This window comes from Herpailurus yagouaroundi, unplaced genomic scaffold, assembly GCF_014898765.1.
Source record: "Herpailurus yagouaroundi ecotype Mexico unplaced genomic scaffold, PumYag 139, whole genome shotgun sequence".
Taxonomy (NCBI): Eukaryota; Metazoa; Chordata; class Mammalia; order Carnivora; family Felidae; genus Herpailurus; species Herpailurus yagouaroundi.
The window spans coordinates 52,284,023-52,350,084 of NW_024412394.1; the positions used below are offsets into that span (position 1 = coordinate 52,284,023).

A 66,062-nucleotide genomic window follows, 5' to 3' on the forward strand; every position below is an offset into this window, starting at 1 on the left:
CATAAATAAGAAGGCTTTGAAAAACAATGGCCGGTTAAAGCAAAGTCTCCCTGAAAATAAGGAATAAATCAAGGCATACATGTAACAACTTAAAATGGAAAAGAAAAGAAAGAGAGAAGAGAGAGAGAAAGAAAAGAAAATCGATAGAAATCTAGGCACCTAGTGAATCTTTTCAATTGTTTAAAATGGCTCAAGGAAGCAACTAACAGTATAGTTATCTTAAGAAAATTGATAGACTTAAATCACCAGCAAAATACAGAGAGACAGAGAGACTTCTTATAAAAATGCGGATTTGGGCCATTTATATGCAGATCTGATTGTAACCAAATAAATAAAAAGCTGACTCTGAGATCTTAAGAGAACTGCATGGTCAAAAGAACCATCAGACTAAAAGACTAATTAACTCACAAAACAACTTTTGCATTCCGAACCTTGTTCTAGCTAAAAGCAGACAGAGAAATTTGCTCAGCCCCGAAGGAAGACATATTTTCTAACTTCCCTTCAGATGTAACCATGAAGGAATATTGAAAAGCCAGTGAGCAGAACCCAGAGCCATGGCCTTTGATGTTGTCACCTAAAATGATTACCTCCTCAACCACTTAATTCCAATTCAAAACTCCTTTCCTAGAACACCAGATTTGGTTTGGGCTCTCTCCAACTGTGCACTGCTGTTTATATTTTTAGATCTCATTTTGTAATCATACATTTTTTATGATTATTTCATTCATTCATATCTTACAAAACTATAATCTCTGTGAAGGCAAGGACTATTTTAGCTCAACATTATAGTCCCATTCCCAGAACATGACAAAGTAACTAGAAAGTATTTGTTACATGAGCATTTCTTCCCCTTGATTCCCTCAAGCCGAGAGTATTTTGAAGATGGAGTTTCCAGCGTACCCCTGTCTTGTAGGATCAGGTTTACAGGTAGACTGGATAGCCATGAATACTGATTCCTTGACCTTCCTTTCTTGGTGACCATTTTAATCCAGTTTGGAATTAAGCACTATGATACTCTCCCTGGAGGCTCTTAAGGATGACTACAATACCTGGTTTGTCTGGGACAAAAGTGGTTTTCACCAGATGTCCAAGCATAATTATTAATTATGCCCCCTTTCATGCTTAATGGTGCCCATATTTAATGATAAACTATATAGTGCCACTATTTCTAGAGGGGCTACCCTGCTTAAAGCTTTGCACTCCCAGTCTAAAATGCCAAGGTTCCCCAAGTTCAAAATAAAGAAATAAAATTTACCCCATTAGGATCTAGAGTGGCAAACAAAAGCCGAAGTCCAAGTACAGATTTTTCCTGATGAGTTACTATGGGTATTTAACCTGGTTAAAAAAAAAAAAAAAAAGTAAAACCAGTAACACACAGCTTTCTCAACTGAACCAGAAAAGCAAAAGAGGTCAATAGCAATAATAAATTGCAATAAGTGCCAAATTGTTCTCCATTTTTAGGACCTGAAGACTCTGAAAAAGTTCCATAGCAGACAAAAAGATATATGGGAATGTCTCTGCCTTGGAGAGACTCCCACACTGAGTTCAATTGTGATGTCTCTGCATTAGGGAACTTTATTGCTAGAGCAAATGAAAATGCAATCTGAGGGGAGTGAAAAACTTGGAAAATCCCACACTGTTAGTAAATTAGGTCTTTTAAAAAAGGAACATCCTGGCAAGCTCAAATAAATCATTGTGACTCTAAGAAACAACATTGAAAGGTAAGTGCACTTTCACGGTTACATCTTTGTTCTATTTCTTTCTTAGCTATTTGACTCATGTGGTGAAGTAAATTTCTCTTGATTTTTTTTTCTTTCATGATCTACAAGCTACTGAGCCTGACAGACTTACTCACCAGAGTTTTAATTACAAAGCAACGCAGTTGCTACACAGAATGACAACGCCATGTTACTGAACCAACTGGGCCCTGAGATGTGTGGCTAGAATCCTGTATTCCCTTCGCTTTATAAAGATGAGAGACTGACCAGATGCCCTAACAGCAGGGCTTCTTTTTGATAAAAGGTAATTAAACCTCACAGACAAATGCCGTGATTTAGTTCTTATAGAACTAAACCCGTTAATATAGTCAAAAAAAACACCAGCACAGAAGACACAAAATCCAAACAGTCATTCTGATGGGATTTTCAAATATTTCTCTTCCTTCTCATTAACTTTTCAAAATAAATAATTAGTTATCCTTCTCTTTTCCTTTTGTTCTAATGAAATAATAGCTCAGAATTAGAAGAATATAATTTACCTGCTAAATTATGTAAGGAAAACTGGCCCCAGAGATTCCAACTGCTCATACCTATTTAGGTGACCAGCTCTCCCAGTTTGCTCAAATATTGTACCTATTTTCACACTGAAAATCCTGTGTCTCAAGAAGCACCCTCTGTCATGAGCAAGATGGGACAGGTGGTCACCCTACGACTTGTTTTAAAGGAGATTGTCAATTTTATAAATTCAATCTCATTAAACCTCCCTATGTTTTTAATGCATACTATATATGTATAGAGTATACAGGCCTATTTAATATATACAGACCTATATACACTAAGTATAGGTAGGCCTATTGGATGCTTTCCTTATGTACATTATTTTTGCTTTGCATATTTTTAGTCTATTTTTTTACTTTGTAACTGAAAGAAAATATGTTTTGAGGACTTTTGTATGTATTCATCAAAATAAGAATAGTGGATTGATATTGTAGGCAGTATTTTCAACAGTTCTATACACAAGATTTCCACTGTCAGGGATAATGACTTCAAAAGAATAATGGAGTAGGAAGGGCATGAGGGAGAAGTGGCAACTCCTTTTTCTAAGCGACACAAGATTACATGAAGTTAAGAGGAAAAGATTAGGATGCATTTTCTGCAAATTTGGGGTAAGGCTGGGTTTTATAATTCTGGGAAAATTTCCTGGAAGAAGCATATTTTTTTAATGTATATTTATTTGGGGGGGGGGGACAGTGCAGAGAGAGAAGAAAAGAGAATCCCAAGCAGCTTCCAGGTTCCATGCTGTCAGCACAGATCCTAATATGGGGCTCAATCTCATGAACTGTGAAATCACAACCTGAGCCAAGATCAAGAATTAGACACTTAACTGACTGAGCCACCCTGGTGGCCTTGTAGCAAATTTTTTAGTACCTGTGCTATCAAGTTTAAAATGTCTACTGAAAGCTAGAATATAAGGTAAAAGTTACAGTACAAGTGAGCTTTTGTTAAGACTTACATAATCAGAAGTAATAAGTGTTAAGGAGGCTCTCTTGATTCAAAAAGAAAGCTCAGCTAAACCTGGAGATACATAGACAGTAGAAGTAAATCTAAAAATTCTGAAAAAAATTATAATATGTTTTATTGTAACATTATGACAACATACAAAAGCAGAAGTTACAAGTTAAATTTTATAACAGAAATATTTTATATAGAGAGCTATTCCTGTCACAGAAACTCCTGCTAAAGGTAGACAGAGTACACATAATGGATATCTAAATATATACCATACATGAGAGGTGCTTTAAATCAGAACTTTATGAACACAAATGATCTAATCTGAGTGATTTAAAAAAATTTTTTTTTCTTTTTTTCAACGTTTTTATTTATTTTTGGGACAGAGAGAGACAGAGCATGAACGGAGGAGGGGCAGAGAGAGAGGGAGACACAGAATCGGAAACAGGCTCCAGGCTCCGAGCCATCAGCCCAGAGACCGATGCGGGGCTCGAACCCACAGACCGCGAGATCGTGACCTGGCTGAAGTCGGACGCCCAACCGACTGCGCCACCCAGGCGCCCCGCTAATCTGAGTGATTTAAAACACAAAATGGAATCAGAATAAAAAATGAATCACATATTGTGGTGCAATTATTTTATGCACAAGTTTACTTACCAAAATTTGACTGTTAAATAATTCAGTCCAACATCAATATATGTTACCTAGTCATTCACTAAAAACCTAGAAGAGACCACTATTGCTGAGACTATTTTTTTCCATTCTTGTTCCATTCCTCTGCTTTCTTCCAAGTTCTTCCGTTTTCTCTGTCTCACACTGGTATCATTTCTGCTGGCTTATGCTTCTCTGCCTATGTTTATGAGGCATATTAGCTTCCTTCCTATCTATTTCCTATATCTCAACATTTCCCAGTCTATGATTCTGATCATAGTGCAGGGAAAGAAGCTATGCTTTATAATGTTTTGAGAAGGAACTAGCTTCCTGATTGGCATCCAAATTGAAAAATGATTTCCCCCATTGGCCAGAATCATGGAAACCACTGCAAGTTCTGTGGAACTTGTGTGATAGCATGAAACAGACTTTTGGCCACCACAATGCTGGATGGATCTCTTATGATGATTTCTCACTCAGCATCATGTGTGACACATATATAGTGCTGGCCTCTAAATATATGTTGTTGAAAACATCCATGTATATGCATTCATGTCCTGTTTTCTTTTTAAATCAGCTTTTTAAGTATATATTTGAGTGGTTATGCAAAATTTTAGTTAAATTTTATAATTTTCAGTTGTCATCTTTAAAAGTGGCTTTGCCTTTTTCTATCTAATAAAAACACGACCCCTCAACAAAATCAACCCAAGGCACACCAAGACACAGAGTAACTGAAATGGCACAAAGTAGGGATAAGGGAAGAAGTACTAAAGCAGCAAGGAAAAGAAAACAGTTACATATAAGGGAAGCCCCATAAGGCTTTCAGCTGGTTTCTCAGCAGAAACCTTGCAGGCCAGAAAGGAGTGGCATGATATATTCAAAATGCTGAAAGGAAAACAAAAACAAAAACAAAAACAAAAAAAACTGCAGCCAAGAATATCTAGAGAGGCTATCACTCAACTGGAGATATAAAGAAATTTCCAGATAAACAAAAGTTAAAGGAATTCATGATCACTAAACCAGCACTACAGGAAATGTTAAAGGGGACTTTGAGGGGAAAGGAAAGACTATAAGTAGGAGTAAGAAAAGTGAAAAACATGAAAGCAGTAAAAATGAGTATATCTGTAAAAATCAGTTAAGGGATTCACAAAATAAGAGGATGTAAAATATGACATCAATACCTAAAACATGGCCAGGAAGAGGCATAAAAAATGCGTTCAAATTTAAGTGACCATCAACTTAATATAAACTGCTATATGCAAAGATGTTATATACAAATATAAAGGTAACCACAAATCAAAAACCAGTAATAAATATGCAAAAAATATAGAGAAAGGAATACATTTATATGAGTAAAGAAGGCCAGCAAACTATAAGAGAAGAGAGCAAGAAAAGAAAGGAACACAGAAGAACTACAAAAACAACCACAAAACAAGTAACAAAACCGCAGTAAGTACATACCCATCAATAAGTACTTTGAATGTAAATGGCCTAGATACTCCAATCAAAAGACAATGGGTGACTGAATGGATAAAAAATGAAGACCCATTTATATAATGCCTACAAGGGACTCATTTCAGACCTAAGGACAAGTGCAAATGGAAAGCTAAGGGATGAAAGAGCATTTATCATGCAAATGGAAGTGAAAAGAAAGCTCAAGTAGCAATATGTATATAAGACAAAATAGACTGTATAACAAATACTGGAACAAGAGACAAAGAAGAATACTATACAATCATAAAGGAGAAATCCAACAAAAGATATAAAAATTGTAGATATTTATGCATCCAGTATGAGAGCACCCATGTACACAAAGCAGCTAATAACAAACACAAAGGAAGTGACTATAGTAATATAATAAGAGCAGGGGACTTTAACACCCTATTTACATCAATAGATAGATCAACAAAACAGAAAAACCAACAAGGAAACAGTGGCTTTGAATGACACATTAGACCAGATGGATCTAATAGATATCTTTAGAACATCCCATACTAAACAGTAGAATACACATTTTTTCAAGTACACATGGAATATTCTCCAAAATAGATTGCATATTAGATAAGTCTCAACAAATTCAGAATGAAGTTATACTATGCATGCTTCCAATCACAACTCTGTGAAACTAAAAATCAATAGCAAGAAAAAATCTGAAAAGTACACAAATACACGGAGGTTAAAAACCATGTTACTAAACAGTAAATGGGTCAACCAATAAATCAGAGAAAAAAATTTAAAAAAAAATACATGAGACAAATGAAAATGAAAACAATGGTCCATAATCTCTGGGTGCCTCAAAGTTGTTCTAAGAGGGAGGTTTATAGCGATACAGGTTTACCTCAAGAAGAAAAAAAAAATCTCAAACAATGTAACATTACACCTAAGGGAGCTAGGAAAATAAGAATAAACAAAACCCCAAAACGGTAAAAGGAAGGAAATAATAAAGATCAGAGAAGAAATAAAAGAAATACAAACTAAAAAAAAATAATAATAGAACAAATCACGAAATCAGGAGCTGGTTTTCTGAAAAAATCAACAAATTCATAAATCTTTAGCTACACTTATCAAAAAAGAAAAAGAAAAAAGACTCTAATACACAAAACCAGAAACAAAAGAGAAATAACCAACACTACTGAAATATAAAGGATTATAAGAAAATATTATGAAAAAGTATATGTCAACATATTGGACAACCTAGAAAAAATGGACAAATTCCTAGAAACATATAACCTCCCAAAACTAATTCAGTAAGAAACAGAAAATTTAAACAGACCAATTCAAGCAACGAAATTGAATCAGTAATCAAAAACTTCCAAGAAATAAAAGTCCCGAAGCAGCTTCACAGGTGAATTCTACCAAACACATAAAGAAGACTTAATACCCATTCTTCTCAAACTATTGCAAAGAAGAGAAGAGGAAGGAAACTTCCAAATGTATTCTATGTGGACTGAATTAGTCTGATACCAAAACCAGAAAAAGACACTACAAAAAAAAAAAAAAAAAAGAGAGAGAGAGAGAAAGAAAAAGAAAAAAAGAAAAAAAAAGGAACTATAGGCCAATATCTCTGATGAAAATAGATGCAAAAATCCTCAAAAAATATTAGCAAATTGAATCCAACAATTAATTAAAATCATCAATCACTACGATCAAGTGATCACTATGATCTCAGGATTTATTCCTGGGATGTGAGGTGCTTCACTATTTGAAAACCAATCAATGTGACATATTACATGAACACAGACAGGACAAAAATTATATGATCATTTCAATAGATGCAGAAAAAAGCATTTCACAAAGCATAACATCAATTCATGATAAAATCTCTCAATAAAGTAGGGTTAGAGGGAGCATACCTCAACTTAGTAAAGGCCATATATGAAAACTCACAACTAACATCATACTTAATGGGGAAAAAGTGAGAACTTTTCTCCTAAGATCAAGAACAGGACAAGGATGTCCACCCTTACCAATTTTACTCAACACAGTCGTGGAAGTCCTAGCCATAGCAATCAGAAGTAAAAAGAAATAAAAAGCACCCAAATTGGTAAGGAAGAAGTAAAACTTTTGCTATTTGCAGATAACATGATACTCTATAAGAAACCCTAAAGATTCCATGAAAAAACTATTAGAACTGATAAACGAATTCAGCAGAGTTATGGGATACAAACACAATGTACAGAAATCCATTGCATTTCTGTACACTAATAATGAAATTCCTGAAGGAGAAATCCAGAACACAATCTCATTTATAATTGCACCAAAAAGAATAAAATATCTAGGAATAAACTTAACCAAGAGGTTAAAGAACTGTTCTCTGACCTATAAAACATTGATGAAAGAAATTGACATAAACAAATGGAAAGACATTCCATATTCATGGATTAGCATTAAAATGTCCATACTACTCAAACCAATCTACAGATTTAATGCAATATTTATCAAAATACCAACAGCATTTTTCATAGAAATAGAACAAATAATCTTGAAATTTGCATGGAACCACAAAGTAACCTCAGGTAGCCAAAGCAATCTTGAAAATGAAGGAAAAAATGGGAGGTATCACAATTTCATATTTCGAGTTATTCTACAAAGCTATAGTGATCAAAATAGTATGGTAAAGATGCAAAAATAGACATATAAATCAATAGAACAAATTAGAAAGTCCAGAAATAAACCCATAGTTATCTGGTCAATTAAGAGAAGCAAGAATGTGCAATGGGAAAAAGAGTCTCTTCAACAGTGGCCTTGGGAAAACTGGACATCTACATGCAGAATAATGACACTTGACCACTTTTTTTAATTTTTTTTTAACGTTTATTTATTTTTGAGACAGAGAGAGACAGAGCATGAACGGGGGAGGGGCAGAGAGAGAGGGAGACACAGAATCGGAAGCAGGCTTTAGGCTCTGAGCCATCAGCCTAGAGCCTGACGCGCGGCTCAAAATCACAGACCGTGAGATTGTGACCTGAGTCGAAGTCGGACGCTAAACTGACTGAGCCACCCAGGTGCCCTGACCACTTTTTTACTATACACAACAAATAAATTCAAAATGGATTAATGACCTAAATGTGAGACATGAAATCATAAATATCCTAGAAAAAAGCACAGGCAGTAATTTCTCCAACATGGGCCATAGTTAACAGTTTTCTAGATATGTCCTCTGAGACAGGGGAAATAAAAACAAAAATGAACTGTTGGAATTACATCAAAATAAAAAGCTTCAGCACAGCTAAGGAAACAAGTAATAAAACAAAAAGACAACCTTAATGAGAGAAGATATTTGCAAATGACATATCCAATAAAGAGTTAGTATCCAAAATATATAACAAAAACGTATACAACTCAATACACATAAAATAATACAATTAAAAATGGGCAGAAGACATGACAAATAAATTTCTCCAAAAGTGACAAATAGATGGCCAACAGACACATGCAAAGATCCTCAACATCACTCATCGTCAAAGAAATGCAAATCAAATCTATAATGAGATATCCTTGCATGCCTGTCAGAATGGTTAAAACCAAAAACAAAAAATAACAAGAATGGCGAGGATGTGGAGAAACAGGAACGCTTGTGCACTGTCAGTGAGAATGGAAACTGATGCAGCAACTATGGAAAGCAGTATGGAGGTTCCTCAAAAAATCAAAAATAGAGGGGCACCTGAATGGCTCAGTTAAGCGTCTGACTTCTCCTAGGGTCATGATCTCACAGTCATGAGTCTGAGCCCTGTGTCAGGCTCTGTGCTGACAGCTCGGAGCCTGTAGCCTGCTTCAAATTCTGTCTGTCTGTCTCTGTCTGTCTGTCTCTCTCCCCCTCCCCCATTCACACTCTGTCTCTCAAAAAATAATAAACATTAAAAAATAAATTAATGACTGAGGGAGGGAAGATGGCGGCGTAGGAGGACGCTGGGCTCACCGCGCGTCCTGCTGATCACTTAGATTCCACCTACACCTGCCTAAATAACCCAGAAAACAGCCAGAGGATTAGCAGAACGGAGTCGCCGGAGCCAAGCGCAGACGAGAGGCCCACAGAAGAGGGTAGGAAGGGCGGCGAGGCGGTGCGCGCTCCACGGACTGGCGGGAGGGAGCCGGGGCGGAGGGGCGGCTCGCCGGCCAAGCAGAGCCCCCAAGTCTGGCTTGCAAAAAGCGGAGGGGCCTGACGGACTGTGTTCCGACAGCAAGCACGACTTAGCGGCCGGGAGGCCATAAGTTAACAGCTCTGCTCAGAAAGCGGGAAGGCCGGAGGACAAAGGGAAGGAAAGCTGCTGAGCCCCCGGACGACAGAGCTCAGTTTGGTGGGGAACAAAGGCGCTCGCCAGCGCCATCTTCCCCGCCCATCCCCCAGCCAAAATCCCAAAGAGAACCAGTTCCTGCCAGGGAACTTGCTCACTCTGCGCAAACACCCAACTCTGCGCTTCTGCGGAGCCAAACCTCCGGCAGCGGATCTGACTCCCTGCTGCTGCCACAGGGCCCCTCCTGAAGTGGATCACCTAAGGAGAAGCAAGCTAAGCCTGCCCCTCCTGCCCCTGTGCACCTTGCCTACCCACCCCAGCTAAGACGCCAGATCCCCAGCATCACAAGCCTGGCAGTGTGCAAGTAGCCCAGACAGGCCACCCCACCCCACAGTGAATCCCGCCCCTAGGAGAGGGGAAGAGAAGGCACGCACCAGTCTGACTGTGGCCCCAGCGGTGGGCTGGGGGCAGACATCAGGTCTGACTGCGGCTCCGCCCACCAACTCCAGTTATACACCACAGCACAGGGGAAGTGCCCTGCAGGTCCTCACCACGCCAGGGACTATCCAAAATGACCAAACGGAAGAATTCCCCTCAGAAGAATCTCCAGGAAATAACAACAGCTAATGAGCTGATCAAAAAGGATTTAAATAATATAACAGAAAGTGAATTTAGAATAATAGTCATAAAATTAATCGCTGGGCTTGAAAACAGTATAGCTGACAGCAGAGAATCTCTTGCTACAGAGATCAAGGGACTAAGGAACAGTCACGAGGAGCTGAAAAACGCTTTAAATGAAATGCATAACAAAATGGAAACCACTACAGCTCGGATTGAAGAGGCAGAGGAGAGAATAGGTGAACTAGAAGATAAAGTTATGGAAAAAGAGGAAGCTGAGAAAAAGAGAGATAAAAAAATCCAGGAGTATGAGGGGAAAATTAGAGAACTAAGTGATACACTAAAAAGAAATAATATACGCATCATTGGTATCCCAGAGGAGGAAGAGAGAGGGAAAGGTGCTGAAGGGGTACTTGAAGAAATCATAGCTGAGAACTTCCCTGAAGTGGGGAAGGAAAAAGGCATTGAAATCCAAGAGGCACAGAGAACTCCCTTCAGACGTAACTTGAATCGATCTTCTGCACGACATATCATAGTGAAACTGGCAAAATACAAGGATAAAGAGAAAATTCTGAAAGCAGCAAGGGGTAAACGTGCCCTCACATATAAAGGGAGACCTATAAGACTCGTGACTGATCTCTCTTTTGAAACTTGGCAGGCCAGAAAGAGTTGGCACGAGATTTTCAGTTTGCTAGACAGAAAAAATATGCAGCCGAGAATCCTTTATCCAGCAAGCCTGTCATTTAGAATAGAAGGAGAGATAAAGGTCTTCCCAAACAAACAAAAACTGAAGGAATTTGTCACCACTAAACCAGCCCTACAAGAGATCCTAAGGGGGACCCTGTGAGACAAAGTACCAGAGACATCACTACAAGCATAAAACATACAGACATCACAATGACTCTAAACCCATATCTTTCTATAACACTGAATGTAAATGGATTAAATGCGCCAACCAAAAGACATAGGGTATCAGAATGGATAAAAAAACAAGACCCATCTATTTGCTGTCTACAAGAGACTCATTTTAGACCTGAGGACACCTTTAGATTGAGAGTGAGGGGATGGAGAACTATTTATCATGCTACTGGAAGCCAAAAGAAAGCTGGAGTAGCCATACTTATATCAGACAAACTAGACTTTAAATTAAAGGCTGTAACAAGAGATGAAGAAGGACATTATATAATAGTGAAAGGGTCTATCCATAAGGAAGAGCTAACAATTATAAATGTCTATGCGCCGAATACTGGAGCGCCCAAATATATAAAACAATTACTCATAAACACAAGCAACCTTATTGATAAGAATGTGGTCATTGCAGGGGACTTTAACACCCCACTTACAGAAATGGATAGATCATCTAGACACACGGTCAATAAAGAAACAAGGGCCCTGAATGAGACATTGGATCAGATGGACTTGACAGATCTATTTAGAACTCTGCATCCCAAAGCAACAGAATATACTTTCTTCTCGAGTGCACATGGAACATTCTCCAAGATAGATCATATACTGGGTCACAAAACAGCCCTTCATAAGTTTACAAGAATTGAAATCATACCATGCATACTTTCAGACCACAATGCTATGAAGCTTGAAATCAACCACAGAAAAAAGTCTGGAAAACCTCCAAAAGCATGGAGGTTAAAGAACACCCTACTAACGAATGAGTGGGTCAACCAGGCAATTCGAGAAGAAATGAAAAAATATATGGAAACAAACGAAAATGAAAATACAACAATCCAAACGCTTTGGGACGCAGCGAAGGCAGTCCTGAGAGGAAAATACATTGCAATCCAGGCCTATCTCAAGAAACAAGAAAAATCCCAAATACAAAATCTAACAGCACACCTAAAGGAAATAGAAGCAGAACAGCAAAGGCAGCCTAAACACAGCAGAAGAAGAGAAATAATAAAGATCAGAGCAGAAATAAACAATATAGAATCTAAAAAAACTGTAGAGCAGATCAACGAAACCAAGAGTTGGTTTTTTGAAAAAATAAACAAAATTGACAAACCTCTAGCCAGGCTTCTCAAAAAGAAACGGGAGATGACCCAAATAGATAAAATCATGAATGAAAATGGAATTATAACAACCAATCCCTCAGAGATACAAACAATTATCAGGGAATACTATGAAAAATTATATGGCAACAAATTGGACAACCTGGAAGAAATGGACAAATTCCTGAACACCCACACTCTTCCAAAACTCAATCAGGAGGAAATAGAAAGCTTGAACAGACCCATCACCAGCGAAGAAATTGAATCGGTTATCAAAAATCTCCCAACAAATAAGAGTCCAGGACCAGATGGCTTCCCAGGGGAGTTCTACCAGACGTTTAAAGCAGAGATAATACCTATCCTTCTCAAGCTATTCCAAGAAATAGAAAGGGAAGGAAAACTTCCAGACTCATTCTATGAAGCCAGTATTACTTTGATTCCTAAACCAGACAGAGACCCAGTAAAAAAAGAGAACTACAGGCCAATATCCCTGATGAATACGGATGCCAAAATTCTCAATAAGATACTAGCAAATCGAATTCAACGGCATATAAAAAGAATTGTTCACCATGATCAAGTGGGATTCATTCCTGGGATGCAGGGCTGGTTCAACATTCGCAAATCAATCAACGTGATACATCACATTAACAAAAAAAAAGAGAAAAACCATATGATCCTGTCAATCGATGCAGAAAAGGCCTTTGACAAAATCCAGCACCCTTTCTTAATAAAAACCCTTGAGAAAGTCGGGATAGAAGGAACATACTTAAAGATCATAAAAGCCATTTATGAAAAGCCCACAGCTAACATCATCCTCAACGGGGAAAAACTGAGAGCTTTTTCCCTGAGATCAGGAACATGACAGGGATGCCCACTCTCACCGCTGTTGTTTAACATAGTGCTGGAAGTTCTAGCATCAGCAATCAGACAACAAAAGGAAATCAAAGGCATCAAAATTGGCAAAGATGAAGTCAAGCTTTCGCTTTTTGCAGATGACATGATATTATACATGGAAAATCCGACAGACTCCACCAAAAGTCTGCTAGAACTGATACATGAATTCAGCAAAGTTGCAGGATACAAAATCAATGTACAGAAATCAGTTGCATTCTTATACACTAACAATGAAGTAACAGAAAGACAAATAAGGAAACTGATCCCATTCACAATCGCACCAAGAAGCATAAAATACCTAGGAATAAATCTAACCAAAGATGTAAAGGATCTGTATGCTGAAAACTATAGAAAGCTTATGAAGGTAATTGAAGAAGATTTAAAGAAATGGTTATTTCTTTAAATTAAAAAATTATTTATTTAAATTAAAAAATTTAAAGAAATGCTCATGGATTGGAAGAATAAATATTGTCAAAATGTCAATACTACCCAAAGCTATCTACACATTCAATGCAATCCCAATCAAAATTGCACCAGCATTCTTCTCGAAACTAGAACAAGCAATCCTAAAATTCATATGGAACCACAAAAGGCCCCGAATAGCCAAAGTAATTTTGAAGAAGAAGACTAAAGCAGGAGGCATCACAATCCCAGACTTTAGCCTCTACTACAAAGCTGTCATCATCAAGACAGCATGGTATTGGCATAAAAACAGACACATAGACCAATGGAATAGAATAGAAACCCCAGAACTAGACCCACAAACGTATGGCCAACTCATCTTTGACAAAGCAGGAAAGAACATCCAATGGAAAAAAGACAGTCTCTTTAACAAATGGTGCTGGGAGAACTGGACAGCAACATGCAGAAGGTTGAAACTAGACCACTTTCTCACACCATTCACAAAAATAAACTCAAAATGGATAAAGGACCTGAATGTGAGACAGGAAACCATCAAAACCCTAGAGGAGAAAGCAGGAAAAGACCTCTCTGACCTCAGCCGTAGCAATCTCTTACTCGACACATCCCCAAAGGCAAAGGAATTAAAAGCAAAAGTGAATTACTGGGACCTTATGAAGATAAAAAGCTTCTGCACAGCAAAGGAAACAACCAACAAAACGAAAAGGCAACCAACGGAATGGGAAAAGATATTTGCAAATGACATATCGGACAAAGGGCTAGTATCCAAAATCTATAAAGAGCTCACCAAACTCCACACCCGAAAAGCAAATAACCCAGTGAAGAAATGGGCAGAAAACATGAATAGACACTTCTCTAAAGAAGACATCCGGATGGCCAACAGGCACATGAAAAGATGTTCAGCGTCGCTCCTTATCAGGGAAATACAAATCAAAACCACACTCAGATATCACCTCACGCCAGTCAGAGTGGCCAAAATGAACAAATCAGGAGACTATAGATGCTGGAGAGGATGTGGAGAAACGGGAACCCTCTTGCACTGTTGGTGGGAATGCAAACTGGTGCAGCCACTCTGGAAAGCAGTGTGGAGGTTCCTCAGAAAATTAAAAATAGACCTACCCTATGACCCAGCAATAGCACTGCTAGGAATTTATCCAAGGGACACAGGAGTACTGATGCATAGGGGCACTTGTACCCCAATGTTCATAGCAGCACTCTCAACAATAGCCAAATTATGGAAAGAGCCTAAATGTCCATCAACTGATGAATGGATAAAGAAATTGTGGTTTATATACACTATGGAATACTACGTGGCAATGAGAAAAAATGAAATATGGCCTTTTGTAGCAACGTGGATGGAACTGGAGAGTGTGATGCTAAGTGAAATAAGCCATACAGAGAAAGACAGATACCATATGGTTTCACTCTTATGTGGATCCTGAGAAACTTAACAGGAACCCATGGGGGAGGGGAAGGAAAAAAAAAAAAAAAAGAGGTTAGAGTGGGAGAGAGCCAAAGCATAAGAGACTGTTGAGAACTGAGAGCAAACTGAGGGTTGATGGGGGGTGGGAGGGAGGAGAGGGTGGGTGATGGGTATTGAGGAGGGCACCTTTTGGGATGAGCACTGGGTGTTGTATGGAAACCAATTTGACAATAAATTTCATATATAAAAAAAATAAATTAATTAATTAATTAATTAAAAAAATAGAATTACCATGTGATCCAGTAACTTGGGTATTTACCCAAAGAATATGAAAACATTAATTTGAAAAGATACATACCCCCTATGGTTATTGCAGCATTATTTACAACAGGCAAGATATAGAAGCAACCCAAGCGGCCATTGATAGATGAATGGATAAAGGAGGTTTGGTGTGTATATACATATATGTGTATATATATATATATATATATATATATATATATAATGGAATATTGCTTAGCCTTTAAAAAGAATGGGACCATGCCATTTGCAATAACTTGTATGGACCTAGAAAGTATAATACTAAGTAAAATAAGTTAATTAGAGAAAGACAAATATGATAGGATCTCACTTGTATGTAGAATTTCAGAAACCAAACAAATAAAATAAAAAAGAGACAAACCAAAACAGACTCTTTTTTTTTAAGTAGGCTTCATGCCCAGCTTGGAGCCCAACATGGGGCTTGAACTAATGACCCTGAGATCAAGACCTAAGCTGATATCAAGAGTTGGATACTTAGGGGAGCCTGAGTGGCTCAGTGGGTTGAGTGTCTGACTTTGGCTCAAGTCATGATCTCGCGGTTCATGAGTTTGAATCCCCACATTGGGCTCTGTGTTGACAGCTCAGAGCTTGGAGCCTGCTTCAGATGCTGTGACTCCCTCTCTCTGCCCCTCCCCCGCTCCCACTCTGTGTGTGTGTGTGTGTGTGTGTGTGTGTGTGTGTGCGCGCGCGCACGCGCGCACGTGTGTCTCTCTCTCTCTCAAAAGTAAATAAACATTTTTTTTTAAAGAGTTGGATGCTTGGGGCGCCTGGGTGGCGCAGTCGGTTAAGCATCCGACTTCAGCCAGGTCACAATCTCGCGGTCCGGGAGTTCGAGCCCCGCGTCAGGCTCTGGGCTGATGGCTCGGAGCCTGGAGCCTGTTTCCGATTCTGTGTCTCCCTCTCTCTCTGCCCCTCCCCCGTTCATGCTCTGTCTCTCTCTGTCCCAAAAATAAATAAACGTTGAAAAAAAAAATTTAAGAGTTGGATGCTTAACCAATTGAGCCACCCAGTTGCTCCAATAGACTCTTAACTATAGAGCACAAACTGATAGTTACCAAAGGGGAGGTAGGGGTGGGGTGAATGGGTTAAATAGGTGATGGGGATTAAAGACTACACTTATCTTGAGCACTGAGCAATGTATAGAATTGTCGAATCACTACATTGTACACCTAGAACTAATATAACACTGTATGTTAACTATATTGGAATTAAACTTTAAAAAATGAAAAAAAACCCATCTACTTTCTCTATCATTATCAATTTAAGACTATATCAAGGCTGGTCTTTTTTTTTTTTTTTTTTTCTGTTTGGTTTAGAATAGTTTTGCCAAATCGAGGAAATCTTCCTTCAAAACAAATGAGCAAGCAAACTTGAAAATATGCTACTCACCAAAGACAGAACATGAACTTTGATCTGTATCAACAAATGATCTGTGAGTCCTATCCCCACAACCAACATGCTCAAGGTTTGTGTTCCTAAGGGGACACTAGTTGACTTGGGAAAAAAAAAAGGCAAGAAGAGGGTAATAATGTTTCCCAGATTAAATTACTCTATTGAAATCTTATGACTTCTTTTGTTTATGACTGAAGATTTTTAAGACTCCACTAGGAAATACTCAATAGGACACAGAGCTGTTCTGCAAACTGATGAAACTCATCTTGCCAATCTAAAAGAAAGTTACAAGAACAGATAAGACATCAATATGAATTTGTAGCCGTGGAGAAAAGTACCTGCAGTGTCCTAATTTCTTTCTTTATTTTTTTTGTGGTAAAATAATAATAATAATAATAATAATAATAATAATAACAACAGGGCATCTACCATTTTAACAAATGTTTAACTGTACACTGTAGTATTGTTAAGTATGAGCACATTGTTGTATAAAATTTTTCTAGAAATTTCCATCTTGCATGACTGAAATTTGTACCCATTGAACAGCATCTAATTTCAACCTCTAAGCTATAAGACCTTTTAAATCTTGCTGCTTAAACTTGTTCCTCAGAGCAGCAGCTCCGGCATCATCTGGGAGCTTATAAAAATGCAGCATTTCAGCCCCAATCTGAATAGCCAAAGAGTGTCAAGCATAAAAACTTTAAGATCAATTCAATTCCATGTAGCTAATAGTCATTTAAATGAAAATCATGAAAATGAAAAACAACCAAATAAGCAATAAATTGATTCTTCTGAATCAGAATCACCTGGACAGGTTAACAAGCTCTCGGTTTGAAGGCACATTAGAGTAAAACATTGCTTTGCCAGATGTCTCGGAGGCAAAAACCTTGAAGAAAGTAGATGTACTTATTCTGCTGTGGAATACAATGATGAAATTTGTGAAAACAATGCTCAATTCTTTAAATTCATGCAGTTTGAGATTACCATGGTCTTCAAATGAGCCATTCGGAAGTTGCAACACAATATGGCCTTTATTTTTTTCCATTTTTTTAAGTTTATTTTGAGAGAGAGAGAGAGAGCATGAGCAGGAGAGGGGCAGAGAAAGAGAGGGAGGGAGAGAGAGAATCCAAAGCAGGCTCTGTGCTGTCAGCACAGAGCCCGATGTGGGGCTTGAACTCACGCACCTTGAGATCATGACCTGAGCCAAAACCAACAATCAGGATGCCTAACTAACCACCTGAGCCACCCAGGAGTCGCAGCCCACAGACATTGTCTTTAAAAGAGGAAGGTTTTTGGGGCACCTGCGTGGCGCAGTCGGTTAAGCGTCCAACTTCAGCTAGGTCACGATCTCGCGGTCCCTGAGTTCGAGCCCCGCGTCAGGCTCTGGGCTGATGGCTCAGAGCCTGGAGCCTGTTTCTGATTCTGTGTCTCCCCCTCTCTCTCTGCCCCTCCCCCGTTCATGCTCTGTCTCTCTCTGTCCCAAAAATAAATAAACGTTGAAAAACAAAATTAAAAAAAAATAAAATAAAAGAGGAAGGTTTTTGCTTTCAGAAGACCTCCCAAAGAACCTGCACATTTGGGGAAACAATTCTGTTTCTGTGGCTCTACCTACAGAGCCAGCCAGTGTTCCAAAATGTATTGGTACTATCCAGTGTGGCCAGACAATTCTGCTTCATCATTTTCATCATTTTTGTTGCTTTTTGCTCCACTGCTGTATGTATCCTATGTCCCGTAATACTAAGCCATCCAGTGTGCAATTCTAAAAGCATCATTCACAACAAATAACTGCCTTGGTCCGATTTGAGAAAAAATACTGTAAATGTGCTCTTTTATTCCCCCAAAGAGCTACAAGATAGAAAACACCCCTGAAAGTCATTTTCTTTAGGAATCATTTATAGGCAGATTTAGGGAGCTTTTGGGCAGAGGTATCTAGTTAGAATATGAATGTCACCAGGCCACTCTCCAAAGTGAAGGAGTAAAAAGCATGACAAGGCAAACACATTCGCCTCCTAGTACCAGGCTTACCTGGTTTCTCACTTCCTCTGGTGGTACTTGGATCTATGACTCTAGGACAAAATGTAACAAAACTGCATATTAAATCCGAAAAAAAAGTGTATCTTAGAAAGGACTTTCCCCTACTTACTTTTTTATTCTTTCCTAAATCTATTTTTAATATTCTATCTCCAAAGTGATATTTGGCAGTAATTGGGGAAGCTCTGGATACTTAGGGTAGATTATACGTCTATGATATTCGCCACAATTGTGCTTTATTACTAGACATTTTGTTAATCTTTTGCATTAAAAAATGAAAGGGTCCCTACAATTACCATTTAGGGAAGGATTCTTTGGATTTAACCATATTCCTAAACTGGAAATTGAACATATAAACGAATGATAAAAGTCTGTTTCTTCCTCTGTTCAAAGCAGGGAGGATGAACTAGAAGTTAGAGGTTTCTGAGGATTGACGCTCATAGAAAGAATGCATGTCATGGATAATCCATTTGGCTTTGTGAGAATGTGATCATGTACTGCATTTTCTCATTACCTGGGTAGGTTGAGACTATAGCAAGCCCAGACCCCTTTCCTAATCCTCTTAGGCAGTTAGATTGCTAGAGCTTTGCAATGTAGCCTCATGATGACTTCTAGTCGGTATTGAGAAATTGGAAACTGGCAATAATAGCATCCGCTTAGGGCAAGTCTCTTCCTTATTAAAATAAACAGAAAATGTAAAATATAAATGTCCAGGTAATCACGATCATTTAACAAGGAAAATTTAAGTTGCAAAGTTAAAAATATGTTTGCATCATTGATTTGAAATCACTAGAATTTTATTACTACTCACAATTTAAACTGTTAACGTGGAGACGTTTTATTTAACCTCTCTAAATTGCTAACATTCACATTTTAAGTGAAAACTATATGGGGCACTTGGGTGGCTCAGTAGTTTAAGCGCCCCAATCTTGGTTTCAGCTCAGGTCATGATCTCACAGTTAGTGAGTTCAAGCCCCTCATCAGGCTCTGTGCTGTCACCGAGGAGCCTGCTTGGAATTCTCTCTCTCTGTCTCTCTCTCTCTCTCTGTACCTGCCTGGCCTGCTCTCTCAAAATAAATAGAAAAACTTAAAATAAAAAGACAACTCCCTGTGAAAGACTACTCACAGATAATTTTCTAGACTTAGAGCAGAGGCCTCGCTCCCACTCTGGATGCATCTGCTCCAGCCATGAAAGCCATGCTTGAACTTTCATCCTTACAATGTTGAAATGGCTATATGCATGTGTATCCACAGTGAGGGCTTTCTTGTGTTTTTAATAAAAGAATTAAACTTTGCAGGAAAGTGAAAGGGAAAGTTGTTCTTAAAAAAAAAAATAAAACATCACAGTCTAGGTAAAACCTGTGGGGATTCAACAGTACTTGAAAGACTACTTTTAAGTGTTCTTGATCTCAATGATCTAAGGGGATTGTGAGAATTAATGAGCAGTGGGGTTGCAGACTAGGTCAAAACAGAACTTCTCTACCCTATTACCCCCCCAAAAGTTTTTTTTATTGTAGATGCGCCTTCTTATCGTACTCTTTGGGGTTTATTCAGCTGGATAGTTGCATTTCAAATCGTCATTTAAATACCAGACGGTTGATGGAAATCTGGTGAAGTTACAGAAATACAACCATTCACTTTTCAAAATGTGCCAGAATTCCATCTATTAGAGAAATCAACTTGAAATGTAAACGACATAAACTCAACACATATCGCGTTCCTGTCAAGTGTAAAACACAATCTTAGGCACCGTTGGGAGGGTGGCCAAGCTTACGGCTTACTTAGCCTTTGCTATTCTTCACGTGATTATCACCTACTCAGTGAGAAAGAAGAGCGTGGACCCTTTCACTTAAAATGACAAGCAATAAGTAATAAATCTACAATACTTAATCTATTTGATAATTGTAAAATAATTGGTAACTGTAATATTGATAATTGATTGATAATTGATAATTGTAAAATAAAAGGAATGATACCATAAGGCCACATATTTTGAACAAAGAGGGTGAAATGACCTAGTGTGTACACACCCATACAATACGTTGGATGAGAAAAACAAGCCAATCTTGACTCTGTTCAATTAGGACCATTATACCAAAAGGCAGTACATTTTTGCTGTAAAGGACCAGACTGCATACATTTTTGCCATTGTAGGTCATTCAGTTTCTGTCACAACTACTCAGTGCTACCACCGGAGTGCAAAAGCAGCCATAGACCACACGGTTGTAACTATGAATGAATGGGGTTGTGTTCCGATGAAAGCGTATTGACAAAAATAGGCAGTAGGGCTGGATTTGGCCCACTGGCCCTAGTTAGCTAATCCCTGTTCTACACAATGTTAAATTTACCGCTTGAAAAGCAAATCCCTTCATGAGAGTGTTGGTTGTGGTATTTGTATGTGTGATAATCCAACCACCACAAAACGTGGCTCGAAACATTAGAACTCCATCATGTGTGAATTTTGTGATGAGTCAAGCATTGCAATTACTCAGTATGTTTTGAACAGGGGCCACTTGATGGCTTACTATAGGGAAGATAAAACAGTAGAAAATATATTTCAAGGGACAATTTTATGATAGCCTCGGGATAGACTAGATAAGTTACAACATTTTCCCTATTTCCATTTTCTGTCAACCATTTTTTCCTTTAGATTCCATGTATTGAAGTTTAATTAGCTACAACTACTAGTCAGAATAAACTACTTCTTTCAAATGACAAAAAATTTTTTCACATTTTCTTAAAGGAGATGTTTTACAAATACATACCTACAAAAATATTAAACTCAAGGCACTATAACCCATTGCAAATATCAACATCTTCCCTAAATTAGAAGATATATTTGCCATTGCTAATTGAATTCAGAGTTTACCACATTGACTATATTTTTTATTCCCTAGGAAATTGTAAGAATAAAATGTTGTAGCTTTTATTCAAAGATGAATGATCATGAAGGGTGAAAGGAAAACTGTATGAAATACTTGCAATAAAGAACTCTATATCCATCCTGTAAGTGTACTAATAAAATGATGTTTTGCATTGCAAATGGTATTCTCTGTATTTCCCACTAGTCAGTTTTCAAATTTTGAAAAGGCAACAGTCTACTCTGAGTCTAAAACATCCGATTAGCTAAAGTGTAATTTTTAAGTTGACAACTGTAAATGTTTAATACACATAAATTTTACAAGTAAATAGCACAAACCTGTGATATACCAAGTGTAATTTATAAATTGGTGACATATTGGTCTACTTGGATTTCCTTCTTCTGAGGCCTTATAATTTATAAGCATAAGCAAATTTCTGAGAATGAAATTCTGAAGCCCTTCATTGAATGATTTTAGGCCTTTTAAAATAAGTTTAAGTAGGACATTTTAATTTTTTTTTTTTTTTTGGCCGTGAATGGGGAGCAACTATTTTTGTTTGTTTCAAGTTTTTATTTAAATTCTAGTTAGTTAACATACAGTGTAATATTGGTTTTAGGAGTAGAATTTAGTGATACATCCCTTACATATAATACCCAGGGCTCATTACCACAAGTGCCCTCCTCAATACCTCTCACCCATTCAGCCCATCCCTGGCTCACCTCCCCTCCAAAGCAGGACATTTCTCAAATGTATTCTCCTATACAAGGTGTTGAATTTAAAGAAGTTTAGTAATATGCATACATAATCTCCAAGAAAATATTTAAGGATTTTATCCATCTACAAATGTCCATACTCGTGAACATTTAGATTTCAAAACATTCAAACTGGTTAAAAACCAGAATCTGGGTGGGAGCTCACATTGACCCATATGAGATCATGTTAGGGTTTAACTTTGTTCAGGCTCCTAGTGGCTGCTCCATGATAAAACGAAGTAATGATATTTTTATCATGGCTATCTCATAGATGTATGTTATACTTGCATTTACAAAAGTGTCATGGCCTGAGCAGATGCAGGTAAAGAATATAGGTAGAAGGCAAATAGAAACAATAGATTGTTTTAGAATTCTTATGCAGGACTGTTTTTCCAGAAGGTATTCCCAGATAGTCTCTAATTAGAGACAGTTTGGCTACATTGCCCTTTTCTTATTGATTAAATTTTTCCTCCAATATCTGTCAACATCTAAGGATAAGCCAACTTTTGAATAGTATATTCACATCCTTTTTTCTTATTTTCAGATTCTGTAACAGAGATAATATTCATATTGAAAAGAAGGTAGATTGTTTTGCATTTGAGCCTTATTGAAATGTGTTTATTTCAAATATATCTTCAGTATTGACATTAATCCTTTATAAAAAGAATACAATATTTTAAAGAGTTTTAGCATTTCTTACATTTTTCTTGTGATTTCTGTTTCCACAGAATATTTGCTTCTGACTTTTTATGGGTTGTGAAACCATTCAGTGACCAAAAATGGTGAATATACGTAGACAAAATTGAGTATGTCATCTGCTACCGTGAATAATTTTAGATTAGATTGCATTCCTTAAAACGGAATCTGCAATGTCAACATGCACAGTTTGTATTTTACCAGGCAGAATTTTGTGACTATATTTACCAGGCAGAATTTTGTGACCTTTGTAAACCCCCAGAATTATCAATTACGTGAGGAAAACTTAAAGTGGATTATTGCAATTTTATAGTTAATGCCAAGAATTTTAATCCAAATCCTGCAGTCATCTTTGATTCGGAGATACATTTCTAAACACAGGTCTGTTTCTTCAGCTGGCTGAATGGAGAAAAAAGCTAGATAAATTTTGACAATCTCTGTTACTATCTCAAAATTCAATGTTCTTAAGGTGTATCAATTCATTATCTGATTATTTATCATTTCTTCACCTAATGCAGTTAGGTATGCTCCATTTTTAGGGTTTTATGATTTAATTTGCTTGCCAATGACCTCTAAGTCACAATACATTTTTTATTAAGTGAGTCTTAATAAAACAAATTATTCCTTAAGAAACCAATTATTCCCTATCATATAAGGCAACACTATTAGGAAAATATCATAAGGAAAAAAAATTCACATAGGGAATAGCGAGAGTAGACATTGGGCTTATATTGGCACGTGTTTTGCGATATGACGAAAACCTGTGCTTCTCCGGACACTTGAATATTTAGCTTCAATATAAATATGTTATAAGTAGATCCAGACCCAGAGATAATTTATTGGATAAAATAATCATAAAAATACTGTCACTCATATGCAATAATGGGGAAAAACTGTTATACATAGGATGATCTGTCGTTATAAAAAAAAAACTACTTTTACTCTTAGATAATAAACTTCAGTGTTATAACAGTATTCCTAGAGAGAGACACTAGAGGTCTAGTTTCAAACTCACTAATTTACTTATATCTCCACTCACATTATATACTAACTTACAAGAACACCCTGGCACCTTCTTTTGGTGAAGCCTAAAAAATACCTCTTTCTAGTTTAGAAGCACACCTCTATTTTTATTCTAATATCCACAGCATCAGTTGGTATAACTCTTTTTTTTTTAATTTTTTAATGTTTATTTTTGAGAGAGAGAGAGACAGAGACAGAGTGTGAGTGGAGGAGGGGCAGAAAGAGAGAGGGAGATTACAGAACTTGAAGCAGGCTCCAGGCTCTGCGCTGTCAGCACAGAGCCCGACACGGGTCTCGAACTCACAAACCGTGAGATCATGACCTCAGCCGAAGTTGGATGCTTAACTGACCTAGCCACCCAGACACCCCAGTTGGTATAACTCTTGAAATGAATTGTCCAGAACAGATCTACCATAATTATATAAAAATTACCTCAGAATGGAAAAACAATCATTAAATTTAACTGTAAAGAAAAAAATTCCTATTACAAAGCCAGAGGAAAGGAGTGTCCAGAGCTTAAGACTAATATAAATGTTCTCTGTTCAGTGGTTATTAAATTTGGTGTGTTTGCACACAAAGAAAATAATTTGTTATGTAGTAACAAAAGACAGCTACAACTTTTAAACTATTTAGAAACTGTCCCACTTCTCACACTGGTAAATTTTTATGAATTTGGGCTAAATGTGAATATGATTTGGCCAATGGGAAATAGAATCATAAAGTTTAAAAGAAAGCATGTTTCATCATTGTTTCAGAGGTTACCAAGGTTTCATAAGCCTTCTGTACCATGTGCTATGGGTATATTTCATATCTTCACTAAAAATTATTTCCTTTAGAAGCAAACTATTATAATTTAAACCTAGTTCAAGAAATATTATATTCTTGACTTAGAAAATCAAAAATGTTCAATTTTTACTGTAAAATTGGAAATCATAAAAACCATTTATGAATGAGTGATTAGAGAGAAGATAATCCCAATGAAACTATAATTGGAAACCAGTTTAGCATTCAGGCTGGCCTGCTATCTGCCTTGTGAGAGAGACGCCCTCAAGATGCATGCCCACAACGTGAGGAGAGCACACTCCAAAGAGACACTGCCACACATTTGATTCACTCACATCGGAAATAAAAGTGGCATCTGGAAATAACTTAGAAAGTAAGTTGTGCTTTGGGTAATGAAAAGGCTTTAACTCAACGTGAATTAAAGTTGAAACAATTTAAATGGACAGATAGAATGCGGTTGTTTTGTCATTATACCACTTCCCATTGATGAGGACACTCTCTTAGGATGTAAATTCAGAGCACAGAGGCTGCATTGTTGGAATAGAGAATTTCCAATATGTTTGTCATTTGTCACATGGAGCACATCTGCTATAGTCAAACTATGGCAAATTGATACTCCCCACTTCATTAGAGACCAGGGTATAGAGAGGCGATCAGTGTATTACCATGAACAGTGATAGTGTTGTATTTCAAGGCTTCTAATCACCAAACAAGAAAAATATTCTAAGGATAAATCCTCTCTCTACCTGGTCCATACACAGTCCAAAACATGAGTAGATTATGGATCTTTTTTCTTAAATGTTTATTTATTTTTGAGGGAGGGAGGGAGGGAGAGAAAGAGAAAACACGAGCAGGGGAGGGGCAGAGAGAGAAGGGGACAGAGGATCCGAAGTGGGCTCTGGGTGAGTCTGATGTGGGGCTCGAACTCACAAACTTTGAGGTCATGACCTGAGCCGAAGTCAGACGTTCAAATGACTGAGACACCCAGGCACCCTCAAGCAGATTATAAATCTTGATAGACACCAATGCACTGGGTTATACGGTATGGCATTGACATTTTTATGTCAAATATTAGCCATTTCATGTAGCTCAAGCTTAAGGTAAACCATGTTACATTCTAAATGGGAACCTCTTTTTAAGAATCACTACTGATTGAGATCATAGCTGAACACAGGAAGCACGAGAAACACCACAGTCCAAGTTCTACAGGGAGCCAGTACTTGCTGAGTGTCCAGTCCAGTCAAGGGACTAGCACTGCCCCAGTTCATCATACACCCTGGGAAGCGCAGGAGGATGACTGGGGAGGAGACCAAAGAGCATAATCACATTTTAAGTAAATGCAGTAGTTTTAAAAGGAGAATATCCTCTCCCCTCACCTCCCTGCTGTAGCAGAAAAATGTGGTGTATACTCCTCCCCATAATAGAGTCAGGTAGAGAGCCCATAAGAAAAGGACTTTCTCATAAAATTAGGAAGTAATATAGCAAGAGTTATCGACTCTTGATTGGATTTCTTGATTGGATATTGTCAAGGTACCCAACTTGCTGCTGACAGGGTGCTATGAACTAAATTGTTTCCCCCAAAATACTTATGTTGGAGCTGTAAACCTCCAATGTAATCAGATTTGGGATGGGTCCTTTGCGGAGTTAATTGAATTTAGATGAGGTCACGAGGGTGGGCTTCTCCTGATGGAATCAGTGCCCTTATAAGAAGAGACACAAAAGAGTGCTCTCCCTCTACCTCTGTCTCTCCGTCTCTCTCTCCATCTGAGGACACAGAGGGAAGGTGGCCATCTGCAAGCCAAGATGAAAGCTCTCACCAAAACCTAACCAGGTTAGACCTAGATCTCAGACATCCAGCCTCCGGAACTGTAACATAATACATGTCTATTGTTTAAGTCACTCAGTCTATGCTAGTGGTCGGGCAGCCCAATACAGACTAACACAAAGAGCAAAGGAGACTTGTGAATGAACAGATGCTGAGATGCAAGAACAAAAAGAAGTCCAATGCTACCACCTCAATGTTTTTTTCAGTTTTCAAGTGCTATGGAACCCACTGTACATGAATTTGGGGATTATGGAAGGTGGGTAAGAGTGGAGGCTACAGTCCTATGAGGCCGCCAGGTGTGATGCTCCCAAGTGGGTTTCAGTCAATAAATGTAGTCACAGAACCACCAGTGGTGGAGAGAGCCCCTTGTCATCAGGTATATCGGAGTGTAAAAAAAAAAAAAAAAAAAAAAGATCAAACAGACAATGATTCCAGATGATGCTAACACAGGGAAAGAGTTATGTCTCAGAACAGAAGCCCTACCTGAGGCTCGAGGTATTGAAGTCAAAATCTGATATAATTCAATTGTTAAGAGTCATGATCTCAAAGCAACAGGAGTGTTTAAAAATACAATTAAATTGTTCTAGTAAACAAACAAAAAATGAATGAAAACTTAGGGAGTCAGACTGCTATATTTCCTACTAATGAAGTCTGCGACCCAGAGAGAGAGGGAGTAACCACAAGCAGTTGGTGGCAATTATCGGGAAAAATAAAATTACTCCATATTAATAGCCCAACAATTTGAAGCTCTTTTCTAAAGCTTTTATATCAGTGTTTTCGAACATAATTACATTCTGAAACTATGGGCATTTTTCGGAACATTCATTGTTTGTCATTCTTTTTATGTGTAGTGCTCTGAATTACCATAAAATTGTTTCTCAGGAGATTTCTACTAGACAAATGAAAACATCTTTGAATGTTTTGCATCAAAAAGTACCACCAACTCAGTTCCTGTAACCAACAAGAATTAATTGAGTACTTACTATGAGCTAAAATTTCAAAGAAGGAAAATTGTGTTACCCCCGACATCCAGAAGCTCAAGGTCTAGTAGGAGAGACCAATAGATTTTAACAATTAAGGATTTATAGTATGTAATATATATATTTTTCCAGTTAAATATGTTTTGTTACCATCCAAATAGTATTATAGAAAAGAGTGGATTGTTATTTAAATTGTTTATGCAAGCATGCAAATATATTCCAGAAAAGAAATTATATTTGTTAATTGCTTATCTTAGAAAACTAATACTTTGCACACATATAACAAATTTTGATTTAATATCTCACTGCAAATAGTTTTTAAATGAAATTACAGGAATCATTAGCCACAGAACCCGTGATGGAGATCTCCCTAATTATTTACTCTCATTTCTAGTTGGTCTAGTTTTTCTGTTTATTTCACAACAAACAGTTCATAAATGAAAACAACTCAAAAATTTTTAATGTTTATTTTTGAGAAAGAGAGAAAGAGGGAGTGGGGGGAGGGGCAGCAAGAGGGGACAGTGGATCAGAAGGGGATTCTGTGCTGACAGCAGAGAGCCTAATGTGGGGCTCAAACTCATTAGATCATGACCTAAGCCAAAGTTGGACACTTAACTGACTGAGCTACCCAGGCATCCCAACAACTCAAACTTTGAGTGACTATTATATTTATTTATGAAGTTTATTCATGTCTTAAGGTAGGTTTAATAACTTCCCTAAATGTGTCCTACTGTCTACATACAAGATTATTTAAGTGTCCCTAAATTTCCCAAGGTTAGGCTTTTTTTTTTAAGTTTATTTATTTTAAGAGAGAGAGAGAGCACAAGCAGGGGAGGGGCAGAGAGAGAGGGAGAGAAAGAATCCCAAGCAGGCTCCACTCTGTCAGCACAGAGCCTGACATGGGGCTCTATATCACAAACCACGAGATCATGACCTGAGTCCAAATCAAGAGCCAGATGCTCAACCGACTGAGCCACCCAGGCACCCCAAAAGTTCAGCCATTTTAAAATCACATACATTCAATAATTGTCCTTATGTTAGCTAATACAGCTGGCTTCATTTAACACCTACCCAGTCAACAGAGTAAGAGGCTATATCTCAGCTCTCCTGTATCCTATAAATTTAACTAAAATATTCCACCAATAGTTTGAAGTCTTTCTAATTTTCCCCCTCCTGTTTCCCTTCACATTCCCATTTCTCCCATTACTGTGCGAGCACAGTAAAAACTCCAGTTTTTACTTGCCACATGCCATATTTTATAAATCTGCTATGTCAACTATCTGTATTAAAAATGCATAGAGTAAATCTGATGTTTTTATGTGGCTTATAAGAACAAAGTCTATACTCTTCATCATAACATTCTAGGTGCTTTATGGTCGTTGACAGTTTCATTCCCAGGTTTTTTCCAATCTCTTTACTTTATATTCTAACCACACTTAAACTCCCCAGATGTGCCAGGAATGGACATAGGCCGTACTACTGACTTGAAACAACATTATCACTGACTTAAAACAACAAAGGTTTATTTCATATTCATTACATATTCATTCATTCATTATTCGTATTCATTACAAGTTGACTGAGAACTCTGCCACATGTCCTCCTCACTGATGGCCCCTTCAGAAAAAGGCTGGGCAGAGGAAACATGGAACATGTGGGACGGGCTCTTGTACATTTTCATTTAGAAGTGATACATATGTTATGCTTCCACTCTACTGGAAAAGCAAGTCGTATGATCTCGGATGATCACACCTAGGGAGGGAAGCCAGGGTATAAACAAAGTCACATGTCTTCATGATTCTGTTTATTCTAACTCCTCTTCTTCTCCTGCCCAAATATAACCCTTTTGTATATGACAATATCCTTTCCATTCTTCGTGATTGAGCCCCTTTGTATTCCCACTGGCATCGTGTTAACGTGCTTCATGAGCATTTATCTCATTATAGTAACAGCACTGACAATAGTAACAGCACCGGAAGCATTACTTTTTGAGCACTATGTGCCAAGCCTTGTGTCGTACTTTATAAATATCATATTCAATCCAGACAAAAACCTTATGACCTGGGCCGCCTGGGTGACTCAACCCGTTAAGCGACCGACTCTTAATTTCAGCTCTGGTCGTGATCTCACCGTGTGTGAGTTGGAGCTCCACCTCGGGCTCTGCGCTGACCATGCAGAGCCTGCTTCAGATTCCGTCTCCCTCTCTCTCTGCCCCTCTCCCACTCGCTGTCTCTCAAAAATAAATTAACATTAAAAAAAAAAGCCTTGCGACCTATTAGGTATATTCCTTTTGGCAGAGAAGCAAGCTTGGGACGGTGGAGGATAAAGCGTTTGGCTTTATTCATACACCTGAAAAATGGACAACTCAAGATTTGAATCCTTGTCTTCTGGTTACAGAGACTGCTGGTTGCACAACATTCCACAATCTTTACCTTGCATAATAGAACCTATTCGGAGTTCTCTAAGTTCACAGCCATTTTCATAGTCTTTCTACATAAGGAGCTCTCAGTAAATAATTGGCGAATTATTTAGTATTGTTAGTGCATTCTTTCATGACTCCATAGTCTTCTGCTTCTCTTGTAGGGAGTGGTAACAGTCCTTTAAATAGTTTGGTTCACTTACATAGGGGAAAAAAAAACTTGTAGGAAGGCTGGATCTATATTTATTGAAGAAATCTTGTTAGACTTCACTTGTCATTAAACTATGGCTGAATCCATTGGCAGAGCAAGTAATGCCACTGCCTCTGAATTCCAGCTGGCCAATCCTGACAGTGCAAAGAACCAATGGTAATTCAAAACGAATTCTGAAACCTCCATGGGGTGCCATTTTAGAGTTGAATGCACAATACAACTCTGCCTCTATGAGGCAAGTTGGCTGCAATTTTTAAAATATATCTAGTTTCACTGTGTTCTAGCAGCCTATTTACATGTTATGAACTCTGACTACATTAATTATAGCTGCCACTTTCTATAAGTAAATATCAGTAGCAAATAAAACTAGTATTCAATATTGTTTTGTACTTCTCCAGGCACAGCCTGTCAGTAAATTGGTTAGAGTCTTTGATAGCCATTTTACACTGAGCTTGGTTAGTGCCAGGATAATTGGTGTGAAAGTAATGAAATTACATCATAATTTTAGAAGGAATATAGCTACCATATGCTTGCATTACAATATAACTGTTGGTTTGTTTGCAGATTACACATGCCTCAGGCATACTTTAGAGTCATCTCAATTTATTTAGAGAAACTTCTACATGCATCAATTGGAATGATGTTCAGTGAAAAAATTAAAGAAAAATAATTGCTTAATTAAAAAATATATAGCATCTATGTTTATTCCCACAGCTAATGATCAGGAAAAACAGTTTCTTAAGTTTTTACAATGACATTATGAATAGCCAAACAGAAAACCCTTAGTGTTGAATCTAACAGAATTAACCAAAACAAAATATATTTTTCAATAGTGACCATTTCTATGATAACCAAAATCAACTTTGAAAGTCTACCAATTCAAAATATCAGTAGAGTGTTTTATTTTTATTTTTATTTTTATTTTTTTACTTTATGACAACAGGCTTCATGGGGAAGAGTGTCAGATCAAGATTGGTTGTGAAGACTGAAATACAATTTATTTTTTTAATGTTTATTTATTTTTGAAAGAGAGAAAGTGTGAGCAGGGGAGGGGCAGAGAGAAGAGGACAGGGGATCCAAAGCGGGTTCTGCACTGACAGCAGCGAACCCGATGCAGGGCTTACACCACCATGTGATCGTGACCTGAGCCGAAGTCAGACGCTCAACCAACTGAGCCACCCAGGAGCCCTAAACACAATTTAAACAAATGGAATTGAGGTTGACACATCAGTGACAAAAATAAACAGTCCTGTGGAGTAAAATTTGGAGATGTGGGTTTCTTTGTCCCTGAGTCTTTACAGTTACCAAACCTTTGAAAGGATCATAGCAAATATTATGTTATAAAAAGAGTAAGTTTTTTTTTTCTGGTCAATTACTTGATTCTTAATTTTTTAAGATAGCATTTTCAAAGATTCAGAATACATAGCCACATACTTAAAATGCATTAAGCAGAGTTTATTAAATATTCAATAATTCAGAAGATAGTCATCGCCTTGCTCCCTCACAGTTAGCTCTGTAGGAGCCATTTATCATGGGCCCAGAGTTAAACATAGGCTGTCTACCAGTGCGATTTCAGAGGTATACCTCCCAGGCTAAACTTCGCTGTTCAAAAATGTTTGAAATGATTTGACCAGAGGACAAAAATCTTTAAATGCACTAATAGAGATAAGGCTTAAAGCGTAAATATTCATGATTGAGGGAATGTATTAGATAAGATTTGTAATAAGGCACCCACACGATGGCTCTTGGTTTCCCCCCCCCCCCCCAAGATCAGTTTTTATAGTTGAAGGGGGCGGTGGTGGATTCAACATGAAGCCAGGAGCGCCTTGGACTCTCTTCACCTCTGCTGTGATCTATTTCTCACTGGCCTGATGTGAAGGCTGGAGAATGTCAAAATGGAGCTCCGTATAAAATAACATCAGAGAAACAGAAAGGAAGACGGGCACTAAAATCCAAAGATAAATAGGCACATAAAAATGTATTTACTTCAACTACTTACTCGACTATTAACTATCACCTCTTTGGGTCACTCCCAAAGTTAGGTATCACTCATTATCTCTTACCTGTATACTAGCTCCACTGGGTATATATCTACCATCGTCTCCACCTCAGTAGAGGTACAGTATTTTGTACAATGATTGTACAATATTTTTTCAGCTCTTGGAAGACCACCTCGATCCCAAGAGAAAAACATCCACCCTCTCATTTCAACTCAGAATTCATACAATTTAGGGACACCTGTCTGGCTCAGTTGGAAGAGCATGCAAATATTGATCCTGGGGTCCTGAGTTCAAGCCCCACATTGGGTGTAGAGATTACTTAAATAAAGTTTAAAAAAAGAATTCATACAATTTATTGTCTCATATGTATTCTTACAAGGTCTTACATTTCTTTCTCTGAAATTTATATTCCATTCTTCTTCTCTATACTCATGTCCATCATGTTATCCTGTTGTTATCACATGTCCAAATCAGTTGATGGTCTCCTACTTGCTCTTCTTATCTTCAGTATCCTGAAGTCACATGTCTTTAAACTTCTCACTTGGGCAAACTTTCTCAAAACATTCTTTTTATTGGGCCAAATCCCTATGCAAGAATGTGTGATGGTGTCAGTGTGTATGTTTATACATATTATTTTTCATTATTCCCTAATATACAGATGACACCCTTAATAGTGGGTTTTGTATAATGCACTATGAATGCAATTTCTTCACATGACATATCTAAAACCTATTCCATTCATTTGGCTATGAAAATTGCATCTTATCACCCATGTATCTATCACATTTTTCCAATCCTTAAAGATCCAGGTTATGGCTTCTTTCTCCCATGATAGTCTATACCACTAAGATTTTCCCTTTGAAGTCCTTTCCCATTTGTTGTCAATGCTTACACGTGGAAAGTTAACTCCATCTAACAGCTTCAAGTGCCAAAGTTTCCCTTCATCTCCCTTGGGGACAAGGGTGAATTTTTGTATAACTTAAAACACATAGCCAGTGATGACTATATATCAAGTACTATTATCTATCAGCTTACATACTGATTTCCATTGAGTCTAGGGCCAACTCACTTGACTAGTTGTTAAGTATAGGTTGTCAAGTAGATTAATTATTTTTGGCTTTCATGCAGGGGTTAAATCCCAATAGGTGGGTACATCTTGTCATTTAGTTAGGATTTAAACTGTCCCTTCTATCCCTCTTCTCCCAAAAGTAGTTGATTGAACTAGGTGACCACTAAACTTTCTATTCCTGAGATTTCTTGATTCTGAAACTGGATGACTCATGGGAAAACAAATTTGAAGTGAAATCAGTTTGTATAAGGTTAAGAAGATCCATGCAGGGAAAGTTCTGAGGCAGGTTGCTGGAGAATTTGCAAAACAAACAATAAGAATAATAAAAATATATAAATAATATATAATTTTATATTATATATCCATCAGAAAGAAAGATAAAATGGTAGGTTAGCAAATTGCTAATAAGAATGATTATAAAGAGCTAGATTTATTATTCAATGTGAGCATTGGCCTAGTTATAAAAACCTGAGAGAAAAGGTTTAATGAAAGCATTTAAATATGCGATTCAAAATGATAGGTAAAGTCTAATTACTATTATAACACATTTGTGTTCTTTCAGAATTGTGTGTGCTTGAATCAATACTATCGTTTCAGAAGTTAAGAGAGTATGTTTTAGTAGGGATTCAATTCACTGGTACAGAATATAAATGACAAGTCATGTAGCTTATTAAAGTTCTGGGCTACTTTAATCGAGAGAGAATTGTGGGAACATTTTTCCAGGAATCTTAGAGGGTGTGGTGATAACTGGTAAGACCCCAGTTATAGCTTGTAGCACTAGACCCCGAAGAAGGCATGTGCTTTGAATAATTATATCTGGAAGCTGCCTCATTTTGGAACCAGAGAGTAGGGTGAAAAAAATGCAACAGAGCTTTTCTCTAAGGTCAGGGATTTTAGAAAACCAGTCCCTACTTGGCTGGCCTCATCCTAAAGCTGTAAAATTAAATTGGCTAGTGGAAATTGCTGGAAATAAAATGCCAGGGAATAGAATATCCATGCCTTCTTTTTCAGAATGTCTGTTTCCTCCATTTTAAACTGTAACACTGGGCCATACTTTGCCTTTCTTTCTCCCCTATTCCACCCTCCCTCCTCACCCTTCTCATTTCCTACAAAGGAACAGGTTTATATAAAGTTATCTATATAATTCTTAAATCTGTGGGGGAAAGTTAAAATCTTTGAAGGAAATGGCTTTTATCCCATGTAAAATTGATTCAAACCCATTTTGGGTCAACAGGAGATAAAAGCAAAGCATACCCTTGTGTATGTCCATCCTATGCATGGACATCCTGACAGTGATTTTGCGATAACTAGCATGGAAGATTCTTGGGATAGGTTTTAGAGACGGATGTCCAATGTAGGAATTACTGTTTGGTAATAAACATACTAGTAATAAGGTAATAAACAACCTCCCCGATGACTGAATACAATAGTCTACAAAGTGTCCTAACAGAGCACAATGTTATAGATAAAGCATTATTAATTTTTAAGGCTTTCTGGTATTTTTTATTTTTATTTATTTATTTATTTTTTTAATTTTTTTTTTCAACGTTTATCCATCTTTGGGACAGAGAGAGGATGAACGGGCGAGGGGCAGAGAGAGAGGGAGACACAGAATCGGAAACAGGCTCCAGGCTCTGAGCCATCAGCCCAGAGCCCAACGCGGGGCTCGAACTCACGGACTGAGAGATCGTGACCTGGCTGAAGTCGGACGCTTAACCGACTGCGCCACCCAGGCGCCCCATGGCTTTCTGGTATTTTTTATACCTAAGTTTCTTTGGGTATCTTCCAAGGGGAAGGAACACACACCCAATTCTGAACCAGCAAGTTTCTAGGGCAGTTTGGTTAGAATAAGCATCTTTTTCTGAGAGGAACAATTTCACCCATTTGGATGCGTGATTACCTTCTTTGTGGCTGGATTGATCTTCCCCCAGTGATAGGTGTTTGAGAGATCCTCTGTTAACTAGATTATAGGCTAGGAAAAAGACATAGGTTCTGACTGATAGATCCATGCAGGTAATTACTTACATAGCTAATGAAAGGCGATTAATGGAGAAAATCCTTGTATTCTATTGTAAATGAATCCTTAGAAAGAAAGGACACAAAGAACAGCTGGATTTCTTTAACAATAAACTTGAAACTAAAGAAATGAAAATATTAATAAACATACAATTTCTAACTTTTTCTGATGCCATTTCTTTTTTCTTCCTTAAGATGGCAGGTCTGCTGTGACCAAAGAAAATCTTTCTCTGAGAGTGACAGGAACACAGAGATTTAAACATTATATAAAGATTTTGGTCTGTCCTCAGATTGTTGTCATTTAGGTGCCCAAAGATTTTCCACTAGAACATATTTAGAAATTTCATTTTTAAATTTCTCCTCCAAGCTTTTAAAGTCCTTGGAAGTTTATACATATTCCTTTAAAATATGTTTAAGTCAAGCATTTTGCTACCAGATTTTCTATGGAAATTAACCATAATAACAAAGCATTAGGAACTTGTAGAGCAGAGGCCATGCCCTTACATGAAAATGCCTACTTTTACTTTATAAATACATGAAGAACACTGAAATGAGAAAAATTTTAAAAGATACGTATCTTCTCTTTTGAGTTGGGAGTTATCATATGGACACTTATTACCAGAATTTATTGACCCGGATATTACAGATTATCAGTATTATCCTCAAATTCAAAGAGCCATCCATAGGGGCTTTCTACACAAGCCTCTCTTTGGAGAAGTTCTAAAATGAAGGCAACTTTATAGAAAGTAGGCGGAAGTCAGTTGTCACAAATGCCTAGTGTGTTGTTTATGATCATTAGTAATGTCTGCTGATTTGCAAAGCATGTTAAGAGGCTTTGTGTAGAAACAGCCACATGGTGAGGAGCTGGAGTAGGTGTGATTGCATTCAGATATTAAATTATACTTTATAGTGTATCTGTAGGGTTGCATCAATCCAACAATATAACATTTGCGAAGCAAAAGTACTTTAATGTCTTCTCTAGGCAAGTAAATGGCAGAGCAAGTGTACATTATTCTCAACAGGGAAATTCAAGTATATTTTGCTGCTGCTGACGAAAAGATTAAATAAAAGAAATCCAATTTAAAATATCAGTGTTCCAGCACTAACCTGTAGTGAAAACAGAATTCTGAAATAGGAAATCTGTCACTGTCTGCAGGTATAGGGACTTCCACAATTTAAGACAGTAAAAAGATCATATCCTCCTTTATTTTTTAAAAAAGTTTTCAGCAACTACACTTTCACACTTGAACAACAGATGCTTCTGCCTCTAAGGATAGGAGTATCATTTTTTGAGCACTTACTAGGTGTAAGATACAAGCATTAGCATTTAATAGACATTGTGTAATTAAAAACCTCCTGATAGCCTTAAAGAGAACGTATTTTGTTAGGATTTTATGGAGGACAAAAGAAGAGCCACAGACTATCAACACATAACCCAGTGTTGCAAAGCTAGTAAATTGCAGAGCCCAAATTCAAGCCTCTGTCCCTCCAACTTCAAGGTGAAATGATGCTCTTATCCAGATGCTGCACTCACTTATGCCATAAAGGTGTATTCACCGCATCTAGCACTTTTTATATAACAAGCATCTTACGATTAATAACATTCTAGGGGAGTTTTTTTTTAAATGATTCTCTTCTGTGATTTAAAATAAAGTTACGGTAGCCAAAATATGACGGCCTTAATTTAGGAAATCCCCTTTAACAGTTTACTATTATTTAACAATGTTTCAGTGACAATAAACCAAACATAGGGGCAGGGGTAGAGAAAGAAATATAGCTTGTTTTCATTTTTCCTTTTAAAGTTACTAGTAACACTGCAATATTTTCTTATATATGTATGCAAATGTAGCCATACATTAACACTGAGGTTAATAACTAATCTATCTGTATTTTAATAATTTATAGTTGAAAAAGCTCCATGTTAGAAAAGATTTCATCAGTCTATATTATCTTTCAATTCCTAAAATAATCATTTTAAGTTCAGTTCTGCTCTTAAATATCTTGCACATTAACTTGGGAGTGATTTGGAAATGAACTTGCTCATCTCTAGATATTCATTTTGCAAAATATTTAGCTGTCCTATATATGTAAGGACATATTGAATTAGATGAATAATTTATTGCCTGGCCAACAAATGCAACCCAATTTACCAAACACAAAAACAAATAAGCAAAACAAAAACAAAAACTCGTCAAAACAATCTCCATAATGAGACTGCTAATTTGTTTCTTTAATACCTTAGTATCTCTTTCTCACTTTGTGGCAAATCAAATACAATCAGTTTGTGGTAAATGCTAATCAAAAGACACTAGAAATAGAATTCATCTGAATGTTTGCTTGCAACTTCCCTCATAGGCTATGTAACATTTATGTCTGGGTTATTAAGTATTCAACTTAACCTAAACCTTGTGGAGGACGCCATAAATGTTTTTCTCACCAATTTCTTACACAAAGCTGGAAACTCCAGCTTAAGTCAGGAGGTTGATTTCTCCTACACAAGAAACAGTATGATTCTTTTCACACCCCTGCCAGAGGCAATTATGGCTGTATTTAATTCCTGAATATACAGTTCTTTGAACTCTTATTCACAACCCCAGAAGGGAAAAATAATGTGCTTTGTGTCAAAATACAGTATCTACTTTCTCTTAAGACTTATTTTTTTTAGGGCAGCTTGAAGTTCAAAGAAACATTGAGGGGAGGGCACAGAGATTTCCCATATATTCCTTATCCCCACAGATACTCAGTTCTCCCATTATCAACATCTCTCACCACAGCGGTGCATTTGCTAACGATTGATGAACTTACACATCATAATGACTCAAAGACCACAGTTTACAGTTTCACTCTGGATTTCTTACTTTGAATAGGTATAGTGAAATGTATGACATGTATTCATCATTATGATATCATATAAGATATTTTCACTGCCCGAAAAATACTCTGTGCTCTACCTATTTAGCCATCCCTACCCACCAACCCCTAGCAACCACTGATCTTTTTACTGTACCACAGTTTTGCCTTCTCCAAAATTCTATGTATTTGGAATCATACAATATGCGGTCTTTCAAAAATTGTTTTGTTTATTTTAAGAGACAGAGAGAGAGAGAGAGAGAGTGCAAGTAAGCAGCGGAGGGACAGAGAGACAGGGGAAGAGAGAGAATCCCACGAAGGCTCAGCACAGAGCCCAACACAGGGCTCGAACTCAAGAAACTGTGAGATCATGACCTGAGCCAAAACCAAGAGTGGGACGCTTAACCGACTGAGCACCCAGGCACCCCCACTATGCGGTCTTTCAAATTGGCTTCTTTCACTTGGTAATATGCATTTAAGCTCCCTTCAAATGTTTTCATGGCTTGATAGCTCATTTATTTTTATCACTGAATGATATCCATTGTCTGAATGTGCCAGAGATTATGTATTTATTCATTTACTAAATAAAGGACATCTTGGTTGCTTCCAAGTATTGGCAATTATAAATTAAAGCTGCTATAAACATCCACGTGCAGGTATTTGTGTAGATATAAGTTTTCAGCTCCTTTAGGTAAACACCAAGGAGTGCAATTGTGGGAATTTATGGTAGGAGTATGTTTAGTTTTGTAAAATCTGACAAACTGTCTCCCAAACTGGCTGTACTATTTTGCATTTTTTACCAGCTATGAATGAGAGTTCCTGCTGCCTCACATCCTCGCCAACATTTGGTGTTGCCAGTGTTCCAGATTTTGACCATTCTAATAGGTATGTAGTGCCACTTTGTTGTTTTAACTTGCATTTCCCACAAATTGTATGGAGCACCTTTCCATATGCATATTTGCTGTATACCTTCTTTGGCGAGGTGTCTATCAAAGTCTTTGGCCTGGCTTTTAATAGGGTTGTTTGTTCCCTTGTTGTTGAGTTTAAGGGTTCTTTGTATATTTTTGGTCACTATCTTTTTAACAAATATATTTTTTCCAGTCTCTGACTTATTCTCTTGACATCGTGTTTTTTTTTTTAAGTTTATTTATTTTGAGAGAGACAGAGAAAGAGCGCACATGCGCTCATATGAGCAGGGGAGGGGCAGAGAGAATCCCAAGCAGGCTCTACACTGTCAGCACAGAGCCAGACTTAGGGCTTGGTCTCACAAACCATGAGGTCATGACCTGAGCCAAAATCAAGAGCCAGACACTTAACGAACTAAGCCACCCAGGTGCCCCAACATTGTCTTTTACAGAGCAGAAGTTTTAATTTTAACAAAGCCTGGTTTATCAATTTCTTTTATGTATAGTGTCTCTGGTATTGTATCTGAAAAGTCGTCACTATACCCAAGGTCATCTAGGTATTTTTCTATGTCATCTCCCAAAAGTTTTAGTTTTGCATTGGACGTTTAGGTTCATGATCCATTCCGAGTTAATTTTTGTGAAGGGTGTAAAATCTGTTATCTAGATTCCTTTTCTGAGTGTGGATGTCTAATTGTTCCAGTGCCATTTATTAAAAATACTATTTTTGCTCTATTGCATTGCCTTTGCTCCTATATCAAGGATCAGTTGGCTATAGTTATGTGTGTCAGTTTCTGGGCCTCCTATTAGTCTATTTGTCTATTCTTCAGCCAACATCACCTTGTCTTGATTACTGTAACTTTATAGTTAAAGCCAGTTAGTATCAACCTTCCAAGTTTGTTCTTCTCCTTCAGTAGGGGTTAGCTCTTCTGGATCTTTTGTCTCTCTATATAAACTCTGGAATGACTTTGTTGGATCCAAAAAATTACCTTCTGGGGATTTTGATTGGGATTGCATTGAATTTATCGATCAAATTTGGAAAACCGGACATCTTGATAATATTGAGTCTTCCTAACCAAGAACATAGAATATTTCTGCCTGTATTTATTCTTTGATTTCACTGATAAGAGTTTTTTTTACTTTTCCTCATATATATCATGTACATATTTTGTTAATTTATATCTAAATATTTCATTTGGAGGGATCCTAATATAAATGATATTGTGTTTTTAAGTTCAAATTACACTTGTTCTTCGCTGGTATATAGAAAAGCAAAGGACTTTTGTATATTAACCTTGTACCCTCCAACCTTGCTATAGTTGGTTACTAGTTTTGAGAGCTTTTCTGTCAATTCTTTTGGATTTTTTACATAAACAATCACATCATCTGCAATCAAAAATAGCTTTATTTCTTTTTCCCAATGTGCATATCTTTCTTTCTTTTCTTTTTTTTTTCTTACTGCATTAGTTAGAACCTGCAGTATAATGTTAAAAAGGAGTGACGGAGGAGTGCCTGGGTGGCTCAGTTGGTTAAGCATCTGACTTAGGCTCAGGTCATGATCTCATTGTTCATTAGTTCAAGCCCTGGATTGGGCTCTGCACTAACACTGCAGAGCCTGCTTGGGATTCTCTCTCTCCCTCTCTCTCTCTCTGCCCCTCTCCCACTTGTGTTCTCTCTCTCAAATAAAAATAAGAAATAAACTTAAAAAAAAAAAGGAGTGATGGAGATGACATCTTTATCTTGTACTTGATCTTAATGGGGAGAGCTGGGTTTGTCACTATTACGATGTTAGCTGCAGGTGTTTTGTAAATATTCCTTGTCAAGTTGAGGTAGTTCCCCTCTCTCCCTAGTAAACTGAGAATTCTTATCACAAATGGCTGTTAGATTTTGTAAAATGTTTTTTTCCCTGCATTTATTGATGTGATCATGTGACTTTTCTTCTTTTGCCTGTTGATATAATGAATCACATTAATTGATTTTTGAATGTTGAACCAGCCTAGCATATCTGGGATAAATCCCACATGATATATAACTCTTATAGACATAGTCAGATTTTATTTGCTAATAGTTTTTGAGAAATTTTGCATTGTGGTCATGAGAAATATTTATGTATAATTTTCTTTTCTGATAATGACTTTGTCTGGTTTTGGCATTAGGGTAATGTTGGCTCCATAGAATAAGTTAAAAACTATTCCCTCCATCCTCTGAAAGAGATCATGAGGAATTGATACAGTTTTATTCTTTATTGTTTCGTAAAACTTACCACTGAACCCATATGGGCCTCATGCTCTCTATTTTGGAAGGTTTTAATTATTGATCCAATTTCTTTAACAGATTTTGCTCAGATTGTTTATTTCTTCTTGGATGAGTTGTGGCAAATTGTGTCTTTCAAGGAATTGATTCAAGTCATCTAGATTATCAAATTTGTGGCATAGAGTTAGTTGTTCATAGTATTTCTTTATTGCCATTTTCATGTTGAAAGGATCCATGGTGATCATCCCTCTTTCAGTTCTGATATTAGTAATCTGTGTCCTCTCTTTTTTCCTTAATTAGTCTGGCTAGAGGCTTATTGATTTTAGTGGTCTTTGCCAAGAACCACCTTTTGGTTTTATTGATTTATATCAATATAAACTGATATCCTGTTTTCAATTTTATTAATTTCTGCTCTAATTCTCATTATTTCTTTTCTTCTACTCACTTGGAATTTAATTTGTTCAACTTCTACTAGTTTAATAAAGTGTAAACTTAGATTATTGGTTTCAACTTTTTTCTAACATAGGCATTCAATGCTCTAAATTTCCCTCTAAGCATTGCTTTCACTGCATCCCACAACTTTTTTTTTTTTTTGGAGTTTTGGAGGTGTAAGTGAATTTTTATCAGAAAGGAAAGTTGTCAACTTAAAACAGCAGCAAATAAAAAATTAATAAGAAAACTTCCGGGGCGCCTGGGTGGCTCTCGGTTAAGCGTCCGACTTCGACTCAGCTCAGATCTCACTCTCCGTGAGTTCGAGCCCTGTGTCGGGCTCTGTGCTGACTGCTCAGAGCCTGGAGCCTGTTTCAGATTCTGTGTCTCCCTTTCTCTCTGACCCTCCCCTGTTCATGCTTTGTCTCTCTCTGTCTCAAAAATAAATAAACGTTAAAAAATTTAAAAAAAAGAAAAAAAAAAGAAAACTTCCTATTATCACAGATACACAAGACCTCCATCATATACAATAAGGGAGGCATTTCGATTTGTGACCCTCACCCCAGGAATGCCAAATGCTTTTCCTTTCAATCTAATACTTCTGGATTCCTACCAAAAAGGAATACAGTAAGGGCATGGAAAAGTTTCTTACTGAAAGGAAACCCCCCCAAAGAAGAGTAAGGAAGGGAATGTAGAAATTAAGAAGTCATGTAGAACACTTTTTAAATTGTAATGAACTACATTTTCATATCTTCACAGTAATACAAATCATAGTCACTTGCAGAACTGGTTCAGATTACTTAAATACCAGGTACATTTTTAGTCCTCTACATAAGTGTTTGGAAGTTACTTATGTTTGTATGAAATGAAGCTACTAATACATTTCTACAGCAGTAACTGCATACCAGGAATGCCAAGACAAACACAAATCAAGGAGCGGAGTTTTCCCAAAGCGGCAGTGTGAAAGGACTGTAAACAGTTGATTCCATACACGTGAATGGGTTTCTTTGCTACAATAAGACCAAATGGAATAAGGAATGGAGATGTGCAAAAGGTTTCTTGAAGGGAAGAACAATGACACCTGTATGCGTTTAGTTTTCTGTCCCTTTGGCCACGTCACATTCTCCCCCTGCGCCGTCTGATGTTCATAATGTTAGGTGGTCTCTAAGCAACTGCATGACCAGGGTGCTATCTTTGTATAAGTCTTCACTCAGTATATCAAGTTGTACAATGGCCTCATCGAAAGCTGTTTTAGCCAGTGTGCAGGCAAGCTCTGGGTTATTAAGAATCTCATAGTACAGTACAGAAAAGTTATGGGCCAGCCCAGGTGGATTGGGTGTGTGGGTTGCATCTCTTTCTTGCTCATATCAAAAGCCTCTTGATAAGCTCCTTGGGGATTATCTATAGTTTGTTTTCCACCGTCACTACATGCAACTTTGGCAAGGAACCGCAAGTAGTCTCCCTTCATTTTCAAATAGAAGACCTTACTCTCTGGGTTAGTTGCATTGGCTATTAAATACTTACCCAGCACCATGGTGTAGGTGGACCTCAGTTCAGATTCCACTTTCTCCCAATAGACCTTATTCAGCTACAACTGTTTGTCAGAGATGTTTGTCATGAGATTTTCTGCTTCATGCTCCAGATGACCTTCGGGATGGCCCTGCCGCCCTGGACCACGTTCTTGAAGAGCATGTTGCACTGCTCTCTGGACAGCTCGGCTCCCTGCTCCATCACGGCCTTCATGCAGGTGGTCATGTCATCGTAGTGCTCAGCCTCCTGGGCCACCTTTGCTTTCTGGATCAACTCTGTTTTCTTCATGCGGACAGGGAGAGGAGAGCAAGGGCGAGCATCAACATGGATTGGCCTGAGGTGGGTCCGCGAAGGGCCTTCCCGTCTCCATGGCCTTAGCTGTGGTGTGACTCTTACCACTCTGGCTTTTAACTTCTTAGCCCAGCACCCTCCCGTCTCTTGCGTCTCACAGATTTTGCTACATTGTGTTTTTGTTTTCATTTAGTTCAAAATATTTTTAAATTTCTCTTGAGATCTGTTCTCTGACCCATGTGTTATTTGATAATGTGTTCTTTAATCTTTAAGTATCTGGGGATTTTCCAGTTATCCTTCTGTTATTGATTTGAAGTTTAATCCCGCTGTGGTCTGAGAGCTAACACTATACGATTGTTATTCGTTTGGATTTGTTAAGGTGTGCTTTATAGATCAAAATGTGCTCTATCTTGGTGAATATTCCATGGGAACCTGAGAAGAATGAGTGTTCTGTTGTTGGATGAAGTAGTCCATAGATATCCATTATATCCAGTTGATTGGTACATGTTGTTGAGCTCAGCTATGTCCTTAACTGATTTTCTTCCCCGCTAGATCTGTCCATTTATGATATAGAGGTGTTGAAGTCTCCTACTATGATAGTGGATTCATCCACTTAATGAGTATATATGTTAATGATTCTTATTGGTCTTCTATACTTTTGACTCACAACTGTTTGTATAATGATGCATAATTATCTTACAGCTGACACTTCTAACTCCAAATATATGTGTAATAGATTAATATTTCAAGGTTTTATTTTGACATTTTATTTTTGTTATGGTAAAACTGAAGGTTTTTAAAAATTTAAAGTAAAAATTGAAAGTACCTTTTTTTGGTAATTTACCTTGAGATTTCACCAGCAGAAAAAAAGGAAGGCCTTAGTTTTATTTTTCATACTTGCCATCTTTATAAATTTTTTTTTTCAACGTTTATTTATTTTTGGGACAGAGAGAGACAGAGCATGAACGGGGGAGGGGCAGAGAGAGAGGGAGACACAGAATCGGAAACAGGCTCCAGGCTCTGAGCCATCAGCCTAGAGCCCGACGCGGGGCTCGAACTCACGGACCGCGAGATCGTGACCTGGTTGAAGTCGGACGCTTAACCGACTGCGCCACCCAGGTGCCCCCATACTTGCCATCTTTGATGTCACCAAATCTACTTATGAATGAGAACTACAAAGACAATCTCAAGCCAAGACAATTCTTTGGCTCATATCATTCTACTTGGCATGGACCTTTAGTTCCTGTCACTCATTTCCTATATTTATAAAGACTAACTGAAAATGTTTCCCTCTTCTTTCTACCTATGCTTTGAATTAGCAGGTGACTTCTCGGCTCATACAGGCCCTTGTATTTATTCTTATTACATATATATATATATATATATATATATATATATACACACACACACACATATATATGTACATATCTATAATACTTACTGAATTTGTTTATGCTCAAATAAATTCAATATATTTAATATTAAGAAGGCTTTTATACCATCAGTAAAGCCCTCAAAACCCACAAATACTGAATGTCTAAAGCAGTGTACAATTTTGCCAAGTTTTCTTTTTGTCCCCATTCCAAAGGTTTGATAGTCTCCCAATCTCATACTTAAATTCCTTTTGGTTTTACACTTTGTTGATGTAATACCTTAACAGTGTTTCTGCCAATGAATTTGCTACATAAAGAAATTACCAAGAAAGTCTGTAGTTGAGGTCATTTCTTATAAGGTATGGGCAAAAGGGATGGACGCTACCAAAGGAAGTGCCCCAAATAGAATATAGACATCATGCCATGGTTTGCAATAGTAACAGCAAACATTATATTCATGGCTAGAAAAAAGATAAGTTCATTTGAAGTTTAATATATTTGCTTCCTTTCTTGCTCTTTATCAGTAGTTCTAAAAGTTAAACATTTTCACACTACTTCTGCAATATATAAGTAGACTTTAAAGAAGAACTGAAGAAAGAAAGGAAAATTCTACTTAATAGTGCAATGTTGGCAACCAATAGCAAGTTCTCTAATTTTTGACAAGTGTTTAAGTTGTGGGCGGTTGCTCCAAATATAAGCTTAGCCCATGGATATGCTCTTCTGTTATTTACTTTTTAAAACAAAGTGACTCTAAATTGGGCATCAGCTGATTAAATGGTAACACTTTTTGACATAGTGAGCCTGTAGATTACAGCAGCACAGAGCATAAGCCATGGGGCCAAGTGATCTGGATTTGCTTATCTGTAAAAGGAAGACAACCACAGTACTTTCTGCACAGGAGCTTCTAGGGATTACAGGGGTTCATGTTGTGGAAGGTGTGCTGAACAGTGTGTGGAAAATATTGAGTGCTCGGTAACTGCTGACTCTCCTTTTGAATGCTTCAAGTGGTACAAGTTAGGAAGCAAGGAGGAGAGAGAGTCAATACTGTCAGACCTAGTGCTATGCAACATGGAGGTGTTCCAATCAATCTCTACACGGGGACGTTTCATTCTGCTAATAAAGCCTGAAATAATCATGAAGACAGGTTGCCAATTGTTGCAGGAGAGATTATTTTGGATTATGCATGTGGGCCTGGTATAATCAATCACAAGGGACCGCATAAGAGATGGAAAGAGGGATCAGAGTCAGAGAAGGCAACGTGGTGATGCAAGAAGAATCAGAGAGAGAGAAACCTGAAGATGCTACAATTGTCTTTGAACATGAGGAAGTAGTCATGAGCCGTGGAATGCAAGATGCCCTTAGAAGCTAGAAAAGTCAAGAAAGCATCCTTTCTCCTAGAGCCTCTATAAGAAACAGTCCTGCTGACACCTTCATTTTAGTCTTTCTGGCCTCTAGATCCATAAAATCACAAATTTATATTGTTTGAATCCATTGAATTTGTGGTAAATTATTACAGCTTCGGTGGGAAACTGATACAATTGGACATACAAGGACAGAAGCTTGCATGCACACATTTTTATACAAACACACACACACACACACACACACACACACACACACAGAATGATGAGGGCTATTGCATCACTGAGTAATGCAGGTCGCCAATTCTTTGGTAGGAAATAGCTAAGATCGTACCCACTGTATATTCTTTGCACGTTGTTCTAAGTGTGTAGGATAAAATGAAAAACTCTTTCACCCTCATCACCAAAGTGGCCTGTTTATTTTCACCAGGTCACTAGTTTGAAAAAAAAACAAACAATGAATTACAACAATAGCCTATGATGGGTGCACAATTCCTGAGCAGTGAACCATGTTTCCAGTTTTCTAAGTACGTATTGGACTTCAGGGTCCGCAAAGCCAGAGATCGTGTTTTACTCCTCTTTCTACCCCTAACACCTAGCACATATTATGTCACTGAATAAGGTCTCATTCAAAGTTTGTTGCACTCAATTGAACAAGGTAATAAAAGTAAACAGTATTTCTTATAGAAAATTTTGGTTCCATTATTCTTAGTATGATAAATGTTTTCTTCCCTGTGTATGCCTATCTGTGTACGTGTGAATGCATATGTGTGTGCACTCTCTGTCTGCAGATGATGTTTGTGGGTTTTTTCTTCTGTAGTAGTGAAGGATTTCTCGCTTTATGACGATATTTCACATTCATTTGATGCCTGACCAGAAATACAAGTGAGGCCTCTGTTCAGGATTTAGGGGAAAGAAAAACAAACTGCTTTTCAACAGAATCTTGCTCACACAGTGCCCAGAACAGTGTACTGATATCGATGCTTATTATAAACTATATGAGATTATATGATGATGGTGATGGCATTGATGATAAAATAAAATTAGTCCTCTGTTATTTCTTACTAGAGTGTCTGTGAACGAAAATTGAAAGGCCAAATGTTAGAAGTGAAAAAAAAAATCTCATGAATTAAAAAAAAGGATTGATTACATGCATTAATGTTCGGCTAATATATATTCTAATCCACACTAAACCCCGGAGCACAAATGCCTGGGTTATTAGAGACACATGCCGGTAAACTGTTCATGATTATTGTCTGGTGATCTAGCTGCCCAAATAGCTCTAAAGTGGAATGTAACAAATGAGATTAGCCTTCTCATCTGAGTGCTAAATATCGCATTGCTATCCACAGCAGCCAAGGAAAACTCCAGCTCCCCTACTTCTGGGCATGAAGAGGAGATAGACTCAATCCAAAGCATTTACATTTTTAGTGCATCACTTCTTTCTACTAAGAACTGTCTAACTGCTGTCTCATTTTCTCCATTAAAATCCCAGTTCTGGTCACTCTATCCTGTCGTCAGCAATAAGCAAGTAATTAATCAAACCCCAAGGAAGAGTTAAAAGGGGTCCCTTTATAAGCCTGTGTCTGTGGTGTAATTATAGGTCTTCTCTATGCTGCCATTTTTCTTGAGCCCTCTGTACTCACATATGTGCAGGGACCATACCTGTCATCATGAAGAAGCTGGAACAGGTTTCTGAAAGGATTCCAGGACATTCTGCCCTCCCAGACCTTTTCTCTGTTGCCCTTCTTGAAATTCTGCTTTGTTCCTCCTTATATCCTTTCTTCCTATCCTTTTGAATACAGCAGGATAAAACATTCTCTAGGTGTCATAGCCTCTTCTGGGCCGCAATATTCTGGAACAAAAATTCTAAGGAAAGAATTGGGGCTGCTGTTGCTATTTTTTGTTTGCATTTAAACCAGTTGTATAATAAGGTATTATCCAAATAGCTTGAATACAGATCTATAAGCCACTAAAAATAGTGGGAAAAAATTAGAAAAAGCTTGTTTCAAAAAGACAAAAATAAAGCACAGCACAAAGAAGAGTGGATAAAGTGGTAGTCAAACATAAGAAATCCTGTTTTGGCCTTGTAATCTCGATTGACAATTTTTTAAGCTAAAACATATGTGGGGGAGCTGGGGAGGGAGTGCGGAACTAACAATAGTTTATTCATTTTGAACACTGAAATGTAGGTATGGCTGAAGAAAGTTAACTAAGACCTGCAGTCAAAGACGATCAGAATGAATCAACCTATGTGGCAGAAAGCAGGCAGATGGCCCCAATCATATCAGCCCCACCCCCACCCTCTGCTCTCATAGTTATGTGCCCGTTCGTTTTTAGTCTTCCCTTATTTCTTCATCTAACTAGCCTGATGTGGAGCACAGTGCCAATGGAATTATTTTGCCACATTTTTTTATTTACAAAAGCTAATGAACATTCGGTACAGTACTCTCTAGAGAACTGAAAAACAAAACAACAACTAGTATTTATGTGTTAAAATAACCATCGAACATATTTAGAGGAAAAGACATTTTTAAAAATTCAATTAAGACATTTCCATTTCCATCTGGGGAGTCTGGATGGCTCAGTTGCCTGAGCTTTCAGTCTCCTGACTTGGGCTTAGGTCTCACGATTTGTGGGATCCAGCAGGACGGAGCCTGCTTGGGATTCCCTCTCTCCCTTTCTCTCTGCCCCTCCCCTGCTCGTGCATGCACACACTCTTTCTCTCTCTCAAAATAAATAAACTTAAAAAAATCATTTCTATATTAGCAATATTTCTTAACATAGTTATATAGGCACATGTATACAATATGCAATTCATGTATATTCAATACTTTTTAAAGCTATATAAGAGATTAAGTGCTAGGCATGGTCTCAGCCTGCATCTCTCTCCATTCTACTCCATGAGCATGTGTTCCAATATCAATGGGAACATGTTGCCCCCAGAGGATGAATCTAATGTTGAAATTACTCATTTTTTTATAAAGCATGGCCCCTACATACCATCCAACTGCTTTTTGGGGGACTCAGTGATGAATCAGTGGTTAATATTCTAGCAGAACTTTCAAAAGAACTGTGAAGAGGGCAAGGTAGCTCCTAGAATAGCTCAGGATGGTCACTCTATTTCCCCTGGGACTCAGTGGGCTCCACTGATAAGGCTCTTGCACAAACTCCCTTCCCAGAATTTCCCATGTGTCTCCATGTTCCCACAGACCCATGTAAAACAATTTCTGGATGTACTAAAGGACCACTGGGAAGGAGCTGGGGCCACAGAAATGGGTAGGAGGCTGGACTGGCTCCCTGGCCTGAAATATTCAGCTTCCCTTCCACGTCGTGGTCTACATCAGGACAGCTGTTGGGAAAGCTCCTCTGATCCTGCAAAGCAGGGACAGCAGTGAGAGAGTGATTAAGGGAGACGTTTCCAAGCTGCATCACTCACTTTTCTTTGTAGCTCTTTAGTTTTTCAGTATTTTTACTCCATTTATCAGAAAAAAGTATATACTGTGGGTGTGCCATGATGAAATTTGTTCTAATCCTCAGATATTTCTAAAAAGACTGCTTAAAGGCCAGCTACGAAAGATGCATGAAGGTCACTGTAGAATGTCAGCACAGTCAACTAAAGAGTAAACATCTTCCCTATGATGGACCGCTGCAAAGGCCATACATAATTAACCATAGATGCTTCACCTGCTGGGTGAAGTTGGGACAGTAGGGGAAGATCATCATTCTGAGTGCCTTCATGGCATTGAGTGGAATCACTTCTCCTCCCAGGAACAGCTGGAGAACAAATTCTGACTTTGCTTATGGGAAAAAGGTCAATGCCAAAGTCCAAGGGGTCTACAGATACATGTGGTCAGAGCAAGTGGCAAATGCCTTCATGAACTGAACTGGTAGTTTGGCAGAATGACAGAAACTGAGTGACTAAGGAAGAGGGGGTGCAAAGAAGGTAAATACATGGCTCGGAGAACTTTGAAGACGTTCTTGGCCTGAAGAACCATATGCAAGGTCAGAGCTCAGCTCCAGAAGAGGTCATCATGACACAGTTTTGTGATCTCAGATGTGGATCTGGATGTACTAGTCCCAAACTTCTGGAAATATAGGAGTGGACAAAACCACAGTGAAAGAGGGATGAAGGATCCAATCAGATGTAAAGGGGTCGCAACTAAAATAGTAATTCTTGGCAGAAAAGTTTGACTCTTTTGAGTTTGATGAATCGGCAGAGAGGTTCCTAGAGAGCCCCCATAGAAAAGTTCCAGAACCCCATGGACTCCGGGGACCATGCAGGTACTGAAAATGAGGGAAGGAGGCCACGGATAGGTGGTGGTATCTGAGACGAGCTGGAGAGCTCACGCCTGTCTAGAGGTGGCAGCCTTTTTGCTGGTCCAGCAGAGTTTTGTCCACAATTGGCAGATTGTGTTCCTCTCAAGAGAAGAAGCTTATACCTAGATGTGAAAGCTTCTGTTCTGTTTTTTTCTTTTTTAATGGTTATTTATGCAGTTTTGAAAACAAACACACAAATACTATTATCTCTCCAATGCTGTGCAGGAGAAATAAATCACCTACCCAGGATAAATGTTGAAAAAGGGTCACCATCTTGCTATCTCATTCCTACTTGCAAAGGGTGTTATCTTTGTTCGGGAGACTGAGTAGAGCCTGAGTCAGTGGGTGCCTGGCAGGAGACTGTCAGAACATCAGCCACTCCTTCAGCAACCTCAAGTCTGGCTCTGTGCTGTTGTTGTGTGGTGCCCTCCGCGGAGACCCAGCAGTGCATTTGTCAGTTTTGCCTACATCCCTATTTCTTTTCGGGCAACTGTTTAATCCACATTGTGTGCAAATAATGTTGGTAGGAGAATAAGTCAAACCACGTCAGCCTCCTCTTACGAAAAGCCAGATAGCTTCTTCCACCAGACCCTATCACTCACCCTCTCATTGCCCCCGAACAAGTAAAGGGTGGATACGTTACCTAAACCTGGCTAGTTCAACTTTCTGTCCTGAGATTTTGCATTTCAGTAATGTAAGGATAATAAACAAACACGCGAAACCAATTAAATAAACAAGCAAACAAACAAACAACCATTGAGTGCTAGTGAAGTTATGGAATGATCTCTTCTGCAAAAACCTTTGGTAACTGATCTCTGCCTTTCTCCTGGTTCTTTAGCCTTCTCTTCCAGTTATACTCTTCAAAAAAGAGAGAGAGAGAGAAAGAAATCCCTGTTTGATCCAGGTCCCCAGGTCCCCAGAGTTGATTTCAGTTGCCTGCCACCAAAGAGTCCTCGCCACTCTCCTCCCCAGTGGAATCAACAGAACAGTGGAGAAAAGGAGGATACTCCAGCCAGAATCCTACTGATCCTTTGGTAGGTGTGCTCTTGTGTGCTTATCAGCATGGTCTCCAGCCTTCTCTAAGGATGCTGCTGTGCAATTTCCGCCTCATATTGTCGGCAGAGAGGCTTTCCCTGAGAACAAACTAGGCTCTGCCAAAGCACTTCACAAAATGGAACCTCTCCAGACGGACTTGTAAAGAAATGAAAAAAAATGCAGGAGGATTAAGAAAGGTGACAAGGGGCAGGAAAACATCTCATATCCTGCCCATCTCTGCTTCTTTCTCTGACCTCTGAGAAACTCGGCATCAACCAGTCAGTGAACCTCACAGGGAGTATTTACAACAGTTATTACAACCTTGGGTTTTGCAGGGATTGACTGGAGTTCAAATTCCAGATTTGCCACTTACTGGCTTTGAGCCCCAGGTAAGATACTTCATATCTGAAGCCATTTTTCTCATCAATAAAGAAGGAAAATAATTTCCATTGCATCTCACTAAGATTCTGAGAATTGGAAGACATGATGTTTATAAGTGCTTACCATAGGGTCCAGAACATGATAAAGGATAATAAATTAACATGCAATAGCATGTGAGCTCCATGATATTGACAGCCTATATAAAGTAGTCAAGTACAGAGCTAAAAATTAAAGGTTCAGAGAAAATTATAGCCCATTTTACAAGCTCAATCTAGTAGAATCATTCCCACATTCATTCATTAAATGGTGGAGAAAGAGGCTAACTAAAAAAACTTCTCCTGGAGCAAGAACAAACCTTATTTGGTAGTTAAGGACTTGTTACTCAGAATCTACTCACAGTGTATCATTTTATTATGTTAGTTTCAGAATTAAATTTTTAAATAAATCACTTTAATAATTAACATGTTACAGCTGTAATTCGTGAATTTGGTTAAAGAGAATATACTAAGGTGTTTCTGAAACTTAGCTAAATATAATCACCTAGGGACCTCTTAAAATGACGGATACGCAGGCCTCACCCCAGAGTAATCAAATCAAAATCTTTGGGGTAGGACCCACGCATTAGGATTTTAAAAGCTCCCCAGGTGTTACCAGTATAGATCCTAAGCCAAGAACCTCTACATCAGGGTGAGAAAAGAGAAAATATATTCACTGTATTATAGAGAAAGTAGGAAATTTCAGGTATCTATGAGAAATAAAAGTAATTTTTAAAAAAAGTAACCTGAGGGGCACCTGGGTGGCTCAGTTGGTTAGGTGTCTGACTTAACCAACTTAAGTGATTAACTGAGCTTAAATGATCTAAGCTCAGGTCATGATCCTACAGTTCATGAGTTTGAGTCCCGCATCGGGCTTATGCTGATAGCAGGGAGCCTGCTTAGGATTCTGTCTCTCTTTTTCTCTGCCCCTCCTCCTCATGTGTTCTCCCACCCCCTACTCTCAAAAATAAATAAACTTAAAAAAAATAATAACTGTAACCTGTTTTTGGATTACAAATTTTAGATTGTTCTAAAATCAGTAGGACGAGCCACAGAAAAGTGATGATACATGGAAAGCGTTATTGTAATATGATAGTATGGACATTCTACAAACATCTGTGCTAGCCAGGTTGTAATGGTAAATACAAAGCTGAAATGCAATTAAACTTGTCTACAAAACACAACTATGACTTTGATTCAGTAATTTATAGTTTCCCTCTGTTTGAAAATCAAATCTAACTAAATATTCATAATGGTAGCCTTTCCCCTTCACTTAAAATCAGGGTTTCTCAATTGTAGCATTGTGGACATTGGAGGCCAGATAATTCTGGTGGGGGCTGTCCTGTGCATTGTAGGATATTTAGCAGCATCCCTGGCTTCTCCCAGTTAGATGCCAGCATCACCACCACCCCTAGTTCTGACAGCCAAAATGTCTCCTGACGTTACCTTATGTTCCCTGGGGGCAAAATCTTGCTGGTTAAGAACCAGTGTGTTGAACGGACTACCACACACATGAGACTTCAATCAATATTTGCCCTAACTGGTTCCATTTAAACACATTTCCTGGATTCTAAATGGGGAATAAGGAAACAAAGACTGATTTCAATTTAAACAACGTTTACTTCAAAAAAAGTTATAGGAGAATTTAAAGACAATGTTAGAACCAAGCTCTTCTAAGGAAGAAGACTGCAGGCTTGGCATGGAGTATCTCTGTAAGAAACAACACGGATTGTAGGGAGAAGAAAAATCGTGTGGTATGTGGTCTAGATCTGAATGGCTGTGAGAGCTACAGTAGGAGAGATACTTTGCTCAGTTCAGCTCACCTCAGTCCAACCACATGGCTCTTCAGTGATCAGGCCGTCCATATGCCTATGTTACAGTGCAGCCGTAATATTATCCTTTTGACCTCATAGTTATGTCAAATTTTAGCTATAGCTGGTGTGGATTGTTCACCTCATTCCAATAAACACACAATGAATATCTATTAAGTGCCAAGAATTATACTAAGTGCTAGGAATGCCAACACGAATACAAAATATTTCTGAACTTTAAAGATTTCCCATTCTATCAGAATGAGAGCACAATTTACAGCTTAAAATCTCTACCATTGTGTAATTTTTAAAATATGAAATGTAAAGGTTATTAAAAAGACATGAGGATCTAATCAATCTTGTGGCAACTGGATTTAGCGATGATATTTATCTGGGCGATGAGGTTGGACTCTGAGGGAAGTGCTAACCTTTGCTGATCACCTATTTGTTATGTTCCAAATAGCGATTCATTTTTGTTCTCACGATAATAGTGCAAAGTGATATGATTATCTCTGTTTTAAAGAGAGAACATTCAGACACAGAGAAGCCAACTGGCTTATCTAAGATCACTCAGAATTTCAACCTGTATCTTTCCTATATCAAACCCCATGCATTTAAAAATTTCTGTATTTGGAATTAACTGCAAACATGCAGAGAGTGACAAAAATAAGAAAGTATATAAATACCCATTACCAATACCAATACCCTTTACCTAAACCCATCTCTTTTTTTTTTTAATTTCTTTTCATTTGAGAGAGAGAGAGGGAGAGAAAGAGAGAGAGAGGGAGAGACAGAGAGACAGAGAGCGAGCAGGGGAGAGGGGCAGAGAGAGAGAATCCTAGGCAGAGCATGGAGCCTGACACGATGTGGGTCTCCATCCCATGACCCCAGGATCATGACCTGAGCCAAAATCAACAGTTGGACGCTCAACCAACTGAACCACCCAGGTGTCCCCAGACTCACCTCTCACTAACAGCTTGCCTCATTTGCTTGGCCATGCTCTTTCTCTCTCTCTTTATATGTACTATATACTATAAATATATAGATTAATAATATATAAATTAGCATATGAATATTAATAATAAATATATTTATACATTGTATATTAATATATTCTGTATCCACATATACATATTATATAGATATGTATAATATTTTCTCCGAACATTTGAGAGTAAGTTACATACAAAGTGGTCACTTACCCTAAATTCCTCAATATGTTTTTCTTACAAATAAGGATATTCTCTTACATCATCACATACAGCTCTCTACTTCAGTAAATATTAACTTTGAAAGAATGCTTTTACATAATTCCACAACTATATTCCAATGTTTTAAAAATTGCACTGCACTGGCAGCATGGAGCCTGCTTGGGATTCTCTCTCTACCCCTTCCCTGCTCATGAACTTGCATGCGCGCTCTCTCTCTATATATAAAGTAAATAAACATTGTTAAAAATTTGACCCAATAATGTTCTTTATAGTAACATTTCCCTTTAGGACCCAGTTTAGAATCGGATTTTATATTTAGTTGTCATGCCTATTTTTTTCTCTTTTGATCTGGAACATATCCATAATCTTCCTTTGTTTTTTTGTTTTCATAACATTGGCATTTTTGAGGAACATAGCCTTCTCCCCCACTTCTTAGAGCGTTACTCATTTGGGGTTTGCCTGAGGTTTCTTTATGAGTAGATTCAGATGCATTGCTGGCTGAAATGCTGTAATAGTGAGGGGTATCCTTTCCAGAGCATTACATGGGAGGTACATAATACCCTTACTTAGGAAGAGTCCATTTCCTAATTTATAAATTAGGGTTACTGAAAATATAAGAGAAAAATGTGCATCTTCCCCTTGTATCTGTACTAATATATGCATGTACCTATTAGACATCCATTGGTGCTAGCTTCTTCCTTCTCATCATCATCTTTTCAATACACTTAATTTCTCTTGGATAAATTTCTAGGCCAAAGGGAAAAAAATGGTACAAATTTTTAAGCCAAACCTTGGTAAATCTTTCTCCATATATAAATAGTTCTATTATGTCCCAGAATTATAGAATGTGGACAACCTTACATAATCACTACAACATTTAACTTCTAGAAATCACATAATTAAGACTAAGAAAATCTCACCTAGTTTCCTCCTTGAGACTTCCAAGTCCCATGATGATTAACTGTGGGGACATCATTTTCCTTCAGGGCCAATTGCAAGTTCTACCAGCAAAGATGTGGCCTATTCCCCAAATGCTGTCTAAAATTAATACAACACTTCTCAAAAAATGGTGTTATTTTCTTTCCTGATGGTCATCTGATAAACCCTGAATGGGCCACTCACTCGGGCTGCTGATACTTGAGCAGATCTGACCACAAGAGAATCTCAATTCCAGCATATCACTCACCAAGCACAGTCCGCTGAATTCCAGAATCCCAAGGTGGAGAACTCATGTGCAAAGCAGAAGCACCTGGACAACATAATCACAGCTTGAGCACCACACACGCACGCAGCAGGCCATCTCCAGTTAATGCAGAGTTTAAATAACAAACTCAGATACAGTCAGTTCCTCAGCCACATTCAGAGACCTTGCTCTCCTAATATGGGACAGCGGGAGTTTGCAATCTTCTCAGTTGAGAAGACCCACTCCATTTCTCCCACCCTATTCCTCATTGTCAAGAATCTTCTGAAACTCCATGGTAGGTTAAGTTCCCTGCTTGGCAGTAAAACTTTTTGTTTCCACTCAGTGTTCAATCTTTGGTCTCTATAGTCTTTATTTTTTCTTTAATATATATCTATGTACTAAAGCCTGCTTACTGTGAATGCTGTGATCCTCTTGGCCTGAAGGCTTTTTCTTGGACATGGGAGCATGTTCAGCTCCCACACAGGGCAAACTCTAAGTGCCAGGAATGAATATTCCCCAAATATGCCATCGGCCAATAATGGACAAGGTATTAGTGACAGATACGTTAACTTCTACCTCCCTGGGTAACTCTAAAGCATGTTCTATACTGTCTATCAGATTTTGGCCAAAAGAATGCCATCTATTTGCCATCTAATTGCCATCTATAGTCATCGGTTTCCTCACACACCCTCTTCCATGCCTCATGTGCTACTCTCCTACTGGTGTTCTCTCAGGTTTGGCTTCACTTTGCAAATAAACTATTTGCAAAAAAAACTTTGCCTCAGAGCCTGCTTCTAGGGAGACCCAAACGAAGACAATTGTCTTTTCATGGGCTTTTCTAAAGAATGAAATAAAAAGAAGTTTAATCCTCACTAGCATACCGGTTTTAGCTTCCAATCTTGTGACAAGATGACAAAAAGTTAAAAGCATATTCTAAAACAATCAATAATCTTCAGGCATCGGGAAGTCTAATTCCAAACATAAGAATGGAAAATCAGTCTGAACCTTCAGAAGCACCCAATTTGCCTTAAGAGATTGAACATATAACTTATTTTTCACCATCTGCATTTGGGAAGAACTCCAGGAAAAATCAGTAGGTATTTTCTCCACAGCTATATGAACAAAAGGGCTAAGCAATTTTGTTGAAAGACCTCTGTCCCAAAGGTAAATTCTAATCTCCACTTCTAGAGACAGAAAATTGCTGTATCTTTTACATAACAGTCCTGTAGTACCGTATTTCCCCTTTTAAGACTACTGTTTTAAATATGTTTATACACAGAGTTAAAATGTACCCATCTTTATTTATCTATCATCTTGCAGACTATATAATATCTTTAAGAAATATCTGTTGGGTGTAATCAAATTTAATTGAAATGGCTTCTCCAGAAAGTCTGTAGTTACAATAACAGCTGAGTTTTGTTCAACTAATTTTGAAGCAAGTCAGCAATTAATGGATTTCAGATATCCAATAAAATAGATTTAAGATCAAATATAAAGGTTAATAATGCAATTGAATAGTGCAGTGATCTGTGAAACAATAGAAATAAGGGTTGTATATAGTTTCCAAAATCACGTTTTGATGATGGGCAAAGATGATTTTACCAGATCTCAGTTGGATTAGTTGTTTAGTAGAGTTAAATATGTAGTGTTGACAGTAATTCCAATAAATGGAAATGTAGTAAAGAGTTTTGCATAAATACACAATTAAAGCACATTTGCAAATCATTATTAAGTATATTATGCTTTATTTATAAAACCTAAATGAACTTGTTAGAAACTCATAATACTGTGTGTGTGTGTGTGCCCGCGCACGTGCATGTGTGTGTATCACGCTAATCTATTTGGGGGCAAGAAATCTTGTGGTGATACGTTAAGTGTTTGAATATATTGTAAATATTACGGATAATGAGGTTTCTAGTAATAGGGTATTAGTATATTACACAACCATGCTATTTAAAACTATAAGTGTAATTTACCTAATTATATCTCCGTTTTGCTTTAGCTACTCTCTCAGAAACACATACTTTGTTCCTTATGTGCAAAATTTCACAGTGTGTATATGTGTTAACTCCATTACTTTTCCTGGTTTATTAATTTTATCAGATAGAAGAATGCTTGACTGTATAGCTACAGTTTGTTGACATGTTACTATGGTTGTAATCTGGAGTATTTCATTTTACTTGATATGGCACATGTTGTTAATGTCAATACTTTTAAGAATATATGAAAATTACAAATTATATTCCTATGAAAGCCTAAAAACTACCTAGTACAAATCTAATTCAGCCCTTAAAAAGATCCTTGTCTAAGATATTATCAGTAGTGTAGTCAAGGAATATGCAAACTTTAAGAAAATAAGCATAAAGAAGAGGATATTATCCCTTGAAAAATATAAATCAAGATCAAAGTGGAATGAATTCATAGGAAATGTGTCAACACTGTAAGACTGTTAAATTGAAATATACTTTAATTGGACTTCTGCAAAGAGTAGTATAGACTTCCTAAAAGAAAAGGAAAAAATCAAGAACAAGTGGTAAATTGTTAGAAAAGATAAGATACATAGATATTGAAATAAACATATTCTCACGTACAAGGTTACTTATCTGTTAGGAAGTTAGCAAGGGGGTAGAGCACGTTGCAAGAACTTTCAGAGCTGTTCTATTGATAAAAAAAGACATTTAAAGACAAGGGTCTCTCTCTTTTCCTCTGTTCCCCTGACACTATGTTCATAGGTCTTGTGCAGCTCTCATCGCTATTAATTGCTCTGGAGAAGAGTCTTATCACTAGTCTGGGAACCCCTGGGGGGCAGCACTAAAACAGTCATTTTTCTGTGTCTCCGTCCGTGGAGCACAGGCTGTGCTTAGGCTTTCTTGACTGCTTAAAGCTGGGTTGCAATTATTTTTCCCAGGACTTTTAAAATTCATGCTTTCATAATTCTCTATTTGCATTCCAATATTGAGATATCACAAAAATAGATGCATACTGCTATCTTGTTAGTATAAAAAGTCACTGAAATTAATTTTGAAAACAAGACAGCAACAATTCTACTTTTGCAAACTATAATATACCAAAACACACTAATAACCTCACCTTAAAGCCTGTTTTCTCCTTTTAATTTCAGTTCAATACACAAGCCTTCCTGCTAGGCTGCTTTTATTCCTTTGAGGTCCACTCAGTGACACAAATGGGAATGAGTGGTGGGAAGAAGAAAATATATGACTCTATATTAAGCCTATAGGATTTGTATGGACAGGATAAAAATTGGAGCTTTCCTTTAGTAAGTAGATCAGGTCCCACCTTTGACTTATGATGGCTAAGTGGTCCAGAGGCACAAGAACAATTCCTACCTGGTTCCTGTTAGAGATATCTCATTGTCCATTAACCAACAAAGACAAAGACGTTCTTGTATTGTTCCCATATCACTTTCATTTTCTTGATTGTCATTTTCGAGAATTTTTAATTCCATATTTTTCATTACTTATTCAAGAACATGCAAGTAAAGCACTTATTATAATGACTATGGCCTTCCTGAAATCTAGCTCTCTTTCAAAAGGAGGAAATACAGATTTCCATTATATGTTTGATTCCTTGACCTCTTTTAAAGTCGTAGCATAGGATGAATATGAATTAATAATGATTTTGCTTATTACACTGGCTTCTATCTTCAAGAGAACGTAAGTGGAGGCAAGTTTGGAAAGTCGATGTATCCAATAGATGCCATTTGGACCTACTGCTGGATAACTTAGCACTGGTGGTTTGATAGGAATATAGCTTTCTACATTTCGACTGAATTTTCCATTCTCAGTACTGAAGCCACATCAATCGTTCTATTAGTGAAAGGGGTTGTATTTCAGAACATCAAATTTGTTTTGAAGACCCGGTAAAGAGAATTAAGTGCATTGTTAAGTATTCTTTCTTCAATGTTAGAAGTGTAAATTGTTGACACGTGGAGAGAAGAGATGCCACATTGCAGATCATTCTTGTTGGATGAAGCACGAACTGAAGTATCACTTTCTAACAATTAAGAAATTAGCACTAACAATTATGTGTCATTTCTTCTCTAGAGCTCACAGCATGATTAGTTTATGCCTAATTAAGGGCCTAAATCAGCAAAGAAAGTCTGGCTCCAGCCTGAGGGGAAATTCCTATAGGCTACTTCCTAAGTTTTCTCTACTTAAATTAGAATGTAATTCAATTTTCAGTGATGATTTGAAAGGACTCTTTATTATTTCACAATTCTCTTATTTCAGACAAACCTTTGATTTCTATCTCCTATAGTTTTCTATGTTGTCCTTTTAACTTGTGAAACAAATTGAAAATAAAGTTAACTTAAAAAGAGAGACAAAAGAAATAGAAGACTACATATAATTAAAGAAATGTTTTTTTTAAATTCGTAGTCTTTCTTTTCTTTTCCAACAGGCCATCATTCTTGATAATTTCAAAAATTCCTTAGAAAACCTTTTAAAAATGAAACCACTAAGCCCAGACCAAAAGCCACACAAATTTTCCCCAAGAAAGTGAAAGTAAACATTTAGTTTGATATATTTAAAGTGTTTCATTGATTCTTGGATAAGATTTTTTCAAACACCTTATTCAAAAATGGCAAAATGAGGAAATGATTGGAGACAAGATTCCCAGAAAAATGAATGAAACAAATAAATGACATATATATATATATATATATACATACATATATGCACAGTACATCTGTATGTGAGTATATGTATATTTAAATGCATATGCACACCTATACTCTATGTATATACACACATACACATACACAGTATATAAATACATGTATATAAAGCATTTGCACATACACATGTGGAATTTATCATGCTTTATATTCTTACATGTATTATATCATCATATTATCTCTGTTTCACAGCTTAGGAAACTAGAAGCCAAAGCTTAGAAGTGTTTATTAACTTTCACACGGTCATACAGCTAGTAAAACGGCTGAGGCGCAAAGGAAAGAAAACAGGACAGACTAATACAAAATAAAGGTCAAAAGGGTGCACATAAAATTCCTAATTTAATGTTGCCTTTATGATTAGTTACGCCCTTTCAAAACTAATTTAACCCTAAAGGAACATCTTATTCAAAAATATAAAACAAATGGCTCTCACAGTTTATCAAAACTAAGAAAAAAGGTTTTTAATGCAATTTTCCTTTTTCTTTTGACATTTCTTTGCATGGCAAATTTAGGAAATATAACCAAAGGGGAAACGATTTTCCCTAAAAACGAGAAATGGCAAACTCCTGTGTTATCAAGAGAGTAAAAGAAACCAAAAAAACCTCGAGCCTCTGGATATATAAACAGCAATGACTATACATTAGAAACTACCTACGAGACATTTTCCACGTTTAACTAAAACTGGTTTCATCTTTCTCCAATTTCCAGAGTGGAAATCAAGACTTCTGAGGAATGAAAACAAAAGAAAACAAGGAGAGGAAACAAAAAAGAAACAAATTATATTTCTTTAATTAGAAGACAAACTTGGAAGAAGAAAAATGTCTTTCTAGGCACCACATAGCAATCCCAGATGCTCCCTTTCACTTGAAATCGAGTGATTTGGTTTACCAGAATGCTTGAGTTAAAGACTCCCCCGCCCATGTGTATAACTAAGCAAGAAAGCGCTTTGTTTCTTTTTCTTTGAGAAAGTAGAGAACTAAAATGAACCGAGTGAAAATCTGAAGATGTGCTTGTCTCCGTCAGATGCGCAACATACCTTCAAAGTGCTTTTCAAAAACCTTTGATAGCCTGACTACCGTGACTGGAAAGGGGTCACAGAAATATAACATGATCGGTGACAACTGATAGATTATTTTAATTTTGCTTAGTATTTCAAATATAATATTATTGTGGGAGCATTGTTAGATATTGTTGTAATATTTTTTGAAGATTGATGTGTTAAAGCCCATGAATGTATATGCACATATACATATTTATTTATATATAGATATTTGAACACATACACACATGTATATATATAATCTAAAATACATACACTGTTGGTAGCTGGATTTTGTTACTAGCAATGCTTTGATCCTGGGACCCCTGAAGAGTCACATAGTACACAGTACAAAATATATCCATATAGAGCCATTAATAGCTATTCAAATAATTAGAATTTTTAAAAAATCAGACTGGAGCTAGAGAAATCAGGGATTTGACCTGAAACAACGTCTATGCTGTTGTATTTTATTTATCTCCCCTTGAAGTGGAATTTTACCTGGAGAACATAAAGTCTGGATTAGTTTTTATGGGCATCACCACGATACATGCAAAAAATACAAGCCTCCAAAACTTATTGCAACATCTATTTTATCAGCCTCAAACTATTTCCTGCTGAGTTAGAAATAAGTTCTCCCCTCCAGCTTCATATATGTAATAGATCAACATAATAGAATATTCAATTATCATTTTTAAAATTATTTGATTAATAACAATACTTATGAAAATGCTGATTTCCTGGTATTCATTTTAAAGGACTTATAGGGTAATTGCCCCTTAATATTGATAACCATAAAATAGATTTTTACATCTGAAAAACAGGACAAAAGAAATCATCTATCAGCTTATTTCATACTTAACAAGTTATAAGGTTAGAAAGAAAATATTTCTACAATGTTTTGCCATTTTTATATCTTCTTCAGAAAACATCTTGTATTTTTAAGCCAGTGTGACAAAGCTTATCTTTGTTCCTCATGAGGGCTGCAACTTTAAACTCCTTTGTTTCCCCTTTCACAATACCTGTATTTCCATCGTTTGGAAAGGGGGGGGGGGTTGATGGGGGGCAGGGGAACAATGGCTTATTTATTTTACCCAGAGCTCTCACCTATTAAAAAGTCCTATAGAATTGACCCTGAGGATTAGGTTATAGCAAAATTCCAATGGGATATTTTTTTAAGCAGGAGTTTTGCAATGCAAATGATCACAACAACTTTTATATGTGTTGTAACTGAAATATACTACTTTGAGTCACAATACTATGGAAAGAAAGGGAGGAATAAAAGAAGGGAGAAAAAACAGTTATTTGGGGCATATGGGATGAAAAGTCACTGTAAATAACTGCGTTTGTGGGCATTTTTAGTGTTATTTTCGTCCTACCTTTTCTCAGTCTGACTTAGAAAGCAGTTTATAATAAGGCATTGGCCATTGCAGGCATCCAGATAGAAGGCCTTTTAATGACAAATTTCTACTCTATGGTAGTATTCAATATTCATTTGATTTAAGAGCATTATGTAGTGAGCACAACTACTTTATAATGGGTGAATCAATGATTTATGTTGGACCAAAATATTCATCAATTAATAATAAAGAATACTGTCTGCTCTTTCAGAAACAAAATGAACAACAAATAAACACACACAGACACACACACACAAACAGAAACCATCAAAATCTGGTTCTTCTCATTTGTCTCTGACAATGGGAAGCTTCTGAGATATCAAAGAGGAATATTAACCCTTAATGAGGAGAATAATATGTTTGTGAGATATGAAAATATGGGAAAAATCCTTGGTCTGAACTACAGATCTGGGTACATTGTTGGAAAAGATGGTTTCCTTTTTAAATATTTTTCTAAATAACATTATAATTGTCCAAATAGATGGTTAATTACTTTTCTCAAATTGTTTGTTAATAGGACAAGTGTGAATAGAAATAGGATACAAAGTTTTCAAAGTCACTGCCAATTATTAGAATCTGAGGAAATATTTGGGTAATTTTTTTTTATTTTATGGACAATATATATCTTTAGGAAAAATGATTCAGAAAACTTAGGAAATGTCATGAAATGCACAATAACTTAATTAACTACCAAGAAATAAACAACTTCTTTTAAGTAAGTTATGGCTGCTTCAAGGGCCACATGCTAGGACTCAGAGCTATGCCATAGGTCTAAGGGAGCATGAAGGTGGCACAAGCACTTGCCCCTCTGATTTTGGCCTTGAAGGTGGAAGGAACTGAATTGAGTACAAGTGCAATGGGTCATAAATTGAAGTTCCATAGGGATCAGGAATCTTTTCTCATACATCTGTTGTTTCCCCAGTACCTAGTAAGATGTCCGGCACATGACTGATAGACTCCAAAGGTGTCTGTGATCATGTATAAGGTCCCTGAATGAAGAATTAAACATCCCAATACACATTGGACTGCATGGGGTAAGACCTCCACTGATGACATAATGGAGGTTTGAGAGGAGAATCTCACAAAAATATCTTGGAAGCCCCACTAAATACCTCCTCATTCTGGAATGCATCAGTTTGTAATATCAAACTGATTCCACAATTCAATGTCTACTATGTAGATATGGCCGGATACAAGTATGTTGGTGATGCAAATAAATGTCACCTTTTAAATTATGGGGCCAGACAATAACTCCCAACAAATCTTTTTTTTTTTTTTTTTTCTTTTCCCGAGAGTCCTAAGGTAAAAGCACCTTTAGGTATTGCTGTTGGTGAAAATAGGGCCATCCAAGGGGGAAATATCAAACTTTGTGTCTTTGGGCAATTTTACAACTTATCTGAACCTCAGTTCTCCAACAGAAAAAAAAATATCCAAGCATGGAGCTTGTTGGTAATACTGTGAGAATTACATGCATTAATAAACTTAAGGCAACATTTGAGAACAATGACCACCACATATTAAGTGTTAGGTATCTATTATTTAGAGCTTGAGACATTAGACTGGAACTCCAGAAGTAGCTCAAGAGTAAGCATACAGGTTTAAGATGCCAAGATTTAAGATTCTATGACAGTGGGTGAAGCCATGAGAGTAAATGGGTTATGTGAGAAAAAACAATACACTGAGAGAAGCATGCAGGTCAAGTCTCAACTCTCACATAGGTGCATATTCAATAAGGAAGAAGAAAGCCCTGGCAAGAAGTGAGATTGTGGTCCTGGACAGAGAACTGGCAATATATTTGGATGGAATCTGAATGCAAAATTCAGCTATTGACAAGCATGACCCTGGCATGTTACCCGTTCTCTCTGATTCTTACTTCTCTAATCTGTAAACTGGGAGTGATAAAGAAGTGTCAGACTTGCTGAGAAGATAAAATTGCATTAAATATTTAAAAGCACATAGCACAAAAATATTAGTTATTAATATGTGGCAGTTATCATATATAGTTAGTAAAAATAGGCAAAAAAGTCACGATGAAAGGAAGGAAGAAAAGAAGGAAAAAATCAAAGTGGGGAGGAAGAAGGAAGGTGGTAAGAGAGGAAAGGAAAAAGGGGGAATAGAGTAGGAAGGAAAAAAGAGAAAAGAAGGGAGAGAGCAGGAAGAAAGGGCAAGAGAGGAAGAAAGAAATAAAGAAAAAAGAAAAAAGGAAAGAAACAAGAAATAAAAGAAAAAAATACACATAGCCAGGAAATTTTAATTTCTAGGTAATTATGGCAGAGGGTTTAAAATATGGTTAATATTTCTGGGGGAGGTGGGAGGAAGGGAGAGGCAAAGTAGTCCCAAAGATGATGTTACTACATTGACTGTTTCCTCTGTTATTTTCATCATAACTCTGAAAATGTTTTGAAAGAAAGTTTACTATATATTTATATGAACACACACATGAACATAGCAAGTTTTTGTGACATTTACAGCTGTTTCTTTTTAAGTTTTCTACTTATTTTGAGAGGGAGAGCATGCAAGCAGGGGTGGGGCAGAGAGAGAGGAAGAGAGAATCCCCAGGCTCTGAGAGCGCATCAGCACAGAGCCTGATGGGGGCCTCAAACTCATAAATA

The 66,062-nt window shown here is 37.4% G+C and overlaps 1 pseudogene; it reads right to left on the reverse strand.

Annotated features, from left to right (window-relative positions):
* Positions 1-42,728: 42,728 nt before the first annotated feature.
* LOC121029161 (14-3-3 protein theta-like) lies at positions 42,729-43,766 on the reverse strand (annotated as a pseudogene).
* Between the last annotated feature and the right edge of the window lie 22,296 nt (positions 43,767-66,062).